The sequence below is a fragment of the Puma concolor genome, chromosome A2 (genome assembly GCF_028749965.1).
Source record: "Puma concolor isolate L17-30 chromosome A2, mPumCon1.1.hap2, whole genome shotgun sequence".
Taxonomy (NCBI): Eukaryota; Metazoa; Chordata; class Mammalia; order Carnivora; family Felidae; genus Puma; species Puma concolor.
The window spans coordinates 28035118-28107206 of NC_141668.1; the positions used below are offsets into that span (position 1 = coordinate 28035118).

Below are 72089 nucleotides of genomic sequence, written 5' to 3' on the forward strand. Positions count from 1 at the left end.
GCCCCGTCATCAACTTTTTTAAGGTGTTTACAAAATACTGTCTTCCAAGAGCAGGTTATGACACCTCCCATTTCTTCCTACCGTGTCAAACAGTTGGATACAGACATTCTCTATAATAGTCTAATAGAGGTAAAATGGCATCCCATTGTTATTATAATTTGCAGTTCTCTAATTATTAGATTGACCGTAGTTCCACATTGCTTTTAAAAAGTTTTTTGAGGGGCGCCTGTGTGGCGCAGTCGGTTAAGCGTCCGACTTCAGCCAGGTCACGATCTCGCGGTCCGTGAGTTCGAGCCCCGCGTCAGGCTCTGGGCTGATGGCTCGGAGCCTGGAGCCTGTTTCCGATTCTGTGTCTCCCTCTCTGCCCCTCCCCCGTTCATGCTCTGTCTCTCTCTGTCCCAAAAATAAATAAACGTTGAAAAAAAAAAAGTTTTTTGATGATTATTTATTATTATTGAGAGACAGAGCATAAGCAGGGGAGGGGCAGAGAGAGAGGGAGACACAGCATCTTAAGCAGGCTCCAGGCTGTCATCACAGAGCCTGACACAGGGCTCGAACTCACAAACCGCAGGACCATGACCTGAGCCGAAGTCCGACACTTAACTAACTAAGCCACCCAGGTACCCCCATAGTTCCACATTGTTAATGGTCATTTGAATTTCTAACTTTGTGAAATTCCTGATCTCATCCTTTGCCCATCTTTTTAAAATTAATCTTTTTTGCTTCTCTTTATAGGTGTTTTTGTAGATGTTGGAAGCCAGTCCGTTTGCCCTGTTGCAGGACAAAAAGTAAGTTCCGAAGATCTCTGTGGAACGTGGATTATTTGAGAGAAAATGATAAAATGGTAGTAAATAACCTCAAGACTACAGCATGCATGAGTGTTCCCATATTTGCTCCTCTTCATCCTAGAGCAAAATTTTAATAAGTTGTCCCCAACAGGGATACTGCTAGGGGGACCACCTTGGGAAGCCCTCTCAGTTTTACCAAAGTGCATGCAAATTAATAGAAATTGTGTCACTTTGTTATGATGATTTGTGTAATAATAATTCAGCTTTGAGTGAGTGTGCTGGGTGATTACTTTGTATTTCAGGTGGGCAGTTGTAAACCTGTACGGTAGCATGTTTTGTGTCTTTAAAAGACCCACTGGAGCTAGACTTTTCTCTCACTGATAGGCAGCACTAGATCTTACTATTCTTTTTGTACCACAGTTGGCTTCAAACCTGTAGCTTGATTTTAACTTTGCTGTTGGTTTCCTTGTTGGTTCAGAAATGTAAAACTTGAAGATAATCATATTTATTGTTATTATTTTTTACACTTTTCTTCTTCAATCATATGAAATCTTTCCTACTCTTACGTCATAATATTTTCCTATATTTTCTTCTCAAAGTTTTAAATACTTGGTTTTCATATTAAAATCTTTAATCTGAAAGATATTTTATATATAGCATTGAAAAAAGAAATATAACTCTATTTTTTCCCTCTATGGATTGTCAATTATTTTCAGTACCATTTATTGTCCAGTCCAACCATTCCAACTATTTGTTTTTTTTTTTTTTTAAGTTTATTTATTTTTGACAGAGAGAGAGAGAGAGAGACAGAGCATGAGTGGGGGAGGGTCAGAGAGAGGGAGACACAGAATCTGAAGCAGGCTCCAGGCTCTGAGCTGTCAGCACGGAGCTTGATGCGGGCAGGGCTCGAACTCATGAACCGTGAGATCATGATCTGAGCTGAAGTCAGACACTCAACTGACTGAGCCACCCAGGCCCCCGATTCCAACTATTTGTAACAGCAGTTCTCTTGCTATGTCAAATTCTAACATAAGTTTATGCATGCTTACCTCTTTTCTGTTCTGTTTCATTGATCTATTTGGCACACTCTGCACCAGTATCATGCTCTTTTTGTTACTGTAGCTATATAAGCCTTGATACCTTAATTCGCTTTAAATTTTGTATGTAGGCTTATCTAATCTACAAATAACACCAACTGTACTTCTTTACTACAACTATTTCTTTTTCTTGTCTTATTGCATTGATAAGTATTTTCAGTATAGTGCTGATTATAGAAGAGGTGGTCCTGTCTTGTTTCATTTTAAAGGGAATGTGTCTGTTATTTTGACATTAATGTTTGCTGTATTTTTAAATTAACATTTGTTATATTAAAGTGTTTTTTTTTCTAAAGGAGTTTGCTAACAGTTTTAATAATGAATGATGATGGCATTTAACCAAATGCTTCTTCTGCATCTGTTGACATAAATATATCTTTGTCCTTATTTTCATAAATTGCTTAATTTCATAAATTATAAAAAAATATTCTGTTAGGCTATCCTGATATTTCTGGGATAAACCCTATTATATGCCGTATTTAAAAATAAAACAGGTAGTGTTGAAGGTTCGTCAAGGTTTTATTTGGGATTATTGGATATATGTTAGTAAGTATTTACAAATTTATTTTTTTTTTCAACGTTTTTATTTATTTATGGGACAGACAGAGACAGAGCATGAACGGGGGAGGGGCAGAGAGAGAGGGAGACACAGAATCGGAAACAGGCTCCAGGCTCCGAGCCATCAGCCCAGAGCTTGACGTGGGGCTCGAACTCACGGACCGTGAGATCGTGACCTGGCTGAAGTCGGACGCTTAACCGACTGCGCCACCCAGGCGCCCCTGTTAGTAAGTATTCAAAAATCACCTTTTATATTAAAAAGGCTTTCCCTCGGGAACCCTCTTGCACTGTTGGTGGGAATGCAAATTGGTGCAGCCGCTCTGGAAAGCAGTGTGGAGGTTCCTCAGAAAATTAAAAATAGACCTACCCTATGACCCAGCAATAGCACTGCTAGGAATTTATCCAAGGGACACAGGAGTACTGATGCATAGGGGCACTTGTACCCCAATGTTCATAGCAGCACTCTCAACAATAGCCAAATTATGGAAAGAGCCTAAATGCCCATCAACTGATGAATGGATAAAGAAATTGTGGTTTATATACACAATGGAATACTACGTGGCAATGAGAAAAAATGAAATGTGGCCTTTTGTAGCAACGTGGATGGAACTGGAGAGTGTGATGCTAAGTGAAATAAGCCATAAGATACCATATGGTTTCACTCTTATGTGGATCCTGAGAAACTTAACAGGAACCCATGGGGGAGGGGAAGGAAAAAAAAAAAAAAAAGAGGTTAGAGTGGGAGAGAGCCAAAGCATAAGAGACTGTTGAGAACTGAGAGCAAACTGAGGGTTGATGGGGGGTGGGAGGGAGGAGAGGGTGGGTGATGGGTATTGAGGAGGGCACCTTTTGGGATGAGCACTGGGTGTTGTATAGAAACCAATTTGACAATAAATTTCATATATAAATTAAAAAAAATAATAAAAAAAAAATAAAAAAAATAAAAAGGCTTTCCCTGCCCATCCTTTTAACATATTTCCCTAATCCATTACTCTACTTCCTTACTCTCCATTCTTTTCTCTCTAGCACTTATCATCATCTGATGTATTGTATATTTATTTGTTTATTATCTGTCTCCCCCAAGAGAATGTAAATTCAGAGGGAGCAGACCTTTATTTTGTTCACTGCTCTTCCCTAAATAATGTGAGCAGAATATTTGTTTATTGGATTCATGCACTTGAGAGAATTATTATATGTAAATGAATTAATGTATAAATGAGTGCTATTAACCCTTTTTTTCCTTTTTCTGGCGTTTTCCAATTTGATATTAAGGTTATTCTGGCTTCACAAAATGAATTGGGTAGCTATCAGACATTTCATATAAAGCATAATTACTCCTTAGGATTCGATAATGTCTAGTGCTTTCTGATAAGTAGAACGTGATGAATGATTTCATTTCTTTAATGTTAAGGTTCTACTTAGGTTTCTAAAAAAATTCTTCTTGAGCTATTTTTGGTAGTTAATATTTTCCAATAAAATCGTTGTTGCTGTCTACATTTTTAGGTTAATTGGTATATTAGTTTATTATTGCTGCTGCAACAAATCACTACAAATTTAGTGGCCTAAAACAACACAAATTCATTATCTTACAGTTCTGGAAGTCAGAAGTGTAAAATGAGCAAGCGGGGACTTTTCCAGCTTCTAGAGATTGCTTGACTCATTGCACCACTCTGACCCTTCCAGTTCCCTCTTGTGAGGACCTTTGTGATTTCAGTGGACCCACCTGGATGATAATTCTTCCTATCTCAAGATCTTTAACTGTATCACATCTGCAAAGTCCCTTTTGCCAGATTTTCACAGGTATTGGGAATTAGGATGTGGACATCTTTTGGAGGGCCATTGTTCTATACCTGTCACAATTGGCATCATATTTTTCACTGTATTTTCTCTTCTTTCTAGATGTTGCCTTTTTTTTTTTTTTCATTTCAAAATGTGTTTTTTTTTTTTTCTTCGTCTGTCACTTTCTCTCTTAATCAGTTTGCCCATTTTATGTTACATGTGTCTGTCTTACCAACTATACCCTGAACAGCTTTAGCAGGCTTCCTGCTAAAGGTTGGAAAGGCATGGTCAGCCATGCCAAGTTAATTTTCGCCCACCTGTCATTTCCCACTAGTTCATCAAACGAAACTACTTTCTTTGTACTCTGGGCATTCTAAGTAACCCCTGTTAGCCTGCTTCCTAACTCGGTGTTAAAGGTAACGATGCATCCTGGACATTTTCACTGTGCGTCCCATTCCCGGAACTGCTCCTTCTCTGCGAAGGAAACCTCTGAGCTTCCTTTCTCTCGAGTCTCAGCCCCTGGGAATACCGAACGAGGTGAGCGGGCTGCTCACCTTACTACTCCTTCGGGGCCGAGGCCTGGGCATGCGCACGGCGGATGGGAAGAGAAAGCACGGGTCTCGCCCCTGCTCCTCCCCACCCGGCTCTGGGACCTGTCAAGCTGGTTCCGACATCTGGGGAATTAACGTGTCCCGCCCATCCCTAGCTCCGCGCCCCGCCCTTGTTCCCTCTCCGCTTCCAGCTCCTGCGAGTGAAAGCAGCTACAAAGGGCTTGAATGAAACGTGTGTGGGTTTAATGAGTCGTAAACCACCAGGGAATCCAGTCTCCCCACAAACCGGCATCTCTCCGAAGAGGCAGAGGAGGGGGAGGAGGCAAGGAGCGGAGCGCTGGGTGTCGCCCTCGCGCGCAGCGACTGGAGCCGCGGGGAGAGGCCGGGCCACCTCCCCCTTTCCGGCCATGCACCGCCTCGCCCGCGGCGGCTCCAGGCACCACACTCTCCGCCCGGGTAGCGCCCGCTGTCGCCGCCACCAGCTCTTTCGGCCGCCGGCACGGGCACCGTCCACCGAGGAGCGGCGCCCGCCCTCCTCACTCCCGCCATCGACTCCCTTCTCCGCCAGGACGCACCGCCCAGCAGCCGGCGCCGCCCCCTGGTCAACTTTGAGCTGGAGGAGAAGCAACTTTGACAGTGACCACGGGTGTCGCATCCCGCTTCTCCACGGCAGCAGCGGCCTGGCGAGTCGCTGGGGTTAGGTGGGGCAAGAGTTTCCCGGGCGCGTCTGCGCGGCGTCTGGCTGTTTGCAACCTGTTTCCAGCGAGCCGGGAGCGGGATTGTGGCTGCCAGTCATCTGAAGAAGGGGAGCTTGTTTTTCTCCCCCTGTAGCGACCTCGGCTTACAACTGGACAAAGCGGTTGAAAGGATGTAAAAAGGCAGCACAACGGTTACCAACTGGATAAAGCTGTATCGAAAGGATGTAAATAGGCAGAGCAACTGTTACCAAGAAGGCAACCACCCAAAGGCAGGGAGGAACGTGGGGCTTGGTCCGGGCTTCTCCCGGTAGCAACATTCATCAACAGTCAGGTGTTGGTTACAACTTTTCAAGGTCAGCCGTCGGGAGCAGTGACTCCCTCTCTGAACCTTGCGGGGGGGATACGCAGCGCTCGGGGTGGGTTCGGCCGAGAGATGCACGGGAAGCCAAAGGAGGAAGGATTGTAGAGGGGGAGGGTTTGTGACCCAAGACCCATCCCCCAACCTCCCCGTAATCTCCCGTCCCCCACTGCCGGGGCGGGGGTGAGTATGTGACATGTGTCTAACTCTCAGCAGCAACTTAGGCAGCAGGTGTCGGTCCTAACCGGGAGCCGCGGCCGCGGGGAGCGCCCTCACCGAGCCATGCGGGCCCCGGGCTCGCCTCTCGCCCGCACCTTGCGGCTGCTGCTTCTGCTACTGCTCAAGGTTTCTGCCTCTCCTGGCCTCGGGTCCGCTTCTTCGCCAAGAAACGAAACTTGCCTGGGGGAAAACTGTTCACCTGCACTGAGCCACCGTCGCAGCAGGGACTCTTGGGGACTGGGAAATTCTGCAGAAGACCTGCTAGCCCGTGCGCTCAGGGAGGAGGAGCAGGGGGCAGCGGTGCGCGCACCGCCCTTTAGGGACATAAGGGCAGCTCCGGGCGGTGACCCAGGTGCAGGCAGAGGGGCGGAGGCGTTGACCGCAGAACCCTCGGGACCTCCAGCCAGGCCGCCTGGAGCCTGGAGGTGGAAAGGTGTCCGAGGTCAGGAGCCCCCTGGAACTTTGGCGAGAGGGAACCCCCCGGCTCTCCAACTCCTCCTTCAGATCTCAGAGGAGGAAGAGAAGGGTCCTAGAGGCTCTGGCATTTCTGGGCACAGCCAGGAGCAGAGTGTGAGGACGGAGCCTGGCGCCAGCGACCTTTATTACTGGCCAAGGAGAGGCGGGAAACTCCAGGGCTCCCACCACGACACCCCACCCAAGACGGTCAATGGACTGTCTGGGCACGAAAGGAGGACAATTGCACCCCCTGGCAGGGCGCTGGCCCAGAATGGGTCCTCGGGCGAAGGGATCCACGAGCGCGGGGGTCCCCGCCGGGGAAACAGCACAAACCGACGCTTGAGAATAAAGAACCCCTTCTACCCACTGACCCAGGAGTCCTACGGCGCCTATGCGGTCATGTGTTTGTCTGTGGTGATCTTCGCGACTGGCATCATTGGCAACCTGGCGGTGATGTGCATCGTGTGTCACAACTACTACATGCGGAGCATCTCCAATTCCCTCTTGGCCAACCTGGCCTTCTGGGACTTTCTCATCATCTTCTTCTGCCTTCCGCTTGTCATCTTTCACGAGCTGACGAAAAAGTGGCTGCTGGAGGACTTCTCTTGTAAGATTGTGCCCTATATCGAGGTAATGCCTTCCAGGGGGTCTCAAGCTACTGGCTTTACCCATTTCTGGGATTTATAGCATCAGAACTGCTGTTCCACGCACCTACCTGGCTGCTGAACCCCTTCACTTTTTTTCTGGGTACCTTCCTCCATTTCTCTTGCCAATCATTGAGAGAGAAGGAGGGAGGAAGGAGGGAGGGGGGAGAGAGAGAGAGAGGCAGCTTTGTTCACCCACCTTCAAATTCATTTTCTCCTGGATTACATAATTAATTATGATCTCATAATGTATAGAATTGTTTAGATTTTAAATTTATCTCTCTGAATATGGCATTTATATATATATTTTTTTATTTGGCACCTATCAGAGATTCTAGGGTTAATAAGTGACCAGTCAAGGTTGTCTTACCAGAACTCAGCAACCACAAAAAAACCATGTTTTGTTTATCCAGTAGGGCTCCAATATGATTTCTCCCCAAGAAGATTATTGCATTTTTTCTTAAATATATAAGTTGGAATACTATTTTATTTAATAAAGGAAATCTGCTTTTGTCAGTTGGCTTCATGATATGTTAATAACCTTCCAAAATTAGTTTACGTGTCTTTGGCTCTCTGCCATGCTATCCCATCTAAATTCTTATGTCATTTTTGATTTCTTTCCTTTTCCTTCTCCATTTCTTAACAGTTTTATTTCTTTCGTGTGAATGCACTTAAGCAAGAATAACACGTTGGCCATCATGGCATAGAATTTATATATAGATATATAAATTCTCAGAAGTATACAACATATACTTGTCATTTGTTAGGGTATTGATTGGCTATTTTAAGGGATTGACTAACTCTAGAAAATTTCTTAAGAAGAAGAGGGAATATAACAGGTTCCAAACTTTGGAAACAAAAATATTTCTGAGGAAAATCTTAACTGTTTCTTCTTACAGCTAGTGTCCTGAACCATTATTATGGTGGTTGGAATTTGCTCTTTAAATGGCCTCTCTTTAAACACCAGCTCTTGGAAGGAGCCCAAGTGCTTTGTTGCCAGTTGTGTTTTTAGCCAGCTGGCCCTTGATTTCCTCCATTCAGACTGCCCATTTCATTTATGGAAGCAGAAGAAGGGAAACTGTAAATATTCCAGAGCCCCTGATCCTGTCTGGCACCAGGGCCAGTGACACTATGTTCAACATTGTTCCAGGGCCTAAAGCTAGGGGATAAGTAAACAGAAAACAGTACCTACTTAGAAGAAGTAAGGGAAGAGACAGTAAATGAGACCCTCTGTTATCCTGGCAGGGATCAGATGCAGAATCATTCCATGCTGGCTAAATCAGCTGTTGCTGCTTCACCAAGACCTAGGGTTTCTCTTGTTGCCAGGCTCCAAGTAGCTCTGAAATGTCTAATTTATTTGGTAGTTCATTTTTGAATTGCAGAGGAGGTAATTGAATTCATGTAAGAGAAATGTGCCTATCAATTGCAGCTTCAAGGTCAAGATTTAAGATTTCTCTGATTGTTTGCTTGAATAATGCAGAAGAAATTGACATACAAGAATGAGACAAAAGTAAACTATACAGTGACCAGGAGAGTTACCCGCTCCCCACCCCCCACTGCCGCCATACAAGAGAAGTGTATTGGCTTGTCTAAAATGTACTGGGCATGATAAAACCTTTATACATTAGAGGGAAAAACCATATAAAGAAGACAGAAAAAAAAATGGGGAAAGAAAAAACATATTACCCAAGTTCTTGAAAAAAAAAAAAACTTTAAAAGAAAGGAATCCCATCCAAATTCAGAAAAGAATATAAAAACTCAGGTTTAATGCAACCTATGAGTTTTGAGTGATGATGGTATTATGTATGTCTTTTAATTGTTTTTCTGACTCTGAGGATTCTTAAAAAATGTGTATTTTCATTTGTATTTCATTTTTTAATTCTCTGCTTAAGTTTATTTTTTACCTCTTTTATTATTAAAACAATTACTGCTTTTTTTGTTTTGTTTTGTTTTGTTTTGTTTGCTCTGTAGTTTTTCCTATTCTTTATAGCCCTATTTTTTTAGTTATTAGTACTAGGTTTTATTTTCCCTAGAGAAGCAAAGGTTGGAAAAAAATTTACTCATTTTTTTCTTTAAAAATTAGACTATAATATACATTTTTTATTGTTAAAGTAATGAATGACTATCTTCAGATGTAGTGTTTCTACATTCCTACCTAATCCTATTCTTCTGAAATAATTTTATAATGTGTTAGTATGTTTTGTGAAAATAATTATTGGATAGTAGTATCAGCCCCATAGTTCCTGATTTTGAGAACAAGAAATACAGTCCAAAACTCAAAAATAAAACAGTTCTGCCTCCAAGAAGTAAGAGATTTAGTGCCTGTTCCGTGTCACGTCCCTGAGAAATCCGACCCAAATGTGGATATTTGCTTCACAGGAAGTTTATTGGGGTGTGTGCTTAGGTTCAGTGCCTCGTAGGGAATGAAGGAAGCAGAATTGGGCAGGGGGGAAAGTTGAACCGTGATACAGATCCCACTGAGACCTCAGCTGATACCACAGGGAGTTGCAGGGCCCCGAGGGCCTTGTACAATATCCTGAATTGAGGCAAGATGGCCCAGACTTTATGTCCCCTAAAGGGACCAGTCACTGGATGCAAGTTGCTTCCAGGGAGGGGGCATAACCTTGAGCTGGGTGAATCTCTCTGAAGGGCAGTTCCTAGACAGGGATGCAGCTAAGAGCCGTCAATCACCACTAGTCCCAGAAGTTGGAATCAGCACTTTATACCTGAAGGAATTCTGTGGGGAGGCAGTCTGGAACCACAGCCCTCACTACAGTGGCTTTTGAATTATCATGTTAAATTAGAACCAGCGGGCAGTCTGATCCAACCCTCTGATTTTAAAGATGAAACATGAGACCCAGAGAGGAGAAATGATCATCTCAAACATATATACCTATTCCGTGGTAGCCAGACATTTTGTCTCAAGCTTGTTTATTAGACAAACATCTAGGAGGCAAGAATGTCCAGGGAGTGTTTCTTTCGATGTCTGCTCCTTGGTGTCTTTTAAAGAAGATTTTTATATCCAGTAGGTAGGGAAAAAATAAGCTCAGTTAACATCATTTGCTATATGCTGAAGTTTATGGCTTTTTATATTCTTAGGTTTCATCTTGTTTGTCTTACATTAACAGTAAGTTCCAGGGGTGCCTGGCTGGCTCATTTGGTAGAGCATGAAACTCTTGATCTTGGTGTTGTGAGTTCGAGCCCCACATTGTGTATAGGGATTACTTAAAATAAAACCTTTAAAAAAACCCAGAACTTTAAGTTCCAGAGTTGGTAGCTGTTTAAAAAAAAATTTTTTTTTTAATTTCAATAATCTGATACAATTGCAGTTTTTAATATGTCAAGCATGATTACTTTAGTTATCAAATCAAGTTGCATAGGTTACATTTCATGTTCTCAAAATCACAAAGTGTTTTAGATTGGTAAAAGACACTATAAATAATTACATTTCTTTAAACTTTCTCAAAAACCTTTCCCCCACCAAATTGTTTTCTTCTTGACCACAAGACTTCTAAAATTATTTGAATTTTATTTCCTTTTATTTAGATTTTGCCTTCTCTTCACTTTTTACTTTCTTATATTTATTTGTTGACATCCCCCCATGCACGTTATTATTGATTTATAGTGTATGATTTACCTTTTAGATAGTAATCTGTTTTGCCTTATCCAGTGTTTTTATTTTTAATATTTCTTAGTATAAAATTTTATCCACAATTAATTTTTATTTTTTATTGATGTATAATTGACATATGATATTAGTTTCAGGTGTACAACATAATGATTTAATAGCTGTGTAATCGTGAAATGATCACCACAATAACTCTAGTTAGTATCCATCACCTTACATAGTTATGACATTCTTTTATCTTATGAAAATCTTAAGATCTACTTTTTTACTTTCCTAGCAACTTTCAAGTATGTAATGCAATGTTATTACCTATAGTCACCATGTTGTACATTACATCCCCATGACTTATTTTATAACTGGAAGCTTGTATCTTTTGACACCCTTCAACCATCCCCAGAAATTCCAGCCTCTAGCAGACACCGGTCTCTTCTCTGTTTCTATGAGCTTGGTTTTTTGTGTTTTGAGATTTTTCATTCTTTAGATTCCATATATAGCTGAGATCATATGGTCTTTGTCTTTCCCGGTCTGGTTTATTTCATTTAGCATAATGCCCTTGAGGTCCTCCATGTTGTTGCAAATGGCAAGATTTCATGCTTTTTTGTGGCAGAATAATATTCCATTGTAAATATATACGCATACATACGCACACCACATTTTCTTTGCCATTCATTCATCAGTGGACACTTAGGTTGTTTCCATATCTTGGCTAATGTAAATCATGCTACAATGAACATAGGGGTGCGTATATCTTTTCAAGTTAGTGTTTTCACGTTCTTCAGATAAATACCCAAAAGTGGAATTGCTACATCATATGGTAATTCTATTTTCAAATTTTTGAGAAATCTCCATACTGTTTTCCATAGTAGCTAGACCACAGTTAATTTGTATTCACAAATTTTCTCTCCTCTCTTCTCTTTGCCTTCTTTTCCTCTTCTACCATAGTTCTTTCCCCACCCCCACCACCCCCCTACAACTTCATTATTAGCATAATCTTAAGGAGACAGTGGAATTTTGGGGAAAGTTGGGCTTGTGTAGAAAAATAGGAGTTGTTTCTTCAGCAGAAATTACACATCTTTGCAATTTACATTCAACTCTTGTTTTTATTTCACTTTGTTGGCATAAGGCTTGACGAGAGTAGCCAGCTTCCTGGGTCTGTTGCTAGAGAGTTGTTTTATCATATTTAATGTTGCTATGAGTGGGAATATAGTGGGAACTGTTGTACTTGATAACTTCTCTCTTTCTATTCCAGGATTCTGGTATCTTTGGGGCCTAGTGATAAATCCTGTAAGGACCAAGGGCAAATGGAATGATAGGAGAAGGGGATAGGAGAGAAGAGAATCTGAGTGGATGGTGGACATCCTAACAGACACATCATTTTAAACTCGTTTATCAGATAGTAGACAAAATAGACAAAATAAACAAAACTATGCTCAAAATGATAGTTGTATGTGGAAAGAGAGGGGCAAGGGAGAGGGAGGGAAAAAAGGAGGGAGAGACAGAAAGATGGAAATGAAGGTCTGGGTATGGACTGCAATAAGAGAATGGTATAGGAGTTTCCTACCATACTATTCCTTTAAGGATGTAAAAAATTATTAAAGCCAAATAATTCAGGCACTGAATATGGCAACTGGAACAGATCATTGCTCATTACTTGATGGAAGCCAACCGGTCAGTGTATCGTCTGATTCCAGTCCGCTGCCAAATATTTATTTCTGTTGGGACATTAATTGGAAGTGTTGAATGATACAGGCTCCCCCTTAAAGAACTCATACCTTCATGATGTGTGATAGGGAAGAAGGCTTCAAATAGTTGTAAGATAATCTCAGATCGAACTTTATTTTTATTTTACTGGGACACAGATTCCTACGTGAGGGTAGAGGATGGATAGAGGGAATGCATCTCCCCAGGACCCCTGGACCAGGGATGATTTGTGAAAGATCTACAATCTTTTGTGGTGAAAAGAGCCAAATTCTCCAATGGCTTTAAAAATACTGTTTTTAAACTGAGTGGACTAGATGGCTCCTTAATTGCCTGAGACTGTGGTTAGCACTGGCAGGTAAGAAAGGAAGGATCCTGGAAGCTGAAGATGACTTACCATACAGGTATGCGATTCCACACAGATTGCCCTAGAACCCCACATTCAAGTAACAGCGCACTTAACATGGCGGATGGCAAGTTTGCTTGAGTTGTGGATTAGCCATTAGGTATTCTGATGGACTTGTAAGTGGAAACAAACAGTTTTTTGAGCAATTTGAAAGTTACTAATAATATTCTCTGGAAAAATAAACTCACTGTGTGAGAATGGTGCTTAACAAATATTTTATGACTTCCCATTAATCCTTTTATAATCGTTTTCTACATTTCCACGGAATAAAAATAGTTGATGATTCTCACAGACAAGTTTTAAAAAGTTATAGAATGAGCTCTTATTTACAATGCCATTTATGAATAGTGTATGGCAAGGTTTACTGAGTTTAGATTCTACATAAATAAAAGTTTTATGATAATCAAATGTGAAATTCAAATAATTACCTTAACCATATTTTATACTGAGAAGCCATCCTTTTCTAAAGTTTGTCAGTGAAGACACACAGAAATATGGATTTTCTCTACTCCCCTTCTTGAGATATTCATTGGCATTCAGCTTGGAAGGATTATATATAAAACAGCAGCACCCAATAACTGATTAAAGAACAATTTGAGTAATTCATTATCTTCTATAATCCTTTTCCATGTATGTCATCATTCATTCATTTATTTACTATTCGTTTATTCATCAAAAATTTATCGGACTTTTCTACTATGTCAGGTACCATGTTAGGTGGGGATGGGAATAGAAAGCATGGGAGAAAAGGGGGGAGAGTTTCCAGACATGCATAACATAGATTCCTTACGCTTTTAAAGTTATAGAATAAGTGAGGCACCTGGGTGACTCAGTTGGTTAAGCATCCAGCTCTTCACCTCCCTTCAGGTCCTGATCTCATGGCTCTTAAGATCAAGCCCCAAGTCAGGCTCTGTGCTGACAGCCTGGAGCCTGCTTGGGATTCTCTCTCTCTCTCTCTCTCTCTCTCTCTCTCTCTCTCTCCCACTCACATGCGCCTGCATGCACGTGCACATACACACACTCTCTCTCAAAATAAATAAAAATAAACTTAAAAAAATTAAGTTATAGAGAAGTAACGTTCTGCAGTGTAATGAGTGCTATAACAGGTTTATTTAATTTTTTTCATGTTTATTTGCTTATTTTAGAGAGAGAGAGTGTGTGTGTGCACACACATGTACATTTGCACACAAGCAGAAAAAGGGCAGAGAGAGAGAGAAAGGGAGAGAGAGAGAGAGAGAGAGAGAGAGAGAAAGAGAATTCCAAGCAGGCTCTGCACTGTCAGTGCAGAGTCTGATATGGGGCTCTAACTCATGAACCTTGAGATCATAACCTGAGCAAAAATCAAGAGTCTGACGTTCAACTAAGTCACCCAGATGCCCTATAACAGAGGTTTAAACAGGGTATTATGGAAATCAGGAATGGGTCCTGGAATGAGTCCACTCACAGTTGTACTCAGAACCAAAAATGGAGAAATACAAGTGAAAACTGTGCTCTAATTATTTTTCAATCGTATTCTTATTAATCTGCATAAATCTATACAGCCTAGGTCCATGATGAAAAGATACAAATATGAAAGTCTCTTAATTCTTGCTTTCTTATTTTCTCAATATTTCATGGGATAGGAAGCCCATTAGAATGATTGGCAAGATAATTGGGCAGATAGGACAGCCCTAGAAATTTCACTTAGAACACAGAATTATTCTAAGAATTAAATTGTTATTTGGAATACATTGCCTGAGATAACCATCTCTGCCTTGGAATTATGAGTCTATTAGCCATAAGGAATTAAGCCGAATTTTAAAATTTTACTTAAATGAATGATTTATTTAACAGTGTAATAAACAGTACACTGATTTGAGTCCTTTTCTTCTGAAAAATCTCAAAAATGTACCTCTTATTTAATTTGACCTTAGAGAACCTAGGAAGAAGGGCTGACAATGGAGATACTTTAGACCCTATTATAGATACTTCAGACCCTATTATAGAAAGAGTATCAGAAAGAATGGACTTTCTCAAGAATTGGATTAATCTTTCAAGCAAGAAAGATTCTGAGTGAGGACTTATCCTGAGTTCCCATGGATTGCCAAGATACCTAGTTATACTAACAAAGCATCCTTCAACAGCAAAAAGGAAGCAAATATACCTGCAAAAGCAAAATAGGTCTGAGTTTATGGTTCCCAGGCTGAGTGGGTGAAGGCATATCTACCATGCTTTTCCCCTTCCACACCATGGACCTTGATAGAATGTTTCCACCTTTAAAAGCTCTTTCCATGTGCTGCAAGTAGATTTAACAGTGTCACATTGGAAGCACAGGGATCTGTGTCTGGGGTGTGGACTGTGTGGGGAGAGGGATGGGCAAGCTACTATGCAGTGAGATTTGTGTCTGGCATTGCACTTCTGATTTCATCCTCTTGGGATCCTCCTGTCCTTTAACTTCCCAAGAATTGACCTGCCAAAGTCTACTAATTAACCCAACCTTCTTGTCAAGACTAACTCTCAAGTATCCTAATCAGAATGGCATTCTTTTTGCCAGAGGAGCTGATCTCATCTAAACTTTCAAGGTAGAGTGGAAAATGGGGTTGCTGCAACTTCAGATATGGGGCCTCTCTATTTGAAAAGTAGGTATACATACTTTCCATAAAACTTCCATAAAACACAGGATGGAATCACAGTGCCAGGCTTATTCCCGAGATAGAATACTTTCAGTTTGTGAATTTATGATGGCTTTCACTGTTATTTGTCAGCACACTTGAATGGTTCATAGCATTAACAAGGCCAAGGTCACTGATTTGATCCAGGACTGGAATGAGTCATTTTCATTAGTCTATGACTGTGCTCAAGGCTGCCATTTTTTACTTCCTGCTCGTCACTCCTCACCCTAAGTGCCTTTTCTCCTACCTTCACTGTCTTCTCCTTGGTTCAACTTTCTCATGTATAGGAAAAGATCTGTTAACTCATTCACAGCAAGATGAAAGATTTAGAGGTACATACCTTTTATAGGAGGATTGAGTGAAGAAAGAGTATTTCCTTAACAGACTACCAAGAGTGGAGTTTTGGCTAAGAGAAGAGAAATTTTGTCTTCAAAATTTCGGGTTTCTTAGTGTCATTCAAATCATAATTACCCAGCTGCAAATGGATGAGGAATATGTTTTTAGTTTAGGTTTTCTGTCATGCAAACTAATATTATTAAGGACAAAGGAAAATTGGTGAAAACTGATTACTGTTCTTTGGAAACTCATCAGAGCTTGGGATGGCCAAGCTTGGGCTTGGGATAAATATTACATTTTTAAATGGATTTTAATTATTGAGAATCAACATTCAATATATAAATTATATATATTAACATCTGTTGATTTCAATAGATTGCTTCCCTCCTAGGACAAATGATGTTAATTTTGCTTCACTGTTATTTTTTATACTAATGAGCATTGACACATTTATAACCAAATTATAATATTTTACGCAAGTTGTAGTAAAATGTGTGTGTGTATATGTATGTGTGTGTGTGTGTGTGTGTGTGTGTGTATACATATATATATATGTACTGTTATACTGTGTATATATAGTTCACAGAAATGTACTGTGCTGCAGAAGCCAGAAGTCACAATTGGTAGGAAACCTTATGTCAAGGTGGGACAATAAGGTAAAGAAAGATTTATAACATCAGTACAAGTTTGGGGGTGATATGTTAGCTTTTAAATAGTCTCAATTGAAAAAAAAAAAAGAGAGAGAGAGGGAGGGAGCCAAACCATAAGAGACTCTTAAAAACTGAGAATAAACTGAGTGTTGATGGGGGGTGGGAGGGAGGGGAAAGTGGGTGATGAGCATTGAGGAGGGCACCTGTTGGGATGAGCACTGGGTGTTGCATGGAAACCAATTTGACAATAAATTTCATATTAAAAAAAATAGTCTCAATTGTTTTTAAAATAAGTAAGAGCGTGTTACTAAACTTAAGCAAAAAGGAGGGAGATAGAGAATGAGACAATAGTAATAGTCAATATCTTCAAAATATTTTGCTTTTCCATAACATTGGGAATCAAGTATAGATGAAATATATTGGGTATAATTGAAATAAATGGATATTTATAATATGTGGGTGTATCAGATTAAATTCTAGTGATTTTGATAAAGGTAAGAAGCCTTCTCTTTGACTGTGGAAGAGTGGCTGTAAATAGCTTTATTTTGTTTTAGAGATGCACGCATGCCTGGAAGGGGTGCGGCAAATCTCTCCTCCTTGCTCTATTTTGACTTGGAAACACTAATGGAAGTGTGTTACTACCACAGTGTCATGACTTGCATGCTTTCTGAAATGAAGACCTCTTGAAAAAGGCCATCTTAGTCACAGCAGAGTCTCTGATAACATGTTAGTCCCACTGGTGTTCAAAGAAGCGTCTCTTTCCTGGAAAAGTTGCCCTCAAGTGCTGTAAGCGTAAGGATTATGGAAAATGCAAGAGGACGCCAAAGACATACAAGCTGAAGACATTTAGAGTTTCAAAGGAAACTCTACCCTGTGCTCCTCCTGCTTTTTTCCTGACTGATTGTTAGGCCTGTAACCACAGACTTATAATAGATTATCATTCATGGTCCAAATGAATGGGTTTTCTTAACAGTAATGCCCTTGTTTTGTGAGTTACTTGTATACAAAGGAGTACACAGAAATAGATCTACTTAAACATCTTTTTGAGGTAAAATATAAGTTAGGATAGAGTACAGTTGTCATGACTTTAGTTAGAAATTTCCCTATTTTCTAAAAATCAGCCTATTCACTGTACTGAAGCATATAGACTTAATTTCATATGAAAGACATTTTGCTTTGGAAGTACATTGGTCTCCCCCCCCCCCCATTGTTATCACTGATTTATATCAGAAAGTTTAGCAAGAGATACTATTTATTTGGTAAGAGTTGTACCTTCATAGCTTACTCTCATTCAAAATGATTTCTTATTTGTCTGTCTGCAGTACGCTTCTGAGAAATGGAGCAACAGATAAGACAACAGCCAAGGATCTTCCTACAAAGATCCTTACCATTTTTCATAAAGCATCCGTGCATACTTTCTTCCTATCATTTTGAGGGAACGGGAAAAGTGACTATGATGGCCTAGGCTTTCTCATGGGCTGATATTTTTGTATTGAATTTGAACTTGAACAGTGGGAAGAACATTTTGACCCCAGAGCTGCTGCTTTCCCACGGTGAGTACTCATGTATCAACTTTGTGCCTGCCCAGTGCCTCGAAGCAATGCCGCAGGTGGCTGCAGCTTGGAGAAGCCTCACCACTCTGGATGTGGACTGAGCGGGCGCTGAAGGAGTTTTATGGTTGTTCCTCTGGGATATGGAGAAGGGCAGAGCATTGCTGTTTGGAAGAAAGATTTTGTTTGTGTATTTTGATGCCAACACCCTCAAATGCTTAATATCTTTTTCCCAAATAGTTAAAAATTTATGCTTCCAGCTTCCCTCTGATCTTCATTCTCAAAATTAATAGTCTTGTCTATTAGAAGTGTTTACAGTTCTGCTTTTGTTGATGTTAATTATTTCTCCCATTGCAGTTTAATTAATAGGAGATTGCATCTTACTCATTCCATCTCTCAGGATGTGGCTTCAAAAAACCACCCTTCCAGCTTTACTCCCAAGAGCATATTTCTTAGTGACATTGAATTTTAGCAATCTGATATGGTCATTAAATGCAGAAGATCCAGCATTTATGATACAGTTTTATAATTGCATAAAATTGCACTATTCATCTCGGTAGAATTTCTAATGAGCTGTAAGTAAACAAATATGTTTGAGAATTGTGATAGAGATCTTTTCATGTTACACCAACATTTTGCATTTTTAATTGCATGGATAGATTTTATATCTGAGATAGCAGAAATTAGCCCACCACCCATGATCCAGATGTTTTTTATCAATTAATTTCTGAAGTTGATTCTTTGCAGATGTTTAAAGCCTTCTATGAATAATTTGGGGATGTACTGAGCAGGGGCTTTGTACCTTTCTTGCTCTTTCGCTTCATAAAATCAAGTGCATAAGTAGATTTGCAGAAAAGTATCTGAAGTGATAGCACTGCAGGCAGTGGCAGTAAGAGGGAGGAGACATCTAGGACCGGCCTTGGGGCTGCGGTTGCTGTTGGCGACTACATGGTAAGTGCCATCTGCATTTGGGGCAGCATTTTACTCCAAGGCCCCAGCTCTTGTGACTTTCCTGCTTCAGCTGGATACTAACGGAGGAGAACACTATCAGAGCGAAGTGCGATTTGACAACAAGAAACTAGGTGCAGGAGCCTCCTGAAACTTGTGTATGAAACTTGGGAAGCTTCCCTCAAACCGCGATTTGGATTACAGATCAAATACGTTCTTTTAAACATATTTGGTGCTCAGTCCTAAAGCTTTTGAGAATATGGCTGAAGAACTAAGCATCTGCAAATAAAATACAATGTAGAAGGGTGCCTGTGTGGCTCGGTCGGTTAAGCACCAGACTCTTGGTTTCTGCTCAGGTCATGATCTCACGATCGGTGGGATCAAGTCCCGCGATGGGCTCAGGCTTATAGCATGGAGCCTGCTTGGGATTCTCTCTCTCCCTCGCTCTCTCTGCCCCTCCCCTGCTTTCACATGCAAATAAACTAAAAAAAAAAAAAAGCATAGAATTCCTGAGTGAAAGTAGGAGCACATGTAAATTTTGCTTAAGAGACTGTTGAGAACTGAGAGCAAACTGAGGGTTGATGGGGGGTGGGAGGGAGGAGAGGGTGGGTGATGGGTATTGAGGAGGGCACCTTTTGGGATGAGCACTGGGTGTTGTATGGAAACCAATTTGACAATAAATTTCATATATAAATAAAAAAAAAAAAAACTTGCTCTGGCTTTTGTTATCATGTGCAATGAAATATACAGAACCTAGAAAGCATTTTTTGGTTTTCTAGCAAGTGAACTTCTTCTAATTAAAAGTGGATATGTATCACAGTTCATAAATATCTAAGGAGAGGCAATCTAACACACCCTTCTTAGTACATGTCCACCTACGTTCATCGGTTATTACCTTTCATGAAATGCTTTGCAACAGACTGAGAGTTAGGTATGCAAATGCTAGCTCTTGTGATCATTGGTCCAGATCTTAAATCTCTGTGTTTAAAATTAAGGAGATTAATCAGGGGAGAAGATGCTATCTCTTGAGTGTTATGTGTTCTTTGTAAAGAATGATAGAAAACTACCAAGCAAAGAGATGTTCCAAGTCTCTGAGAGATTGCCTGTTGTCAGATTCCCTAGTGTTTTTGTCTTACCAAGCTTTCCTTTTAATAGAAATGCTATTCATAATTGTAAAAGAATGCACAGCATTAACCTTTGTAGCTTTCTTTATGGACTGACTCAGGATACATGGGTGACATGCACAAAGATTTGCATTAGTGAAGATGACACAGAAAGCCTTGCTGAAGATGTGTGTGCATTTGATAGTTGGAGAACCTTTTGTTGTTTTATGTTCTTCTAGAGAAATGAATCAAACTGCTTGAAAAACTAGTATGTAAATGTAATGTTTCAGAAATCCATGAAATAAAATACTGCAATTTCTAAGTAATACTGTTTGATACAGACCTTGAGAAGAGAGCAAGTCCTCGGGTTTCCATTCAAAGTGTGGCAGTTACTGACAGATCTGATCTTAAGACAGTTGCACAGCAGGGGCCTCAATTTTAGAATTATTTTGAATCTCTGGCAGAGATGCAAAATAAATTACCATCAAGATGAACAATTCATTAATTTGAAGGTTAATTTTAAAAACGTGTATGTAGAGATGACTTTTTACGGCAGTCATATCGGATTGATATTCCTTGTATTGGTATGTATGGAAAACTTTCTGAAGATTTTGTACAACAGGAATTGTGCTTATAAGCTCAGTCATGTAGTCTTGATCTGCCTTGATGTGGATTGTGAGTCATACTTTTTCTTCAGTTTTGCTTTTCATACACTTAAGCCCTCATTACATCTCGTTTTCAGACTGTCTCAACTAAGAGTTGTGAGAATAGTCAGGGCATGGATGCCACGTCCTTACTTTCTGTAGCGGGACTGGTAGACGTTGACTAATGTGTTGTGTGTAAAAAGGGGAGAACATTGGACATTGGAACTCTCGTAGAATCTGCAAGGCAAGTTGCCATCATTACTGGGGAGAGTGACAGCTTGAATGTGGCAGATAAACAACCAATGTGTTGAGTGTCCAAATTGTTATGACAAATGGTTTTCCTTTTTTCAACATGATCCCTTTGAGTTCCAAAAAATTAGACATTAACATTTACAAAATGTTAATGTCTAATTATATATATATAAAATGTTAATGTCTATTATATATATGTCCAGTATATATATGTGATATATATATGTCTAATATATATGTATATATGTATGTGTGTGTGTGTGTGTGTGTGTGTGTGTGTGTGTGTGTATTTCCCCCTTGCCCCTTTGCCAAGGCATGACCAATAGCTGCCAGAGGAGAGTGCATGCACATACCGAGTGTCCAAGGTACACCCCAAAACATCTTTCCCACCTAGGGAGTTTTTGTCTCCTGTTTCATCTTAAACCTCATGGACAGTTTACCATCTACCTTCATTGTCTTTACTTAAGTATATAAATAATGGCTACATGTATTAAACATTAAATTACTTCAATTTCCTCTGAATAGTTGAGTAAATCTGGTGCTCCCAGATGACGACCGTGTTTATCTTGTGACTGTGAGAACCACCTTCCCCCTCTTGGCTGACTATGACCTCTCTGAGGGAAAGAACGGTTTCTTGTTTCTTTCTATATCCCCAATATCTAGCAGAGTGTTTGCACATAATCGATATCAATAAATGTCTGCGTTGAGTACATGTCTGTGTACCCTATTAGAGTGTATGATGTTTGTAAATATTTTACAGACTACAGAATGATAGTATGTTTACATTAGGAACATGCATTTATATTCCTGGCAAAGTATCTGTGTGAAAAAAATATGTACATAGTTTTGGTTGTTAACCTTTAATTGTTGATTTAGTTAGATGCCTGGGCCGTGCGCATATATGAGTTTGGATACAGGGCTCTATGTGGGCAGTGTCAAAGGGTTCTTTGATCTGAAATTTTCCTATGACTGGTATATTTAGACATTATATCTGGCTCCTTTTTGCATATTTTCATGGTTACTTTTTATATCTCCTATTTCTTTGACATTCTTTTAGTATCATATAATTTTAAATTTGATAATGTACTTATTTCATGGTAAATGTATACGGCTGATATATGCCTGATTCTGTACCTTGCTTCTTTTGGCACATAAGTTCACAAGTGGTGGGTTGTCTCTTGCATATCGTGATTTTTAATTGTGAATTCATGTTCCCTTGAGTTTTATCTGTGGATTTCTCTGAGGCCCGCTTTTAAAGTGCGTTTTTCCAGAGAGGTTTGTGCTTTCTTCCACCAGGTGCCTGGGACAATTTAAAATTGTAATTTGGGTTTTTCTGAGCCACATAGATGGTGTTAATTCTGGCCTTAAGCCAGTGTAATTCGGGCTCCTGGTTAGAATTTGCCCTTTTTTAAATCTCCAGTTCACCTAGATCCAAATCATGTAATGCAGACAAGTTTCTCTACTATTTCCCTTTATGTTTTTTCTCTATATACCCATGAAGATGTCACTATTTGGGGAATTTGAAATTCATAAGGGGATCTTTGACCTAATCCCCACAAACACTGACTCTAGCCTTGTTTCTTACCTCTCTACCTGGGTACCTGGCCCCATCCCTCTGGCTAAAACCAACCTGAAACTCTCACTAGGAAATGCAGATATCCCTAGGGCAAGCATGCAATGTGCAGGGGGAGGAGTCACTGACCTGTTGGGCATTTGTTTTTTCATCGATTTCAAATTCTGGAGACTTTGCCTTTCTTGTTTTCCGGAAGTATATCATTTGAAAATAATATTAAAATACTTTATTTTACATTAGGAGAAATTGGAGATCTCTACTCATCTCATTTGTTGGAAATAAACTCTTGTATGTTTTAAGTTTATTTATTTGAGGGGGAGAGAGAGAGAGAGAGAGACAGAGAGACAATGGAGGAGGGGCAGAGAGAGAGAGAGAGAGAGAGAGGGAGACAGAATCCCAAGCAGGCTTTGTGCTGTCAGTGCAGAGCGAACTCACAAACTGTGAGATCATGACCTGAGCTGAAACAAGAGTCAGACATGTAACTGGCTGAGCCACCCAGGCGCCCCGATAAGCTCTTAAATGTTTGCTGTGTGTGAGGTGTGCTATCGGCCCCCACACTGGAAAACATGATTATCCTTTTAGTAATGAAAATGGGATACACTCAACTATCCTTCCTTATCTAGATCTTCTGGTGGCAGGCATTTTTGTGGTGACTGAAATTCTTGGGGTGTCTGTGTTCTTTTCAATAACAAAGTGGTATTGGACTAGTGGGTCCTTATGGATCCTTCCAGCTGTAAATTTTTCTGACTCCATGACCCTGAACCACTACATTTCTTTCCTTTTTTTTCCTGCCTATTTTCATCTTCACAATGATTTGGCAAATGTCACCAACCCAGTTAACGAGTTAACCGTGCCTCATTCCAGGAAATTGTTCTATTTGTGGTTTTTCGTTTGTTTTGTTTTTTCCCCGTTTTGCCAATCTGTATTTATTGCCCAGTATTCCCATCTTTCAGAGATCACCCGGAATAAACGCATTCTGTGCTCCTCCCGCAGGTGGCTTCCCTCGGAGTCACTACCTTCACCTTATGTGCTCTGTGTATAGACCGCTTCCGAGCAGCCACCAACGTGCAGATGTACTATGAAATGATCGAGAATTGTTCTTCCACAACTGCCAAGCTTGCTGTTATATGGGTGGGTGCCCTACTGTTAGCACTTCCAGAAGTCGTTCTCCGCCAGCTGAGCAAGGAGGATTTGGGGTTTAGTGGCCGAGCTCCCGCGGAACGCTGCGTCATCAAGGTCTCCCCTGACTTACCGGACACCATCTACGTTCTAGCCCTTACCTATGACAGCGCAAGACTCTGGTGGTACTTCGGCTGTTACTTTTGTTTGCCCACACTTTTCACCATCACCTGCTCTTTAGTGACTGCGAGGAAAATCCGCAAAGCGGAGAAAGCCTGTACCCGAGGGAATAAGCGACAGATTCAGCTGGAAAGCCAGATGAACTGTACAGTGGTGGCTCTGACCATTTTGTATGGGTTTTGCATCATTCCTGAAAATATCTGCAACATCGTTACTGCCTACATGGCTACGGGGGTTTCCCAGCAGACCATGGACCTGCTTTACATCATCAGCCAGTTCCTTTTGTTCTTTAAGTCCTGTGTCACCCCTGTCCTCCTTTTCTGTCTTTGCAAACCCTTCAGTCGGGCCTTCATGGAGTGTTGCTGCTGTTGCTGTGATGAGTGCATTCAGAAGTCTTCAACAGTGACCAGCGACGACAATGACAACGAATACACCACAGAACTCGAACTCTCGCCTTTCAGTACCATCCGCCGCGAAATGTCCACTTTCGCTTCTGTTGGAACGCATTGCTGAAGAACAGCCTTTTCTTTGGTTAGATCTATGTGTTTGATTTTCATATCCTGTCAACGTTTTTACTTCATATTTTTCCCTACCGGGGAAAAATGCAATGAAAGAGAGAAATATTAACGACTGTAGAACTGATTTTGCAAATTAATATTTGTGCTTTGAAAAAAAAATGTTTATATTTAGTTATTTAAGACGTATGAGAAGGCCAATAGTTTTAGATCATTATATCTGGTATGGTGCTAATATTTTATTTGAAAAAAGTTACTGCACCTTAATTAATTACTAACTTTCTTTTAAAAATATAATCAGTGTATATTGATGATAGCCATGCGATTTTGTAGGTTATTTTATGTTTGAGTTGTGATTGACAGTATATTGTATATGGTATCGTGAGATGATTTGTAGTTAAGGAGCATTCACAAAGTAGCACCAAATAAATTATACTTTATTGTTTAATGTCATTGTCAATCTACTTTTAACCGAGATTCAATAAATCTTTTAATTGCCTTAAATACACAATTACTGGTTCTACGCACAATTTAAAGTCAGCCTTATTGCTTTAAAGTTCTATTTTCCTTTAAGGCAGGTAATCACTATGTTCTAAAGCAGTTTTCCTAATAGTACTATTTTATATGCATGATTCATATACAACTATATTGTATGTTCAAACAAAATTGTATTTTTAATATTCAGATACAGATGTAAAATTACTTCCAAGTATTTATAAAATGTGAATAGACAGCAGAGCAGGAAGAAAGTATCTTTTTTATCATTATTATTCACCTCTGAATTAGCATATAGAGCTATAGATTTTCCCGTTATGAATTATGAGCAGAATCTAGGACTAAAACATGATGCACCTGTCATCTGATTTCCTCTGAACACTGACCTTTGAAGCACTCTGAATTCTAACTTTTCTCCACTTAAAAAATGAACTTGGTTACATCTGTGTGATTTAATTTCTCGAAGTAGAATGAAAGTACAGTAGTAGGATAATAAAATATTTATATATCTTGATTTGAACACTTGAATATTCAAATTTATTTTGAATTGATATTCCATAAGCTTCCAACAAAAAACTAATCCTCTCCATTTGAATATTAGATTCCCCTCAGGAGTTTAAGCTCCGGCAGTTGTGTAGGATGACTGCCTGCCATGCAGGACACGTGTCTAAATCAGGTGGCAGAGACAGCGGCCTAGCGATAGATGTAACGTCTCTGTCTTCAGACAAAGCATAGAAGGGAAACCAATTTGCTGGCCAGAAACCACCCTCTGTTTTCAGCTTGTCAATTTCTGTACATTGAGCATAACCGAGCGGTGACTTCTTTCTTCCAGATTACAGCATGATGTTATTTAAATTGTTAAGCTTTAGTGTTAGAAAAATTAAAGATACTTAATCTAGACTGTTCATCTTCCAGATGACACTCAGATTAACTAAATGACAATGTCCAGAATATCTCCCTTTCCCTAGTCCAGTACTCTGTGAAGGGATTTCCACCCACCCCACTGCCCCACTATCTGTATTGTATGGAATTTGAGGGATTTGAGAATGAGAGAAAAAAAAAAAAAAGATACCATTGTCTTCTTATAGATCCCTGTAATAAATCTTTGGAAAACTTCTTGAGGACACCTAAACTAGGTTTGGCTACTGAGATCAACAATTGTGATTTCACAGTGTCTCTCCTGAGACTTAGTCAACTTTATAAATCAAGAAATACTGACTAGGTGGCTCAGTCAGTCAAGCATCCGACTCTTGGTTTGAGCTCAGATCTGGCAGTTCGCGGGATTGAGCTGTGCGGTGGGCTCTGTGCTGACAGTAAGGATCCTGCTTGGGATTCTCTCTCTCTCCCTCTGCCCCTCCCCTGCTCATGTTCTCACTCTCTTTCTCACTCCCTCTTTCTCTCAAAATAAATACATTTTTAAAAAGAGAGAAAAACTGAGAACATGATGTAGAAAATGTTCTATGTTATCACCTATAGTAAATAAAAGTAACCAGAGCTTAGTGTCAGATTTTCAAAATCAGGCAGGGGTGGCATGAGAAAGCAGAAATAAGACAAATGCGTGTACAATTATGGTTAAAGCTGGGACCTGCTAGGGAGGTGTAAAGGTCCATGATGGATCAGAAAAGAGAGAGAGAGCCCACCAGACTGGGAGAGATCGTGAAAGGCTGTGTAAGATAACTGGATGGATAGTCAGAAGTTTGATAAAAGTACTATGAGGAGTGAACACTCCAGGAGGAGGGAGCTGGTTAAAGAAAGGAAGAGAGAGAAAACTCGTGGGGTACGACTGAAGAATAAATGTTTGGTTTGGTCCGGTCTGGTTCCCATGCTATGTGTGCATAGAAGCCTCATGGAATATGCTGATGAAAATATGCACTGAGATCATATTATAAAAGGGTCATGCTTTGAAAGATGTTCAGACGGAGTCCTTCAGGAAATGTGGCTTGTTTTTTGAGCATTGGAAAAACATTGTCACAACTCTGTGGTAGGAAGATCAATTTGAAGACAATTTAAATGGGCTATTGAGTCTGAAAGTGAAAAAACAATTAGGAAAATATTATACAGGTTGGACTCCAATGGAGGCAGTTGGGACTCAAATTTCTTTTTTCCTGGTATCCTTGACTTTCAGTTGAAACATATGCCTTCTTATTGAATGCTATCTCTGTCAAAGTAGAAACTTTGATAACCACAATGAAGTCATCCCAAGGATGAAGTAGCTTGGAAGTTTTCTCATGGCCTTGATCACAGCTTTCTCATAAGAATTCCTACAGCATGCTTTTAAAAAAAAAAAATAACCTTTTTTGCTCTACTTCTTTCTAATCCAGATCCCGTCCCGTGTCTTCCCCCTCCTCAAATTTTCCTTAAGAAGAGAAATTCATGCATAAGATTAAGTCTACTAAAATTTTGATTGATCAGAAAACTCTACAAATGGTGTCTGAGCTACTGAACCAAATCAACTCTGTGGTTTCGGGATAGTCAATGAAACTCTCTTCAAAATATCTATGTCTGTATCTATATATCTAGATGTATGTCTATATAGATATAGATTATTCATTATATCTATTATATATCTATAACTGGATAGAATAATCAACTCAGCATTTCCTTGATAATTCACAATTCTGAAGACTTCAAATCTATGACTTCAAAAATCAACTCATTTACATTCAACTCAATGATCCTTTATTAAACCTCTTTATGCCTGGTGCTAGGCTAGGCAGTTGGAACACATAATTTAACTTCTTTTTTTTTTTTTTTTCATTTATTTTGAGATAGAGAGCTAGAGAGCATGAGTACGCATGAGTGGGGCAGGGGCAGAGAGAGAGAGAGAGAGAGAGAGGGAATCCCAAGCAGGCTCTGCACTACCAGCGTGGAGCTTGATGTGGGGCTTGAATTCACGAACCATGAGATTATGACCTGAGCCAAAGTCAGATGCTTGACCAACTGAGCCACCCAGGTGCCCCTAACATTCTTAACCTTAAGATCCTTGCAAATAAAATTTCGTGTGACAAGTGCAGCATGCATGAAGCACAGAGTGGATGGTGGGAAGCTGAAAGTGAACCAACTCCCTTTGAGAGCTCAGTGGTTGGGAGGAAAGAGATAGGAATGAAGGCTTCACAGAGGAGGAAGAGCAAATGAGCACTTCGTTCCATATTTCAGATCTAAGTGATTTACATCTGAATCCAGATGAATTTGTGTTTATTCTATGGACATGTAGATACTGTTTTTACAAATATATGCTTAATAATTCTGTTTTTTCATCATTTACTTTTTTCTCATAAAAGTGGAATTAGAATAAAGGTCCACTTCCTTAATAATTATGATAAGATTGATTTTTAGTGTGTTATAAAAAGTATGCAAGTGAAATTGAGTGCAGAGCATGGATGGGTGAAATAATGACTCTTCCATTATATCTCAATTCATTTATTCAACCAATGAATACCATTTATTCAACTTACTACTATATGTTAAGCACTGTTGTGAGTGCATATGCCATAGCTGTTAAAAAATTCTGAAGAAGCCCTCCCCTCTCTTGTTGAGAGAGACAGAAATTATACTAAATAAATGTTAAAGTATTATATACACATGGTATGTTTGATAATGAAAAGTAACATGGACAAAAGGAGTACCAGTGTAAGGAGGGATTAGGAAGAAGATGTTAGTGTAAAGGTGATATTAGAGTAAACAAGTTATATAGCCATCTGGGGGAAGAGCAGAGGGAATAGGTGAGGTGCAAAGGCTCTGAGGTAGACACATGCTTGATAGGTTTCGGGAATAGAAAGTGGCCAATGTGGCTCGAACAGATTGAGGGAGGGGAAGAGAAGTACCATATGAGATCAGAGAGCTGAAAGGATGCCAGATGATAAGCTATTGCAATGATTTTGCTGTTTATTCTGGGTAAGACTCCATTGGATGGTTTAGAGAGAGGACTGACTTGACTTTTTAAATAACATTTAGTTATTTAGTTTTAAAATTAAGATACATTTTTTATTAAGATATAAAGTACATTCACCCCTTTTAGCATATAGTCCTGAGCACATATCATCATGTAACCACCACCAAAAAGTATAGAACAGTTCTATCATTCTAGAAAGTTCTATAGTTCTATAGAACAGTTCTATCTTTCTAGAAAGTCTCCAAAGACACATGGAGGCATGTGTCTTTGTAGCCAACTCCTTATTTCACCCTCAGCCCACCTACTGATCTGTTTTCTGTCCTTATAATTTACCTTTTTCAGACTGTCATATAAATGGATTATACAATATATAGCTTTTGAGTCTTTGCGTAATATATTGGATATTCATCCATGTTGCTGTATCAGTAGTTTCTTTCTTTTTATTGTGAAGTAATATTTTATTGTATGGATGTATCACAGTGTATGCCTTTCCCAGTTAAGGGACATTTGCACTGTCTCCAGTTTCCAGTTTGTTATGAATAAAGTCACTATAAACATTGATGTATAGTTTTATATGTGGACATAAGTTTTCATATCTCTAGTAAACAGCTAGGAGAGGAAATTTAGGTAAGTCTACTTTTTTTTTTTTTTTTAACGTTTTTTTTATTTTTGAGACAGAGAGAGACAGAGCATGATTGGGGGAGGGGCAGAGAGAGAGGGAGACACAGAATCGGAAGCAGGCTCCAGGCTCTGAGCCATCAGCCCAGAGCCTGATGTGGGGCTCGAACTCACGGACTGTGAGATCGTGACCTGAGCCGAAGTCGGCCGTCCAACCGACTGAGCCACCCAGGCGCCCCGGTAAGTCTACTTTTTAACTATGAGAAACGACCACCTGTTTGCCAAAGCTGCTGTACCATTTTGCCCTCTCACCAGCGGTGTATGAGAGCCCACATCACTTTCTCCATATTGCCAACAGTAATTGGTATTGCCGGTTTTTAATTTTTAAAAATTTTAGCCATTCTGATAGGTATGTAGTGGTAGCTGTGGTTTTTTCACTTCTCTAATCAATTTTATTTTTTAAAAAAAGATGAACAGAAAAATCAAAAGGATAATGAATATGTGTACATTATTCACTTGGAATCACAAATTATTAACAGTTTTCACACCTGCTCTCTTTTTTTTCTTACCGTTTGAAAATAAGTTACAGATATTAGTGATGCTTCACTTGTAAACACTTCATCACGTATCTCCTAAGAACAGGAACATTCTCCAGCTGAACTCAGCATCATTATCAGAGCCAAGAAATTAAGCATTGAAACAGCCATATTTCCTAATATCCAGTACATTTTCAAATTTCCCAAATTATGCCCAATAATGTCCTTTATAGGAATTTCCCTTCTAAAACGTCTTTCCCTATCCCTCCACTCTTCTTCTTGGTTCTTTTTAGATTTGGAACGTTACTATTATCTTAGGTGGGGTTCCTGAAAGCAAAACCAGAGAAGGATTTAAGTGCCAGTGACTTATTTGTTCCTTCTTTCCTATTTTTGAGGAATATTGGTCGATAGTTTGTATGTTTTTCCTTGTGATGTCCTTCTCTGGTTTTATTTTTTTTTTAATTAAAAATTTTTTTCATGTTTATTTTTGAGACAGAGCATGAGCAGGGGAGGGGAAGAGAGACAGGGAGACACAGAATCCGAAGCAAACTCCAGGCTCCAAGCTGTCAGCACAGAGCCTGATGTGGGGCTTGAAGCCACGAACGGTGAGATCATGACCTGAGCTGAAGTCGGACGTTTAACCAACTGAGCCACCCAGGCACCCCCCTTTTCTGGTTTTATTCTCTGAGTAATACTGGCTCCAGAGAATGAGGTGAGAAATGCTCCACTCTTAATTTTCTGAAAGAACTTCTGAGGAATTCCTATTATTTCTTCTTAAGTATTCAACAGAACTCCTGAGCAAACCATCTTGGATGGGACTTTTAATTGTGGAAAGATTTTAAATTACTACTTCATTTTCACGATGTGTATGGCAATGATTACATTTGAATTCTTCACCTCTCTGAGTCTTACAGAATTTTCATGCAGGAATTTCTGTTTCAGACTCTGAATATTTCACATTCAGAAAGTTCCCTGATTCTGTGAAAAGTCTTGGATCCATTATTTATCACATGAGACACTATCTCTTTTCCAAGCTAATTCTCAGCCACTGGATCTGAATCTAAGTCTATGGTGGGCTAAGCACCCAAGTGGTTCTGTTGGGGACCTCTCTTGGAGAAACATTGCCATAGATGTTGCAAATAACTGTGATGATTCTTCCTTTGTTCATTCTAGCCTTTTACGATTCCTCAGAATTTCCAAGAACATGTAACTAATTTATAATTATACGAATATTCTCTCATGGTTGATATTTTCAGGGACCTACAATATTGAGTAGATGAATTAACATATATAGAGAGAACAGTGTCTTTTGTAGAATAAACGCTCACTAAATATTAGCCACTATTATTATATCTTATTAATATTATTCTTATGTATTAGCAACTCAAAAAGGACACGCTTCAAATTTCCTCAACTTCATAGTTACTTAGCAATACTTACATTATTTGTGTCAACCAGAATGTTCCATTTTAGGACTACCTAGGTTAAGAACTGGTCTGATCCTACAGAAGATGACTTTACCATCAGATATTCAAAACACAAACTTATACTCCTGCAGACTGGTCCATATTCCTAAAGCTTGTATCAGTGAACAAGCAGTTATTTAAACTTATGTCTTTGGCATTCCAAATGTCCTGCCCTCCCTTTATCCTGTACTTGAATAGTATGTCTTAATTAGCAGCAGGTGTAGGAACTTTTCCCCTATAATCACTCCTGGTCCTGAGTTGGAAAATGTTTGCCAGGGAGCTCGGTTCCTCTGTGAAACATTTAAGATACTTCTATTCAAGACATGTTCTTCTCCAAACCTTGCCTCTCAGTTTAAAAACAGATGGCCTTGGGTGCCTGGGTGGCTCAGTGGGTTAAGCATCTGACTTCAGCTCAGGTCAAGCTCTCACGGTCCGTGAGTTTGAGTCCCACCTCAGGCTCTGTGCCCATAGCTCAGAGCCTGGAGCCTGCTGCAGATTCGGTGTCTCCCTCTCTCTCTGCCCCTCTCCCACTTGCACTCTGTCTCTCTCTCTCTCTCAAAAACAAAACAAAATAAAATAATAAAAAAATATATAAATAAAAACAGATGGCCTTTGGGAGTGCCTAGGTGGTTCAGTCGGTTATGCATCTGATTCTTAATTTCAGCTCCAGTCATGATCTCATGGTTTGTGAATTCAGAGCCCTGCACTGGGCTCTGTACTGACAGTGTGGAGCCTGCTTGGGATTCTCTCTCCCTTCTCTCTCTCTGCCCCTCCCCCTCTCACGTGCACACATGCACTCTCTCTCCCTCTCAAAATAAAAATAAATTAAAAAAAGAGATGAGCTTTTTCGAGTCTTCCAAGAATTCTTCGAAACAACAAGCTAAAGCCTCTTCCTGATGATTTGAATTCATCTTGTATTTTCAAGTACTCTTCAGTTACTTTCTGTTGGTTTGGGTTTCTATGTTCTCTTTCTAGAAAGCATGTTCCCAGCGTATCTACTTATGGCTAACCGTTTTCATAAAGAGGAAGAAAAAACATGTTGATGTTTCTGCAATGTCCCACTCATGTTTTATGAGTATTCCCTCTCTCCTTCTGAAAGGAGAAGAACGTTTGCTATATCTTCCTTGGCCTGGTCTTGTAGTAAATGCAATTGAAGAGTACGTACTGAACCCCAGTTTTGCTTTGCTACTTATACTGTCTATTTTTTCATTTGAAATCACCCAAAACAGGGCTTACGTAATAGACTGGAATTACATTACTGTAGAGCTCAAAATGATTTCAAACTCATCCAGTATTACCCAGCTCTTTCTTTATATATATAGAATGAATTCTCTGAGAAGTTAACTGACGTACACAAAGTCATGTAATTTGACCCTTATTAAATATAGATTTAGCATAGGAATTCTAAGAAGTAGGAGATCTTCCAGGAATTATAGATAATAATTCTTTCCTACTTAACTGATACACTTAACAACAATCTATGAAATACTATCTTAATTTGGATAACATAGTAGGTGTTCAATAAATATCGGATCAATGAAAGAATAAATAAATCTTTAAACTGAAATAACATGCAGAAAACAGGCAAAATCAGCTGGAAACCAGGGCTGTGAGATAAGCAGCAATAAAAGAAAAAGGAAGAAGGTACAGGTTTTTGCTTTTTTTTAAGAGTGCTCAAACTGTACAATTTGCAGTCCGGCATTAATCAAGTGATATCACGAACATAGTTATGGCCACATTCATGGTATGTATTTTAGGCAAATGGTAACATCTGAGTGCTACAACGAAATCTTCAAACTTCTTCATCCCAAAGTTACTGAGTCCAAGTATCTAAAAAGCCACTTAAATTTTGTTTTAACATTTATTCATTTTTGAGAGCCGGAGAGAGGCAGCGCATGAGTGGGGGAGGGGCAGAGAGCGAGGGAGACAAAGAACCAGGAGCAGGCTCCAGGGTCCGAGCTGTCAGCCCAGAGCCCGATGCGGGGTGTGAACTCACCAATGGGGAGATCATGACCTGAGCTGAAGTACAACGCTTAACCCACTGAGCCACCCAAGCGCCCCATAAAAAGCCCATATTAATATTTTGCCCACTTCGTGCCCTCTCTCATTCACTGCATTAAACACTTTGCTTCCAGACATTATGCTAAATCCTAGAGACCGAACAATATATGAATTAGATACAATTCGGACCCTTTTGGAGTTTACACCATGGCAGCACCTACAGGTTTTAAACATTATTTCCTCAATCAAGTATTTACTGAAAGTATGAGTAATGCCGAGACAGAAAGTTCAGAAAGAAAAGTGCTCCAAGAGTATTAATAGGGAAACAGACCCAGTGGTAGTGTCGGAGAACGGTTCCTTGAAGAAGCGCTAGGAAAGGAATGAAGAGGGATGGGCCAAGGTAGAGGGAGAACAGCAGTTTCGCTTTCTTTCCGAGTTTCGGTTCCTCCCCGCCAACTGCACTCCTGAAGCAGAGGATCCGCCTGACGAATCAGCAGAAGGTCAACAGTAGCCTGACGCTACGTCAGGCGTGCTCACGTCGTTCACCGCGCTTCTCATCACGTAGGCATTTTACCGTCTCATATTATCAGGGAGGGAGGGTGAGTACAGGACAATAAGGTATTTTGCAAGTATGCACTTGTGAGACCGCCTTCACGTAACTTTTATTACAATATATTGTTATATAACTCTTCTGTGTTATTATTGCTATTAATCTCTACGGTGCCTAATTTACAAATTAAACTTTATTATAGGTGTGTATATATATTCCAAGGTTCCCAGTGGATGCTTGAAATCACAGCATATATATATATATATATATATATGGATTTCACAGCAAATATATATATATATCACAGCATATATATATATCAAAGCATATATATACTATGAATATATATATGCTATGATATTGATATGTTTATAAAATATATAAAATGTGCATATATGCTGTGATAATATATACGAAATATCATATATATAAAATACATATAAATATATTTTATATAAAAAAAAATATATATATATATATGCTATGATTTCAAGCTTCTGCCGGGAGCCTTGGAACATATCTCCCATGGATAAGGGGGGACTGCTGTACAGTATTAAGATTCTTTGTGGAGACAGAACAGAGCAAGTTCAAGAACTGAGAAAGGCCAAAGAAGGCTGGCATGCAACAAGCCAAGGCAAGTGAGAGTACCATGAAACCAGGATTTGTATGAAGCAAATTGCTGTTCATCTACAGTGGGTTCCTGTTATATGTAGTTAGAATAATTTCACTTGATCAATGTTAGACTGCCCTTCTGTGGTTCATAGGAGACCACCTATCATTGTTATTAGAAAACTGACTTCCTACATATTTGAATGTAACAGCCTCACAATTCTCAGTCTTGATCTTTCATTACGTTTTGCTGAATTATGTTTCCCCACTTGCACCCCAAACATGGCAATCTCAAATAGGGTAATAATTCATTGATTGAAGAGATTGTATTGGTATAAGCAGAAGATAATTATTATTTACTATCATAGTTATGATATCTTTGATTCTTAGAACTTTGGTGCTAAATCACTTTTCCATTGCATCCCATAAATTTGTAGAGGATTAGAAGTCTTGGCTCAAGGGCTCAAAACTTGAAGACCAATTTAAAAAAAACAGTTTTCCTTAATCAGTCTCAAAGTGAGTGTTCTCTTGAACTAATAATACTTTATAATCAATCAGATAGCTATTAAATGACATTTTGACTTTCTACTAGTCCAATTATCAATTCTGGAAACTGAATTCAGTGTTTTTTCTTGAATGTTTAAGAGATATAAATAACTCATATTCAATACATTCTGTGAAATCCATAGAAACTTTTCACACTGAATGCCTTGCTATATGGACAGGGACGTGATTGGTTTGTTTCCTACTTTGTATATATATGCTGAATTTAAGTATAAACATACACATTTAAAATTTTTCTATTTAATCATCATTTATTTTCCTGAGTTTTAAGAAAAATGGTCTTTAGTAATTCTATTCTTACTTGAATTTGTGTTCATAATGTATTTAGAAATTTAAGTCCACTAAGGTTTCTTTTCCCTAATTAAAAAAAGTATTTTGAACTTGATACAGTTTGAAAGTTTACCTTGGACAGAATTTGGAAGTTTACAAGAACAGTGCCTCTGAGAGAGAGAACATTTGAAATATCTAGAAGAATGTGTGATTTCAAAGTTTATAAAAATGATATAATCATATTTTTCTTCTGTCTTCTTCCTCCACTAATGACTTTTGTTTCTGAATATCTTATTGTTCTAATTCTGTTTACCAATTAAGTGGCCTCTAATTACCAGTGCTTCCAAGATGACCTAAGTGCAGTGACCTAAGTCATGAAGCATTTTGGCAATGGGAAGTTATGTTGGGATGTGCTTTAGTCATTCTAAAAACACATCCATGTTTTTGTTTAAAAACAAGTTTTAAACATATAGACATATTTAAAGTCTCCCTACAGCTTGTTTCTATCACATTGACATTTCAAGTTTAAAGTCTAAACATTTTAAGAACAGTTTGTAAAGATGAATATGTTCTTTTGTGAATTAGTGTGAGGACAGGAGGGACAGACAGCATGAATCACATTTGAGTCCTGAAAGTCATGAGGGTCATGTTTTCTTTTATTTTGGAAATACGCTTTTGTACCATATAGTTAGGTTAATGTGGACAGAGTTTTTAGTTCTATTAAGTTTTAATCTTGCCTTCCCTGCTCCTGGAATGAAGACTTTGTTTTTTATTTGTTTATTTGTTTTTTGTATCTCTACATTTGATTAGCTTCAATGACTTGGTGTTAGGGCACCCTTCTATCCCGATTTACTCTGATTTGAATTCCAAATTGATTGAACAAACCCCACATTAATAGGTTGGCATTATTCTATGGACATAATACAGTGATTGTTGGAGAAGTGTGGCTTCAAAGTCCACCCAGGGTGTCAAATAGTAAATGGGCCTTTTGTTGGCTTTGGGGGTTGGATTATTTTTCTTTGTCTTGCTGATTTTGAGATTGTTGGACAGAAATGTAACTTTTTCTTTTCTTCATTTTGGCAAGAGATTAAAAAATCTCAATAATGTTGCTTTAAAAGGCTTCTCTGACTTCCGTACAACTTTGTCTCCGAATTAACTTTTATCTCCTGAAAATGTTGGGGCTGGGGATAAGCCAGGCATTTACATGACATTTACAACAATTAGAAAGTTCACTGGTTGGGGCTGATCTTTGGTCACTGAGTTTAAAAAGATTGGATGCTGTAATGCCAACTGATTGTATGATTGTTTAAGCCTCACTCATAAAGGATTGTAGCTGAAGAGTCTTTGTCTCGGGCAGCCCTGTGAGACCCAGCTGCATCTGTCTCTGGAATGAATGCCTTTGTGTAAATGGTCAGCCCTGCTCTGATATTTGATCAGCCCCTATTTGTATCTCAACCTATTTCTACATCAGCAAAGTGTGCATATAATGCTGGTCTTTGTAATCTGGTTGAGAATATGCTTGGGTGATCAGAGGTTCCCCCTATACTGTCACCTTTAGATGATTACGTCTAGTGGAAAGAAGTGTTATGTGAATAATTATAAGTGTTAAGTGAATGGCTGATCCATACCAAGTGAGTGAGGACTGGGACTTTGTTTCCAAGTCTGCAATTCCCTGTAACCAAGGTGAGGTATCTGACTTGGCTGTTTTGATTGATCAAATTAACTAGAAAGTTTAGAAGATTTTCATTTCCTACAGACCCAAGGACTATGTCATCAGGCTTCGGCCATTGAAAAAGGAGAAGAAATATTTTTTATTGTTAGAGCCTTTTGAAAACTAAAGAAATTCATAGAAAGCCAGCTATGCCTACACCCATCCACCTCCCCACCCCTACTGCTGCATACAGTAATATGGGAGTAAAAAGTCAAGCTGGTAATACTATTTCCTGATTTAGCATTGGGAAATTCACTCAGACCTCCAAAGTCTTTCTGTTTTAAATCATAACCTCATAAAGTCACAGTCAATCCTTACATCATAAAAAACTAGGAGAAATGTTTCCAATGGAAATACAATTGGCGTTTGGGGCAAAAGAGTTTTTGTCGTTCTTTCTTGTGTGTGATTCTCCCGATGTTGCAGTAAGTTGACTATATCTGACCCTTCAGGACCTAGATACCACCCTCTTCTAATAGACGTGACAAGAGAAAACTCCTTCCTTTGTATCACCACCTCCCACATTTACAAATGCCTCTGAGAAACTGTAGAGTGGTGCCCAACTGAGAACCATGGTAAGGTAGTATGTGTACTGAACTATTTTGAAAAATACAGAGGCATAGCCACATGCATAGTTTACCATGTTTTATAAAAATTAGAATATGAAAAGTAACATTCAGCCTTAAAACTATAGAGTACGTGTAGACAACTCCTACCTTTTAAAATATTCCAAAAGGATTTACATTTTTAAAAAGTAGTTATTTATAACTTTATACACGCTTTTCTATAGAAACAATTAGGCTGCATCACCAAGATTTATTCAAAAAGTTGTAGAGTTTTTTGACTAGAAAGGCCAGAGACTCATAGAGGTGTGGCATCAAGCAAGAGTTGAATTTGACAAAGTCCAGATTCTGGTTTTTAGCCTTGAACTTCTTCAGTATTACCCAGGACAATGTGACTGGGTTGAGAAGCTTGCTGGCTCAGATATGACAAGGATATCAACTAATTTGATTATTGGGGGCCATAGAAGCATATTCTCAAACCCTCTATGGTATTATGTCCTAAGATCAAAGATCCTGAGGATTTGCATTAGTAACCGTAGTGAAAGAAAATGACAGGTCCTAAAGCCCAGCTCTTCTAGTCCATGAAGATATCTGGGCAAATGTCCTTTCATAACTGAAATGCCCATGTCCCTCAGATTCTGATTCTCTATCCTTAGGACAGTGCTAGATAAGCTGCAAGAATTTACTTCTATATACCTCTGTGTTAACTTCACAGATTAAATTGAATGCTGTTTCTAGCCAAGTTCACTGTTCCCACATGTCTAGGAAATGATCTATTGCTTCCTATTTGGGGTTGACATTAATTTTACTTCAGAGGGAAATAGTCTTCCTCACATCTCAGAGTTCTTCCTGATGACTCAGGAAGAAATGAGTCATCTCATATACTGCAGATACTCATATAGATAAAATAGCATTAATGACAGCAGATATTTATAGAGCATTTACTATATGCCAGAAATGGAAATAAGCATGAAAAGTTAGAAAATAGGTCTTTGTTAATATACATTTAAAGAACTATTGAAATACCTCAGTGAACTAAGAATTATGTAATAAATTTAAATAGGTTGCTATAATATTTTTCATGAGTTTATGATCTTATATTGTTCTAAGTAGGAAAAACATTGTACTCCTGTAAACACTTAGTCATAGTTGTGTCTCACCCTTATTTTTCTTCCACTGAATCATTCTTTCCTCCATTAGGCATCAGGCAAGCAGTCTCCAAGCATGAAACATCATTCACCTCATTTCAGACAGACCCTGTGACAAATTACAGCCTCCTCAGACATTAAAAATACATTGATCAAGAGAAGTTGTAAGACATGGAAGAAAAATTAATCCATACCTCTCTTAGAAAGAAAAGAAGGAACCACTTTGCTGAATGACCTTTGAGCTGAACAGACCATCGAGTTTTAAAAGTACCTGCCAGTTTCACATCCCTTCTGAGGTAAGTGTACTAAAAAACATATTCTAGACTTCCCATCCACATTTATTCTTTATTGTGAAACAGCCGCGAATGGTGTGGATTGCTTCTGCCAGCTCCAAAGGGAGGCTCATTGATTCTTACCCCATCTTTCTCTCCAGAATAATTTGTTTGGTTACTTACTGCCTCAGCTGACCAGCTCATAGCAGTTCCCTTGCCACTCTGATATGTTCAGCAGTGGGTCTAAATTTGCCCAACTCATGTGTCCTTATTCAGTGTATTGGTATTTTGTGGCTGTTGTAGCAGATTACCATAAATTTAACGACTTCTACAATATGAATTTATTCTCTTACAGTTCTGTAGGCCTGAAATCTGATATGTGTCTCACTGGGTTCATATCAAGGTGGTGGATTTTTTTGTTGTTTTCACCTGAAGAATCCTAACATATACATACTCCAAATGGTTCTTTTTGGTATATTATATCATGATTTTTGAAACGTGTAGGGAATAAAACAGTTCAGCTATCTAGCAACAAACTCACAATTGTCACAAAGGCAAACCTAAACAGGAAGGTATATCACAACAGAAGTATATTGCCAATGAATTGACCTAGCAGAAACTTTTCCAGGAAGGACATCCCAGAATTGAGTAAGGCAACCTGGGCCAAATCAAATCTTCCCTTTGGGCTACAGACTTGCTGGGTAATCAAATAAAAGTTAGGTCACTTGAGCTTAGATTATTCCACAAGCTTGCTGTCCACTTACTCTTAAAAGTTTTGCTAACACCAGGACCAGAAAAATTCTAGACCAATTAGGCTATTCTGTCCTATTGCAGAACAGAACATGTTTGTCATGTTATACAACCTCAGAGGTTGAAGGAGATTTTTTTCACATATAGCATGAGGAAAACCTCATGCTCAGAAAACCTCAGAGAGGACACACCACTGAATTCAAAGGAGAAAGGAATAGACACCCAATAAAAGATACTTACTTAGATGTTTTCTAAGAATGGTAATTACATTTCTTTTCATGCTGCCATTTTTCATCAATCCAATTTAATTAAAGCAATCAAATAAGTTAAGTATGTAGATATATGAAGAACATAATGCCATAGACTGAGCCACATTAGTATACTTCCTTCTGATATTTCCAGTGACTAAAGAACTAGATTTTGTTATAATTTGCAAAGTGGGTGCCATAAAATAGGTCATCGTTGTTTGGAAAAAGAAAAATAAAGAATTACGCTTTCAAGCTAAGTTCTTTCTCCCTTTGTTTTATTTTCCCTAAGGAAAAACTTTTAAACTGTAAAAAGTGATAATTAACAAGGCAGTGTAAGGAAATAATGAGAGGAAAACATTACTTAGGAGTAAAAGGGATTATTATGAACATCAGAGATTACTGGCTTTCAACTGGTTTTAATCACACTTGAGAATAGAACTGTAATCATATATTGAAAAGAGCAGAAGTACAGGTATTTTTAAATCTTCAATAATAAAAGTATATAATTACCTCCAACATATTTCAGAAAACATATGTAAAATATTGCAAAACAAAACAAAACAACCCTCGTTAATTTCTGCAGTTTTTGTTTCCCCATAAAAATTGTTTCTTTATCTAATAAGATCCCTCCCAATGATTTTGTGTGGACCATGATTTTAAGCTTAATTTTAAACTATTTTTGCTACTTATAGTATAGTACAATATTGTTTTTTTCTCTCCAAACTAGCTGAGGAGGATTTAAAAACAGTTATCCACAATTCTACAGGCAGGATTCCCATCATATAATTCAAACAACATTTTCAAATATTCAGGTCACATAATGCATATACATGAAACTGGGTGTTAACACTTAGTATTTTAAAATTCATGTTTTTGAACATGGCAGAAAAGTAGGGGGACCCTTTGTTCCCTTGTCCCTCAAACACAGTAGTATTGAGGCCAGAAGACTTGGAATTCCAGGAATCTGGACGACAGAGTGACAGAAACATCTCCAGGGGCCCACGGGGACAACTTGGAGGCCCATAGGTATGTAATCGCAAACTGGGAGAGAGAAAACAGGCAGTGTAGGCACAGAGGGGAGGGATCCCCTTCTGTGGAGAGATAAAAGGAAGAGAAAGAGAGGCTGTGGAAGTGTAGGATTGTATGTGGACAAGAGAAAAACCATGAACTAGGGAATGGAAAAAGCAGAGAAAGAACCAGTTTCTAACTTGATCCAGAGTTGCAGGGCTTTCTCTGGACTAGGCCTGCCATCCTGTATGCCACCTGGGGAGGAGGGGGAGCCAGCCCCGGGGTCCTGAGCAAGCTCAGAGGCCCAGTTGGAGAGAGCAGTCTTCTCCCTTGAGTGCTGTGGGAAGAAGGCATATAGCTGCTCCAAGGACAAAAGACCCTACAGGTGCCCCCCCGCCAGAGGCCCTTTGTCAGTGGGCTGGGTGGAGTGGCACTACCCTGGAACTGGGGCACAGGGAGTGGGATCCTTTAAGACATCAGGGTTTGAATCACAGCTGAGTGCCTGGGAGGCATGGGAGACTGTGGAGTGAGACAAACCAGAGCGCTCATGCCCCTGAGGCACTGTGAGGACAGCCTGAACAGAGTGATTTGGGTCACCCAGTCCAGGGAGGAGAGACTGGGGTGTCGCCATTTTTCTCCCCATCACCAACAAGGTGGGGCTTCAGGGAACGGAAAAGGGGCCCACAGTGGAGGCAGGACCCACCCACACCAAACCATGCCCCTCTGTGCCTGGTAACTGTGTATCTACCAGAACAAGATTGACACTGACCAAACCAGATGGACCCTCCTCCAGACCAGCACAGCCACCAGTTCCAAGGCACCATCTGATATGAGTCCAATGGTTTTGCATTATCTGATTTGATTCTTGTTCAATTCTTATTTTATATATATATATATATATATATATATATATACACACACATATATATACATACATATATATATATACATATATATATATATTTTTTCTTCTTATTCTTTTTCCTTTTCTTCCTCCTATTTCTTACCTTCTCTAGCCTGGTTGTTGGTTTGTTTAAGCAGATGTTTTTAATCCCCTTCTGTATATCCTTTATTTTCCTCTCTCTCTCTCTGGATTAAACTGTATAGTTTCTCTGATTTTCTGCCTGGTAAAATTTTTTTTCTTCTTTTCTTTTTCCTTGCCCCTGTCATTTCTCTCTTTGTAGGAGATAAGGCTTCTTCCACCACCACCCCCTTTATTTAAAATTTTTTCTGGGGTTACTTCAACAAACAAATCAAAGCACACCTGGTAGAAGGTCCAAACCACCACTATGAGTAGGGCGATAAAGCAACCAGAGTCACAATGACAGGGAGCATGCAACACACTCCAAAAACATCTTCTGAAGGGCCAGGCCCTGGACAGTGTATGACCCCTTTTTAATATAGTAGGACTTGCAGGTGTGGGACATGTAACAAGCTATTAAAACACATAAAAGAAAACTAGACAAAATGATGAAATGGAAGAATTCTCCTCAAGAGAAATTCCAGAAAGAAATGACAGCTAGAGAATTGCTCAAAACAGATATAAACAATATATCTGATCAAGAATTTAGAGTAATAGTCATAAGATTAATAGCTGGGCTTGAAAAAAGCATAGAAGACAGCAGAGAATCTGTTGTTGCAGAGATCAAGGAACTAAGAAATAGTCATGACAAATTAAGAAATGCTGTGGGGTGTCTGGGTGGCTCAGTCAATTGTGTCTGACTTTGGCTCAGGTCATGATCTCGCAGTCTATAAGTTTGAACCCTGTGTCAGGCTCTGTGCTGATAGCTCAGAGCCTGAAGCTTGCTTCAGATTCTGTGTCTCCCTCTGTCTCTGCCCCTTCCTGCTCAGGCCTCTCTCTCTCTATCTCTCAAAAGTAAATAAACATTAAATTTTTTTCTTAAAAATTAAAAAAAAGAAATGCTGTAAATGAGGTGCAAAATAAATCAGATGCAGTGACAGCATAGACGGAGGAAGCAGAGGGGAGAATGAGTGAAATAGAAGATAAAATTATGGAGAATGATGAAGCTGAGAAAAAGATAAGAAAATATAGACCACGAGGGGAGAATTAGAGAACTAAGTGATTCAATGAAATGTAATAATATCCATATCATAGGAGTTCCAGAAGAAGAAGAGAGAGAGAGAAAGGGGCAGAAGGTTTACTTGAACAAATTAGAGCTGAGAATTTCCCTAATCTAGGGAGGGAAGCAGACATCCTAATCCAGAAGGCACAGACAACGCCCTTCAGTTTTAACAGGAATAGGACTTCTCCACAGCATATCATAGTAAAACTGGAAAAATACAAAGATAAAGAGAGATTTCTGGAAGCAGCCAGGGACAAATGGGCCTTAACTTACAAGGGTAGACACATAAGGGTAGTAGCAGATCTGTCCACTGAAAGTTGGCAGGCCAGAAGGGAGTGGCAGGAAATATTCAATGTGCTGAATAGGAAAAATATGCGTCCAAGAATCCTTTATCCAGCAAGGCTGTCATTCAGAATTAGAGGGAGAGATAAAGCTTTTCCCAGACAAACAAAAACTGAAGGAATTAATGACCACTAAACCAGCCCTGCAAGAGATCCTACGGGGGACTCTGTGAGTGGAATGCTACAAAGACTGCAAAGGACCAGAAACATCACCACAAGCATGAAACCTACAGATAACACAATGACACTAAATCCATCTTTCAATAATAACTCTGAATGTCAATAGACTAAATGCCCCAATCAAAAGACATAGGGTATCAGAATAGTTAAAAAAAACAAAAACAAACAAAACAAAACAAAACAAAAAACACACCAAGATCCATCTATATGCTGTCTTCAAGAGAACTGAGGACATCTTCAGATTGAAAATGAGGGATAGAGAACCATCTATCATGTTCCTAGAAGTCGAAAGAAAGCTGGAGTAGCCATACTTCTATCAGACAAACTAGATTCTAAACTAAAGGTTGTAACAAGAGATGAAGAAGGGCATTATATCATAATTATGGGCTCTAGCCATCAAGAAGAGCTAACAATTTTAAATATTTATGCCCTAACTTGATAACACCCAAATATATAAATCAATTAATCACAAACATAAGCAATCTTATTGATAAGAATATGGTAATTACAGGTGACTTGTTAATAATCCACTTACAACAATGGACAGATCATCTAGATAGAAAATCAATGAAGAAACAATGGCCTTGAATGTTACACTGGACCAGATGGACTTGACAGATATATTAAGAACTTTTCATCCAAAAGCAGCAGAATACACATTCTTCTTGAGTGCACATGGAACATTCTCCAAGATAGATCACATAGTGGATCACAAAACAGCCCTTAATAAATATAAAAGAATTGAGATCATACCATGTATGTTTTCTGATCACAATGCTATAAAATGTGAAATCAACCATAAGAAAAAATTTGGAAAGCCTCCAAATGCATGGAGGTTAAATAACATCTTACTAAAGAATGAATGGGTCAACCAGGCAATTAAAGAAGAAATTTAAAAAATATATGGAAGCAAATGAAAATTAACACAGCAGTCCAAACCCTTTGGGATGCAGCAAAGGCAGTCCTCAGAGGAAAATACATTGCAATCCAGGCCTATCTCAAAAAACAAGAAAAATCCCAAATACAAAGCCTAACCACACACTTAAAGGAACTAGAAGTAGAACAGCAAAGAAACCCCACAGTCATCAGAAGAAGATAAATGATAAAAATTAGAGCAGAAATAAACAATATAGAATTCAAAAAAGCCGTAGAACAGATCAGTGAATCTAAAAGCTGATTTTTTGAATGAGTAAACAAACTTGACAGACCCCTAGCTAGGCTTCTTAAAAAGAAAAGAGAGAGAACCCAAATAGATAAAATCATGAATGAAAGAGGAGAGATCACAACCAACACCACAGAAATACAAACAATTATTAGAGACTACTATGAAAAATTATATGCCAATAAACTGGACAACCTGGAAGAAATGGGCAAAATGTACCCCAATGTTTGTAGCAGCACTATCAACAATAGCCAAGTTATGGAAAAAGCCCAAATGCCCATCAAATGATGACTGGGTAAGGAAGATGTGACTTATATATACAATGGAATACTGCTTGACAATGAGAAAGAATGAAATATTGCCACTTGCAACACTGTGGATGGGATTGGAATGTATTATGCTAAGTGAAAAGTCAGTCAGAGAAAGACAGAAATCATGTTTTCACTCATATGTGGAATTTGAGAAACTTAACAGAAGAGCATGGGGAATGGAAGGGGAAAAATAGTTTCAAACAGAGAGGGAGGCCAACCATAAGAGACTCTTAAATACAGAGAACAAACTAAGGGTTGGGGGGGGTGTGAGGGAGAGGGGGAAATGGGCATTGAGGAGGGCATTTGTTGGGATGAACACTGGGTGTTGTATATAAGCGATGGATTGTGGGAATCTACTCCCTAACCCAAGAGTACATTGTATACACTGTGTGTTAGCTAACTTGACAATAAATTATATTTAAATAAAATAAAATAAAATAAAATAAAATAAAATTCATGTTTTTCCCTCTTAGAAATAAGTTAAAGATATGATGGCTTAAAAATGAATATTATGAAAATAATTATTGCAAAGGTAAACATTTAAGCCTTAAATCTGCTGTCTGGAAAGGTACAATTTTTATATTCTCTTAGAAGAATATGTGTGCTTTTAATTACATGTTTGAGAAAATAAACCCATTTAAATCCCATTTGTCAGTTAAATTTGTCCCATGGGTGGTCTGTTTGTCATCCCTGTTCCAAAGGTCATCAGCCCATAACCTCACTGACAGTAAATAAGTTCACTTTAATCACAGTTGTACATTCCACGGGTTGCAGCAATTTCTACATTATTTTCCCACTCATGCTGCCATTCATTGCTGTCCATTTTGGCATGAATTTAGTTATAGAGGGAGGTGTGAGGGAGAAGGTGGAATTGGGAGGGTTTTTCTCAGGGAATGACTCACTGCCATATTGATTCCTTAGACTTTAGACTATCTATCAAGGTAAACTATCTTCAGAAATGCAGGCTGAACAGGGTTCTTAGAAGGAGGAGGAAAACGGAATTGTCTCCCCACCCCCCACGTCTCCTCAAATGCTTATTCTACAAAATATTCGGCAAGAGACACATTGTAAAATCCAGGGTTTTCTTTTGTGACACTTGCTTCCTTCCTTTTTTGTTGTGCTTCTCAAGGTAAAGCTGTTCACGGGGAACTTCTGCTTTCTGAGTAAGATCTCTGCTGGGTTCTTATTCAGTGGTTAACACCAAAGGCTCCCTTTGTACTTTGGTTAGATTTTTGCAAGCTGCAGTTTCTGGCCTCTGGGCAATTTTCCTCCAGCAGCTGGGCATTCTCACATGACACCGTGATGCCTAGAAGGCTCAAAAAAAAAAAAAAAAAAAAAAAAAATCCGGTGTTTTTCAGAAGAACTTTATCTTATGTTGTAATGCTCCACAACATCTACATTAGTACTAGGCACAGAATAAATGCTTCTTGATTGATTAGTAACAGGAGTGATGTTATGTAGGTCAGAAATATAGGACCATGTCACTAAGATGCTTCAAACATTTCTCAAAATATCTACCAGTAAATATCCAACATCAGTATCAGAACACTTCAAACTTACATCATTAGTGACTGTTTTCGACTTTCTCTTAAAAATAAAATGTGATTATTACCAAAAGTGAGTGTTATTCTATTAACTACCATTATTACAAACTATAAAATCATTGTAAAATAATCTGTAAAACTAGGGTTGCCTGGGTGACTCAGTTGGGCGTCCGGCTCTTGATTTGAGCTCAGGTTATGATCTCACAGTTCTTGAGTTTGAGCTGCGTGTCAGGCTCTGCACAGACAGCACGGAGCCTGCTTGTGATTCTCTCCTTCTCTCTCTGCCCTTCGTGTGCACGTGCTCTCCCTCTCAAAATAAAGAAACGTTTAAAAAATAATCCGTAAAATTAAAAATGGGTACTAAAGTAACCTATTCTGGACAATGGCTGCTTAAGGTGTGAGAAGGACCTTGGGACTGTAGGATGTGGGCTAAGTTCACAAGGACACAAGAAGAGGCTCATTGATGGGAAATTAAGCCAATGGACATATGTTTTAAAATTCGGCCAAGAGTTTTGGTCTCAGCCTAGTTTCCGATGGATCTTGAAGATTCAGAAAATTCATTAGTGTTCAGGCTACGACTCCAGTTATTTCCAGGACAGTCTGAGACCTGTGAAATAGGTGAGGATGAAAGAGTAATAAAATATTCAACATCCTCTAGTTTGTAGAGTATGATTGAAACTTGGAGGTGCATAACCTCTCTCACTGAAGCCACCTTCCATAAACTCCAGATATAAAGGAGAAGGGTGATGTGTCTTTCTGACTGTAAATGTTTTTCTTGAGTGTTTTTAACCTAATAGAGTATCTGTCTAAAAAGCATTTTGAGAAATTTGAGTAGGAGATGCATTGCAACCACAAGGCACTTGCCACATTCCAATGGGAGTCAGGTGCCTTTCATGGTTTAATTGTAATTATAAACATTACCAGCAAATCTGTCACATCTCATTATTAATTATGGATTATTCTTTGTTTCTTCAGTTCTAAAACTACTCATTAGGGATTCCTTAATTACCCTAGAGACTCAGTGACCATTTTCTGCTGTCCTGCTTCAATCTTCTCCCTATATGAGCGCCCAACCCTTCACCTTGGATTTATTCAATCTTAAGATCTATCAAACAGATATTTGATCCAAATTCCCAGGTTTTATAATACTGTGCAAACATACCCTTGGCTAAAAAGTTAAATAACTTTATGAACGTGTACTTTTTGAAAACCAAACATCTTCTGAGCATTTCAGTGTTCAGTGTTGTATAACTGGGCTTTACCGGAGCTGAATGTATGTGTAAGGTACAGATCCAATTTCAATTAATAATGGAGCTCTGCTATATATCTGGAGGCTTGTTCATGTAGATGGAGGTCACAAGTGAAGTCACTGTTGCAACATCTTGACAGAGCTTGCCAGTATCATTAAATTAACTACAAATGTATGCCAACCTGAAATAAGACAGGTATCAAACAGGTGTATCAAAACTATACCAGAGGAGCATGTTTTGCATAAAACATGTCTAGCCTGATGACATGACTATTGGCAAAGGCTCTACCAATGAGGAAGTAAACTTTAGGGTCCCAGGACCACGAGTATACACACCATTAAATTAATTGTTCTACAATACAGTTGATATTTCTTTGATGACAAATATGTACTTATCAATTATTAGTTTGTATGTATAAATCAATTAAGTAAAATGCGTTGCAACTATTATTAAATAATACCTCCTAATTAATTTTTTAGAGGAAGTAGAAAAATTACAAATGCATTTATACTGTACCTGTACATTTATAGAAACGTGTTACTTAATCACAACCATAGGATGATGTAGACGCAGATGATGAATCATGAAATTGCAGATTTTGTAGATGAAAAGTAGTCAAATATTGGCAGTTTCATATAGCTCAATGTAATAGTTGAAAAGCCAAAACTTAATGATTAATTTGCACAAGTTCATATAGTTTGTGGTAGATGAGCTAGCTTTGATCCAAAGTCTATGTACACATCTCTTGGCCAGTCTGCTTTCAGTGTTCAGTCCTGTTCAGGCTCAGTGACATCTCCAGCCATGTGGCACTTACACTGCAGTCAAAGTAACCTGAACATAGAAGCACTTCTACTTTTTGTTGGGACACAGGGGCACATTACAATCTATTTCATGCTTGAACCATTCCAGTCTGCATCAATCTATTTTCCTCCCTTTGAAGGTCTTGTCCTTGGTTATATCCTGAGTGAGCAATGAAGCGGTCAGGTGGAGAACTTATCCCAGTTTCTTTAGAAACCAACTGATGAGTATATTCAGGGGTTTATACAGGAACAAATGAACCAAGTACATTAAAAGACAAAGTTCATTCATGTGTCTTTTACAAGCCAATAAAATTGATTTTAATTAGTGTTCTAGATGTGCTCATTGAGACACTGCACTATTGTGTGATACATATATATCTCCCCCCTCTCCCCCCCCACCCATACGCATGCTGTTTGAGGCAGAAAACAAAAATCGCCTTGGGTCTTATCATAATTCATCTATTTTCATAACTTTGTGTTTGAATTCACTTGCCATAGCTGGCTTCCTGTTTGCCCAGTAATTCAAAATATGTCGCATTAAAAGGGAAAAAAAAGAGAAATGAGGCAAACCAAGAAACAGACTCTTAACTCTAGAGGACAAACTGATGGTTACCAGAGGGAAAGTGGGTAGGGGGAAGGGTGAAATTGTGATGGGGCTTAAGCAGTGCACTTGCTGTGATGAGCATCAGGTGATGTATGGAAGTGTTGAATCACGATATTCTACACCTGAAACTAATATTACACTGTATGTTAACTAACTGGAATTCAAATAGAAACCTAAAAAACATGTATTGCGTTAAAATAAATTAATTTGAGATTGAAATTAAAAAGAGTAAAACTGTTTTGTTTTCCTTCAAGGAGATTCAGGTATATACGCATTTCTTTTTTCTTTCTCTTTCTTTCCTCTTCTTTCCAACAGTCTCCTGTATATGTGGCTATTTTAGAGATGTTTTATTTTGAACTAATAAACACAGACGTAATTTGATATGGGCTAGTATTTTCCTGAGGGAGAGATGTTAGATCATGTCAGTCATGATTTCATTTTCCGAAAACAGTTTTACAGATCCATTCTGTTCTGTGCTGGCTACTATCATCTCTTTCTCTCCTTTATCTTACTAAGATTTTTATCTCTTGGTATTTGTGTGAGGCAAAAAATAAATGTTTCCATAAAAGACGTCCATTTAAAATATAATATTGGGCAAAAATGGGTTTATGAATATCCTACAAAGATACAATATTTATTTTCTTTTTTTACATCTATCCCTGCAGAACTAGTATTGTATGAAATTATTTTTCAAAAAAAGATATTAAGCCCAAAGCATAAATAGAGTGTGTATTTTGTTTCATGATTGTGAAGAGTATCAGATAAGTTGTCAGAGGGCATGGCGATTTAATTAATGTAGTCCCCAAATAAGCTATAATGATAGCTGATAATATGGAATTATATGGATGTGACTTATACCAGAAGTAACATCTAAAGCAAGATATGGCAAACTATTATCCGTGGGTCAAATGCAGCCTGTTGTTAATTTTTGTGAATAGGCACACCCATTTGGTGTCGGTGGAAGCTTTCCTGCCACAGTGACAGAATTGAGAAGTTTCAATAGAGACCATATAGTCCACAAAACTGAAAACATTTACTACCTTGCTCATCTGTCTTTCTGATAGATTAGAAAGAAGTCCTATGAAATGAATAAAAGGCGGAAAATAAAATAAAGTCCTATTTTACATCTAAATTAAAGGACATTGAAGAAATCCTAGGGTCTTAGGCTAAGTTGGCATTCCTTTAGAGGACTTGCAATTCAAAGAAAGCCTAGTAAGTAGAGGTGAGTGGGTATATGGAATACATTCAATAGGGCAGTTGTTTTGTAACTAACTTTATTGGGCACCCGATTTTCAGTATATAGTTGCACTGAGGGCTGTGTTTTAATAAATATGTACTACTAAAAGGCGCAGTCTTGTAAACTTCAGTGATAAAGTTGCAAATGAGTCTTCTAACATAAAGTTATATGCCAACATAATTGTATGCCAGCTTTGATACCAAAGAACTAAGGTGTTTCTTTTGTTTATTCTGAGTCTTTGGGGAAGCTGGAGCTTGTATTAGTCTGGATAGGCTAGGTTATTGTGCAGTGATAGACGACCCCCAAATGTCAGTGGCCTAAAAACAAAGGTTTAAATCTTGTTCAGAGTTCACTGTACCTCAGTAACCTTCCAGGCACCTGTCCTCCACATGATAGCTCAGCTTTGCATCTCAATATTGATATATGCTCCCATGATTGTAGTAGCCAAGGAAGAGAGTCCTGAAAAGTCTCCAATGGCAATTAAATACTTCTGCCCAGAGGTGACACGTACCACCTCCGCCTGCATTCTATTTTTTTTTTTTTTTTGAGTCATATGGCCATTCCTAACCTCAGGGAGGTAAGGAAATATAATTACCCCATGTATCCAGAATGATACTAGAAAATTTTGAGAGGTAGTTCCAGACAGTTGGACAATAGGCTGGCTCAGTAGTAGTTTTGCATACCCCCCTCAACATCCTCTTACTGATCACCCAGGAGTGTCTTCATAAGATCATAAATTCAGCCTTTCATGAATTGGAGAATCAGTAGGAAAAATGTTAGTATTCAAAGTGCATACAGGTAGGCAAGCGTATAGACTGATAGTAGTATTGCAAAGATCAACTAGATTTCTGAATTAATGGTTATTATATGTTTCTTTCTCTGTTACACTTGTCTCCTCTTAACTGCAAGTGTTTGGTGGAAAAGTAAGGCCCTTTTCTGACTGAGTTCTCAGTATAACAACTAATTGAAAATAATACTATTATCTCTATACCTGTAAGCTCAACTTCAGTAAAAAGCAAAGCAAAATAAAACTGAACTATTTACTCCTCACTGAATTCAAGAGCAATATAATCAGTTCTCTCCTTATCCTTCAACCCAAGGTCAAATTCCAAAAGCCATTCTTCTAGTGGTTCTTTCTTGGTTCACTCAGTTCCTCTTCATTCGCTATATGGAAGATAAACATCAACATTCTTGCGCCAGTGGCTTTGTTCTAGTTGACATTTTTACTCTGGTTTCTCCTTGGTTCTAATATATCTTTGTCCCTATTTTTCTCATGAGTCAACAGCTGTGTTATGGACTGAATGTTTGAGTCCATATGTTGAAATCTAATCCCCACTGCTGCAGTGGTATTTGGAGGTGGGGCCTTTGAGCAATAATTAAGTGATAAAGGTGGAGACCTCACAAATGGAATTATGCACTGATAAGTTGAAGACAGAAAGCTTGCTCACCCCTCTGTCCACCATGTTAGGATGCAATGAGAAGTCAGCCATCTGCAACCCAGATGAGAGCCCTCACCAGAACCTGACTGTACTGGCACCATGATCTCAGACTTGTATCCTCCCAAACTGTGAGAAATGAATGTGGTTTAAGCACCCCAGTCTATGGTAAACTGTTATAGCCACCCAAACTGACTAAGGTGGGTTGCTTTACCACAAATGTGTAACATCACATAGCACTCATGACATAACTTCAGCCTCCTCACACACAGCTGGGGAAATGTGTTACTCATGGTTTTTTTTATTAACTGCATCAGTTTTATTGAGATTTTGTTAGAACATCAGGTGATTTTCTCTTTTTTCTGTAGTGCAGATGGAAATGATTGGTGGTGGGTCATGCTATTTCAAACTTTGTAAAACACTTTACGCTTGTCCTCACCTAATTCACACTTTACTTATTTTGTTCACCAAACTTCCTTTTTCTCAAATCTCTTATTTTTCCTTAAGTTGATGAATTTCTATTTGGTTCTTTAAACATTCACATCTTAAAATGGTCTCAAGTTCTTTCACATTAAATTTCTTTTTCTAAAAATAGCAAGTGAAAATGAAAACACTTACTTTAAACAGATTTAGAGTGATTTCTATGTATGAACTAAAAATTAGTGCTGCAGGGGCGCCTGGGTGGCTCAGTCGGTTAAGTGTCTGACTTTGGCTCAGGTCATGATCTCGAGGTTTATAAGTTCAAGCCCTGAGTCATGCTCTGTGCTGACAGCTTGGAGCCTGGAGCCTGCTTTGGATTCTGTGTCTCCCTCTCTGTCTGCCCCTCCCTGCTGTGTCTCTCTCTCAAAAATAAATGTGAAAAAAAAATTAGTGCTGGAAATTTCACAGTATGTACAATTGTCCATGCTTTGAGATCACTTACAAAGATATTTAAATTCTATTGGTCACTGGTGTCTTCAAATGTTAATAAATATTACTGTATTTTCTTCTTATTTCTCATGTGAGGTAATAGGCTTACAACTTGAGATTTAGCCCAAACTAATTGGATCTCTGTTCTGCTGTTTAGCTTTCAGCACTTTTATATCAACTTAGATCCCTCATTAATCTTATATATCCCTTTCCCAGTAACCAATCTGGAAAGGACTGAGCCATCTGAAACTAAAAAAAGCTAGAGTTTGATTAATATTCTGCAGGTGACTGATGGGGCAGCATGTGAAAGCCTGCTTCAAAATGGTGTCCAAAATTCATAAGTCTCTGTCTTTCCATAAGAGCAGATCAATGATCATCACCAGTAGGCAACCGAGCTTGGGTCTGACAGTTTTCTATTAACACTGGGTATTATAGATGATGCCCTCTCACATCCAGATATTCATGTGATTCACAGTTGGCATCTTGTTGAAGATTAATGGCCCAATGTGAAATGATGGGTCTGTGATGGATTTCACTTATGATTGTTTTTGGACTATTTCACTTAATATTCTTTTCTGGCTATAGTCATTCACCAGTTAGAGTCATTGAACTCGATCATTGCAACATTTAAAATTTGCACACATTTACTAGCCACATCTTTTTAAAACTTTCTTTTCTCTAAAATTGCATATCAAAGAAAGAAAAATGGTGTTTTTCTTTTCTCTTCTACCCAATGGAAAAATTTCTTTTCTAGGTATAAATCTTTGAGTGACTGTTTCAAATTTGGATTCGTTGTAGGTATATGCTTATATTCATTATGTGCTTTGTAATTTTAAAAATTCACATACATACTAGTCACAGGCTAGCTATAAATTCCCATTCTTTTTATTTTTTATTTTATTTTATTTCATTTATTTTTTGTATTTGAATTCAAGTTAACATATAGTGTAGTACTGGTTTCAAGAGTAGAATTTAGTGAGTTATCACTTACATATAACAGCCAGTGCTCATCCCAACAAATGCCCTCCTTAATGCCCATCACCCATTTAGGCCATCCCCCTACTCACCTCCCCTCCAGCAATTCTCAGTTTGCTCTCTATATTTAAGAGTCTCTTATGGTTTGCCTCCCTCTCTGTTCTTGTCTTATTTTTCTTTCCCTTCCCCTATGTTCATCTGTTTCATTTCTTAAATTCCACACATGAGTGAAATCATATATTTGTCTTTGACTGACTTATTTTGCTTAGCATAAGCAAAAGTTCTATCCACATTGCTGCAAATGGCAAGATTTCATTCTTTTTGATTGATAAGTAATATTCCAGTTTGTGTGTGTGTGTGTGTGTGTGTGTGTGTGTGTGTGTGTATACCTCGTCTTCTTTATCATTTTGTCAGTTGAAGGACAACTGGGCTCTTTTCATAATTTGTCTATTGTTGATAGTGTTGCTATAAACATGGGTACATGTGCCCCTTCAAATCAACATTTTTGAATCCTTTGGATACATGCCTAATAGTGCAATTGCTGGATCATAGGGTAATTCTATTTTCAATTCTTTGAGGAACCTCCATACTGTTTTCCAGAGTGGCTGCACCAGTTTACATTCCCACCAGGAGTGCAAAAGGATTCCCTTTCCTCCGCATACTCTCCAAAATCTGTTGTTTCCTGAACATTCATTTTAGCCATTCTGACAGGTGTGAGGTGGTATCTCATTGTGGTTTTGATTTGTATTTCCCTGATGATGAGTGATGTTGAGCATCTTTTCATGTGTCTGTTAGCCATCTGGACGTCTTCTTTGGAAAAGTGTCTATTCATGTCTTCTGCCTATTTCTTCATTGGATTATTTGTTTTTTTGGGTGTGGAGTTTGATAAGTTCTTTATAGATTTTGGATACTAACCTTCTTAATCTGAAATGTCATTTGCAAATATCTTTTCCCATTCCGTCGGTTGCCTTTTAGTTTTGTTGATTCATTTTATGTGCAGAATCTTTTTATCTTGATGAGGTCCCAATAGTTCATTTTTGCTTTTGTTTCCCTTGCCTCTGAAAACATGTCTAGTAAGAAATTTCTACATCTGAGGTCAAAGAGGTTGCTGCCTGTTTTCTCCTCTAGGATTTTTGATAGTTTCCCATTTCATATTTAGGTCTTTCATCCATTTTGAATTCATTTTTGTGCATGGTGTAGGAAAATGGTCCAGTTTCATTCTTCTGCATGTAGCCATCCAGTTTTCCCAACATCATTTGCTGAAGAGACTGTCTTTCTTTCATTTGATATTCTTTCCTGCTTTGTTGAAGATTAGCCAAACATACATTTGTGAGTCCATTTCTGGGTTCTCTGTTCTGTTCCATGATCTATGTGTCTGTTCTTGTGCCAGTACCATACTGTCTTGATGATTAAAACTTTGTAATACAACTTGAAATCTGGAATTGTGATGCTTCTAGCTTTGCTTTTCTTTTTCTTTTTTTTTATTTTTTTATTTAAATTTTTTTTCAACGTTTATTTATTTTTGGGACAGAGAGAGACAGAGCGGGGGAGGGGCAGAGAGAGAGGGAGACACAGAATCGGAAACAGGCTCCAGGCTCTGAGCCATCAGCCCAGAGCCCGACGCGGGGCTCGAACTCACGGACCGCAAGATCGTGACCTGGCTGAAGTCGGACGCTTAACCGACTGCGCCACCCAGGCGCCCCGCTTTTATTTTTCAACATTACTGTGGCAGTTGGGGTCTTTTCTGGTTCCATGCAAATTTTAGAATTATTTGTTCTAGCTCTGTGAAGAATGCTGGTGTTATTTTGATAGGGATTGCATTGAATGTGTAGAATTCTTTGAATAGTACAGACATCTTGACAATATTTGTTCTTCCAACCCATATGCCTGGAGTATTTTTCCATTTATTTGTGTCTTTCAATTTCTGTCATAAGCTCTCTATAGTTTTCAACATACAGATCTTTTATCTCTTTGGTTAGGTTTATTTCTAGCTATCTTATCGTTTTTGGTGCAATTGTAAATTGGGATAGATTCCTTGATTTCTCTTTATGCTGCTTCATTATTGGTGTATAGAAATGCAACTGATTTCTGTATGTTGATTTTATATTCTGCAACTTTGCTGAATTCATGTATTAGTTCTAGTAGTTTTTTGGTGGAGTCTTATGAGTTTTCCACATCGAGTACCATGTCATCTGTGAAGAATGAAAGTTTGACTTATTCCTTGTCAATTTGTATGCCTTGTATTTCTTTGTGTTGTCTGATTGCTGAGGCTAAGACTTCTAGTACTGTGTTGAACAACTGTTGTGAGAGTGGACATTCCTGTCATGTTTCTGACTGTAGGGGGAAAGCTCTCTCAGTTTTTCCCCTTTGAGGATGATATTAGCTGTGGGTCTTTCAGATATGGCCTTTAGGATGTTGAGATATGTTCCTTCTATCCCTACTTTCTTAAGGGTTTTTTTTAATCAAGAAAGGATGCTGTATTTTTTCAAATGCTTTTTCTGTATCTATTGGAAGGATCATGTGGTTCTTATCCTTTCTTTTATTGATGTGGTGTATCATGTTTACTTGCTCATAAGAGATATAAACAATATATCTGAACAAGAATTTAGAACAACAATCATAAGACTACTAGCTGAGCTTGAAGAAAACCATAGAAGACACCAGGGAAACCCCTGCTGCAGTGATCAAAGATCTAAAAACTAACAGGCTGAAATTTTTAAAAACTGCCATAACTGAGATGCAAAAATGACTGGATACAGTCACAATGAAGATTAAAGAAACAGAAGAGAAAATAGGTGATATAGAAGTAAAACTATGGAAAATAATGAAGCTAAAAAGAGGGACAGAAAACAATTAGGTGATGGGAGACTTAGAGAACTTAGTGATTCCATAAAGCAATATCTGTATCATAGGAGCCCTAGAAGAAGAGAGGGAAAAAGGGGCAGAACATTTAATTGAACAAATTATAGCTGAGAACTTTGCTAATCTTGGGAAGGAAACAGGCATTCAAGTCCAAGAGGCACTGAGAACTCCCCTATAAATTCACATTCTTTTTTTTTTTTTAGGCATATTTATTTTTGAGAGAGACAGAGACAGAGTGTGAGTGGGGGAAGGTCGGAGAGAGAGAAAAGGAGACACAGAATCCAAAACAGGCTCCAGGCTCTGAGCTGTCAGCACAGAGCCCTATGTGGGGCTCAAACTCAAGAATGGCAAGATCATGACCTAGGCTGAAGACAGATGCCTAACTGACTGAGTCACCCAGCCACCCCTATAAATTCCCATTCTTAATTGTTTAATTGCATTAAAAAAAGCAAAGAAATAATTTATAAAAGATGAACATTTTAAAAACTGTCTGAGTGTTCAATATAAATGAAAACAGAGGCTTAAACCTAAGTCAGTTTAGTAAAACTTGAAGATTTCAGCTTTAGCTTATTGTCTTTTGCAATACTTTTCTTATTATGTTTTTTGTTGACTGATTTCAATATATCCATACATGATATTTTGACCTCTCATTTCCTTGACTTCCTGTCCACCACTAACGTCCTTCACACAGTCTTAGTCACTTACTCCCACACTTACACCTGGATATTTGAGTTCTCTCTCTCTCTTTCTCTTTCTTTCCTAGATGACTACTATTTTTTAAGTTTATTTATTTATTTTGGGTGAAGTAGAGACAGCATGAGCAGGGAAAAGGTAGAGACAGATGGAGAGAGAGAGAGAGAGAGAGAGAGAGAGAGAGAGAGAATGAATCCCAAGCATGCTCTGCACTGTCAGAGCAGAGCCCACTGCTGGGCTTGATCCCACCAATAGTGAGATAATGGCCTGAGCCGATACCAAGAGTCAGATGCTTAACCAACTGAGCCACCCAGGCACCCCTAGATGATTACTTTTTACCATCACCTCTTTCTTCACATGGCCAACTCTGCTTCCACCACCCTCACTCTCTACTGAAAACCTCGCTTCCCATTTCATGAGTTAACAGGAACAAAAACACTACACTACATGGCCCTTTCTATCAACTACATTATCACAGCCTATACCCTCTGTCTTCATCACTATGGATCCACTGTCCACACTCCTAATTGAACAACTGTTTGTGTTGTGTACTAGCTCTCATCCTCTCTCACCTACTCGGTTACTTTGGCCATTTATGACCTCTCTCTCATATCATTTTTTCCTCTCTGCTATATCACTCCCATCAATATTAAAAAATGCTATGATTTCTCCTTGTTAAAAAACAAACAAAAAATAAATAACCTTCTCTTGACCCTACTTCCTCTCCATCTACTGTCACTTTAAAGCAAAACTGTTCAGAAGTGTTTTCTATAATCTGTGTCCAACTCCTTTCCTCCCCATGACTTTTAAACCTGCTGTAAACAGGCATTTGTTCCTCCCATTCCCCCAAAACTTGTCTTGTTAAGATGACCAATAACCTCCCATCCACTCAATCAGCACATCCCCTTGAATCTAGCTTCACATTATATCCCAAATCTCATCACTTTATATCATTTCTATTGCTATCACCCTGGTCCAAGTCACCTGGATCATAACCCACCTGGATCATTGCAATAGCTTCCCAACATTGTCTCCCCGTTTCAACCCTCATAACGTTCCCTCCCCCATCCACCTATTTTCAGCACAACAATATGATCTGTGACAAGGTAACAGACAAGTAACAGATCTACTCACTCTTTGAAATGTTCCAATGTTTCCTATCTTCTTCAAAGTAAAAGTGAGTGTCCTTGGGATTGAATCCCCTCCTTAACTTTTGCACCCTATTATCCTACTTAGCTCCTTCTCACTCACTTCACACCAGTCATTTGGGCCTCCTTGTTTCTTTAACACAAGAGAACACTTCTGCCTCAGGACTTTGCCCTCATTGTTTTTTTTTTTTTTTTTTTTTTTTTCCTTTGCCTGGAGTGCTCCCCCATCTAGTTCACCAGCCCACCAGCTCACTTTCTTCAGGTCTTTGATCATTGAATATCTCCTTCTCATGGAAGTCTTTCCTGATCATCCATTTAGTTTGTGTGCCCATTCTCCCTACCTTCCACTCCTGCTGCATTCATGATCTGGAATACATATATTTTACTTAACTTTTTTGACTCTCTTTCCACCACTGCAGTGTAAACTCAATCGGGGGATTTTTGTTATTTTTGTTTGTATATCCAGCAGAACACTGCCTGGCAAATAGTAGAACTTTAATAAAATATCTTCAATCATAAACAAATGGTATTGTATATTGTGCTTAGTTGGAATTACGTGGTAGATGTGGCAAAACTACCGAGGCATTTCTCCCTTGTAGTGTTTCCCTCCACATTCCAATAGGACACTCTGTTACAAAACTGATCTCTGTCCTCTCTCTCCCTATGACATTTTTTTGTTTCTTGAGGGCGTATCTGATGGTTTTAATTTTTATATTTTTATCACCTAGAAAAAGAGCAATGAAACAAATGCTGAGTGGGTAAATATGAGAAAGAACAGAGTATACCTTGATGAACAGCAAAGACCCAGGCATGTCTGTGTTCTGCAACAAGCAAGGAACTGTGCCAGAAGATTGAGGCTCTAATGTACTCATCAATGATGTTATGAAAGTAATAATGCCCCAAATTATTCTCTGACCATAAAAGACATTCTTTGCTTCTCTGAAGCTAGTTCAGAAATGAACATTGTGGATAAACTTGGTTGCTATAGAAGTCAGGAAACAGCAAATGAACTTGATTTTAAAAGAGGTAGAAACAGAGCTGGTTTTCAAGGTTACCTTTAGTTTCCTCATTTAGGCACAAACTGATGGCTGCTCTCCATATGTCATCATCATTGCCATTGTCATTTACACATGCCAGTCAGAATCCAGTATTTGCTAGTTCAGCAAATATTGAACATTTACCATATACTTGGCATGATAAGAGGCAGAGGCAGTACAACAAGCAAAGAAGAAAACCCAGATATGGTTTTGGCTTTTTAGAACTTACATTGATCTCAAATATGATAATTGCTGCCATGATACAGAAGGCAGTATTTTTTAAATATAAAAAAAATAACTTTATGGAGATATAATTCCCATACTATGAATTTTACCCTTTTAAAATATACAATTCAATACTTTTAGTATAGTATGGTATGGTATGGTATGGTATAGTATAGTATAGTATAGTATAGTATAGAGTTTTGCAACCATCACCGGAATTTGAGGACATTTTTGTCATCCGCCAAAGAAACTCCAGTATCTGTTATCGGTCACTCCCCAGTCCCTACTCCCTCCATGCCCTGGCAACTACGAATCAAGTTTGTGCCACTCTGGATATGTCTGTTGTCTATTCTGGATATCTAATGTAAATGAAATTATACTATATGTTGCCTCTGTCACTGGCTTTTCTCACTTGGTATAATGTTTTCAGGTTCATTTATGTTGTAGTATGTATCAGTGCTTTGTTCATTTTTATTGCTGAATATTCTGTTGTATGAGTAGACCATATTTTGTTTATTTATCAGTTGATGGACATTGGATTGTTAACACTTTTTGGCTGTTACAAATAATGCTGCTGTGAACATACATGTACAGGTTTTTGAGTGTCCATATGTCTTTATTTCTCTTGTGTACACACCTAGGAGTAGAACTGCTGGATCATTGTTCACACTATTTTTTTTTTTTATTGAAGGAGAGTTGACATACAATAGTATATTATTTTCAGGTGTACAACATAGTAACTCAACAATTATATACATTATGGAAGGTAACTCTGTGGTTAACACTTTGAAAGACTGCCAAACTGTTTGCCAAAGTGGCTGTGCCACTTTACCATCCCACAGACAATATATGAAGGTTCCAATTCTTCTCAGTCCTAGCTTGACACTTGTTATTGTCTGTCTTTTCTATTTTAACCCTCCCTGTTTTTATTTGTATATCCAGCAAAACAGTGCCTGGCAAATAGTAGAACTTTAATAAAATATCTGTTGTTACCTGGTGGTGTTTCATTGTGGTTTTGGTTTGCGTTTCCCTGATCACTAATAATATTGAGCATCTTTTATGTGATTATTGGCCATTAAGAAGAAGCTATTCTGAAAGAGTTTCTGCTTTCAGGGAAGGCCTTTTTAAGAACAAGGTATTTTAATAAATTTGAAATGTAGGTAGGATTTAGCTGGGATAAACATGACAGGAAAAATCCCCATGTGGAAAGAACAGCTGTTACAAAGACCCTGAGGTTCAAAGGCATTTGACTTTTAGAGGGACTGAAAGGTTCTGTGTGGCTGGGCAGGGTTGAGTGAGGTGGAAGGTGGCAGGAAAGGTTTCGAGAAGTCAGCAGGAACTAAAGCACACAGAAACTTTAGAGGATATAATTCAGCAAATTAATTTCATTCACAGCATTTAGGGAAAGAGGGCAGGTGTTTAAGCAGAAATGTGAAATAATCCGATTTATGTTACTAATAGCTGATGCTGCATAGCACTTATCATGTTCTGGGCACCATTCTAAGTGCTTTACATGTATTTACTACATCTATTACCCTACAAGGTAGTGTATTATTTTCCAATTACTGTTGCAACAAATTACCATTAACTTAGTGTCTTAAAACAACACAATTTATTGTCTTACTGTTCTGGAGGTCAGAAGTCCTCAGTTCCTCTGAGCTAAATTCAAGGTGTTACCAGAGCTGGGTTCCTTCAAGTGGATCTAGGGGAGAATCCATTTCCTTGTCTATTCTGTTTCTAGAGGTTGCCACATTCCTTGGCTTATGAACCTGCATCACTCTGACTGCTGCTTTAGCCTTTCCATCTCCTTCTCTGACCATCTCGCCTCCCTTTCATAAGGGTTCTTGTGATTACATAACCCAGGATAATCTTCTCATCTCAATATCATTGATTTAATCACACCTGTAAAGTCCTCTTGCCAAGGTAACATGGTCACAGGTATCAGTGTTTAGGATGGGGCATCTTCTGGGGGAACATTATTCTGGTGGTTAATAGTATAAAGTATGTACTATGATTTTCTGCATAGTAATTTGTTCATTGTCACATGGATGGTGACAGCACTGGGATTTAATACAGAGATCTGATTCTGAGGAGCACATCTTTAACCTCTAGACTATCCTGCATCTCACAGCCACTGGATTTTTACAAATGTATAATTTCTTTTTCAATGGCACCGGCCTATTGAACTTTGCATCAGAATTTGGTTAATGTAATTGACCTGTGAACCTCCTGTGTGCTTGTAGGTAAAGCTCTATATGCCTGGTTTCTTTTAAACTTGTGGTTTATTCTTTCTTAGTTTGTATAAATTCTCTTCTAGCTGTTAACATTAGTGTCTTTCTTTTACCTTTCCCCAAGGCTAGCTATTTCATGGAAAAATCCAAATGGTCAATTTCTGCCTGTTAGTACAGGAAAGAAAATTTGACATTTGCAAGGGTTGGTTGTTCTTGGTATATAAACTGAATGTCCCAATGTATGTATCAGTATTCATGAATGAGTATAGTGAGGAAATGTCCAGGATACTTCTGTCACCTAAGGCCACTTGAACTCTCTGAGGCTAAATTTTGATGAAAAATTTTTGCTTCAGAGGGTTTGGTTTTTCAGAGGATTTAAGAGAGGAAACTACAGGAAATCATTACATAAAAGTAGGAGGTACTCATACTTAATTTCCTATATGGGGAGATATTCTAACTACAACTTGACTGTTAAACCCTGAATAGGTTGAACAACGGTTCTAGACTTTGCAGTTTCCTTAAGCTTAGTCAGTAAACTCATAAACTGAATAAAACAATGCAGCCTACAATGTATTTTAAAGTTTAATATCCGAATTTATATGCCTTTAATAAATTGCGGTAGAATAATTACTTCTGTCTTTTGGATAAAAATTGTGCCTCAAATTTCCCTCATCAGTAATTTAGCCTTTCTATTGCAATTGTGTTAAAAATAAATACAGCTTTTTATTGTTTTGAGGAAGCAAATATGCTCCTTACTAATGCACAGTGTCTTATAGCATATTGAAACAAGCCTTTGCTTTTTGAATTGATTAAAACTCTCATAAGTTGTATATATATTATGTTGCACTTATAACATTTTGAATTTTTTTAAATATTTATTTATTTTGGGGAGACAGAGAGATGTAGTGCAAGCAGGGGAGGGGCAGAGAGAGAGAGAAAGAGATACAGAATTTAAAGCAGGCTCCAGGCTTCGAGCTGTCAGCACAGAGCCCGACACGGGGCTCGAACCCATGAAGTGCGGGATCATGACCTGTGCTGAAGTCGGATGCTTAACTGACTGAGCCACCCAGGCGCCCTGCACTTACAACATTTTGAAAGTAAGAATGTTTGGTGAAATGAAATACATACCTTTATTGTCAAAAATGTTGATCATACTGTCAAAGATGTCTTTGTCTATAAAGGAATATATTACAAAATAATAGCAAAGCTGATATACGTACATAAATTCACATCTAACTCTTGCAAGTATGTAAAATGGCTTAAAATATGACTGGAATCTGGAAGAAAAAGAGGATGGCAGAAGATGATGGAAGCTCATCTTAATTTTTGTATTTCCATTTCTTTACAGTTTCTTTTTAGGCACTGAAGGCCACATCTAGATGACCTGCCATGTCAGGCCGTCCTGTCTGGTCCCTTTCTAAGACAGCGTGTGGGCGGGGAGCAGTTTGAGGGGTTTCCTGCAAATGTGTTTCTCTCCTCTTAATCCTTCCTCTGCCTTCATCTTATGCCCAAGTAGAGTCTGGAGAACCAGGTTTCAGAATCAGCTCTGCCTAAAATCTGACCTTGGACCAGTCACCTAGCTTTTGGGAGGGGAACTAGTCCCACTACATTACAAACTGGAAGAACTGGATTGGGCCATATTGAATGTATTTTCCTGGACCAAGCATCTACACCTTCTCCGTGGTGTGATTTTCCAGGAATTAGTTAAGTGATGACACACTGATACAGAGTGGATGTGGCCCAGGGAAGACCAGCACAAGGTCTTTCCTACTTAATTCATATCTCTAGTGGGGAGCCCTTTGTCATTCACTGAAGTCCTGCCTCTCCCCAACTGAAGCCCGTGTTTTCTTGGTTTCCTTTGAACTGACTTCCTAGATGCTGTCTGTTTCACTTCTGAACCAAATTTAAGTTCTCCTCCTAAACTCTCTTGGTCACTGAAGAAAAGAGTTTTTTCCCCTTTGTTTTTTTTATTTCTTCAGGATGGAGAAAGTAGAGTAAGTGTTTTCATTCCTGTGCCTCCTACGTGTGCATCTATGTGTGCCCATGGGGTCAGAAACCCTTGTGTTTCACTGGCTTTTACTTTGGCTCCTCTTGTTTACTCTTCCTCTTTTTTCCCTCCCTGCTTTATTCTGACCATATGTGGGTTATTTTTCTCTTCTTTCTCTCTTGCTATTTATTTTCTACGTCAACCAGTTAACAAAGCCAAGTGTCTTACCCTTTACAAATTCGCTCATTTGAGGTGCTTCTTGTCTGGAAATGACATACTGTGTCCTGACTACTAGCAAATTTAAGGGCATAAAAAGGGCCTATACTCACTCATTTCTACATCTCAATGATCAAATAAATACTTTACGGGTTTTTCCTGTTGAGATGATTCCAGATTGGGAGTGAGGGGATGAGTGGTCAAGTTATTTGTATTTCCTTAGTGAATACAAATTAAACATCTCATCTAAAATAGCAAGAGTAATAAGACTTTTCATATAGAATACCAGAAAAAATTGAAGTCAGTTGAAGATACCATACGTCATAAAGTTTAGGAACTTACAAAGGACTAGAATGTATTTGTTTCTGCTATGAAAACTTAGTCTCAATTCCGTTCCAGTGATAATTCATAATTCATAAACATAAAATTTGAAATAGAAAAGAATTTTTCTCTTCAATGAACACCTATTGTGGCTACTTAGGAGATATATTCCAGAGTGAGACCTTGAACCAGCAACATGAGCATCGCTCAGAAGCTTGCTAGAATTCAAAATTAAAGTCTTCATTCCAGGGCTAGTAAATCAGATTCTGCTTTTTATACACATGCCCCAGGCAATTTTCATGCACATTAAAGTTTGAGAAACACTGCTCTAGAAAGGCTTAATACGATAAAAATCTAGAATAAAAAAAATCCATGTAGGAGTGAAAATGCAAATATGTGGGGTTTTTACTTAGTAGATTTTACAAATTTACAGGGAAAATTAAATTCATATTTATATGTAAAAAATCACTGATTTATAAAAAACAGTATTTTATTTTATTTTTTAAAATGTTTATTTTTGACGAGACAGAGTGCAAGTGGGGGAGGGGCAGAGAGAGAGGGAGACAGAATCTGAAGCAGGGTCCAGGCTCTGAGCTGTCAGCACAGAGCCCGATGCAGGGCTTGAACTCACGAACCATGAGATCACCACCTGAGTCGAAGTCCTACGCTTAATGGGCTGAGCCACCCAGGCGCCCTGAAACCACAGTGTTTTAATTATAAATAATCCTAGTCGTCTCCAGGTAAAATTGAAATTCAGAGGTATAGCTATTTACAGGTTTTTATTAGACCAAAATATATGATAATAGTTCCAAGGAACATATTACAGGTCCTCATTCTTGGGAGAATGTAATATATAAGTAATTCACTGCTATGAGTTGATAAAAGTAAGATAAGTAATGTAAGAATACTGTGTGCCAAAACATGTTACAATTTAAAAGAAAGTTGCCTTTATCCTAACTTCATTATTTTCTCTTTATTGTGTCCCCCACTTCTGTTAAGGGTTTTCACAAAGGCTTAATCACACTGTTCTTTGTCTCCCACCTAATTATAATCACACTATAGCATTCAGTAGAAGGCTAATTGTTTCAAAATAGAGTTCTGAAGCAAAGACCTCAGGTGTATAGTTAAATGAAGTGTTAATTGGATGGCAGGTGTGTTAACTTGGAAGTAAGAAAACCAAGGGGATGATGGTGACAGACTCAGCCAGGAGACCTAAGGTCATTTTAAGGATTGACCACTCTATTTTTAAAGGTATTACATTTATATAGTTTTGCAGTCATGGGGTCTGAAAATCAAATGAGGTCTGGGAGAAATCAAATTATGGTCAAATGCTAGCTGTGATAATAAGTAGATATATAGCTTACTCCTTTTGTATGCTATTTTTTTGTTTACTTGTGCAATATAGCAACCCAGTTGAGGGGTCCCAGCTACTAGACTCCCCTTGGCCATACCCCCTGCCTATTCTGTCTGACCAGTCCAGGTGGGGGTGTTTGCATCTTCATTCCCTGTCCCCCAACCTACTGTATATCTGTGTATCCGCCAATTGTCATAACCACTCCTTTATCACAAAGTGGGTGCTTTTTGTCTGCTTCCTAAACTCACCACTTAGCACACATCCTGAGATATTTACCATTTAACCTCCCCTACGTAAGATACAAGGGAGGGTAAGTTTCGGGCATGGCAAAAGGAAAGTGAATCAGAAGTAGAGGATTGGAAGAATCCAGAATGATGTCCTTGGCATCACAGTAACTTCTCAAAGCCAACCCTTTATATCTATCTATATCCAGTTAGTTCATGTAGATTTTCTGTCTCGTTAAAGAAGATAATACCACAGATAAAAACAGTGTTTTCAAATATGGTTGTAAACCAAATGTACATATATGGTTGTGAACCACCCTGGTGAAAATCACATGGGGGACTATTAAAGATGCAGATTTTTGGCTCTCACTTCAGTTATTCATAATCAGAATCATTAAGGATGACCTTTATAAACATATTTTTACAGAAGACCCTCAGGCAGTTAATATGAACAGTGAACCACTAGTTACATCCTGGTATAAGCAGGACACTAGGCTCATTCAGTCTGTTGTCAAAGATGTCTAAAGCAATTCCCTGCAAGTCCTATTTCCCTGTCTCTAGGAAAACAAGCAAGCAAATAATAAAATTCCCACCTATTTCAGTGTATTTAAAAAAAATAGAATTTTTAGTATGGGAAAGATGGATGAAAATAGTGTGGGCCTTGTATTTTTTTACACTCTCCATTATTGCTCAACATGGGATATCCTGAAGGAACCATCATCAATTAAACAAAAATATGATACAACCACTTAACAGCTACATTCTATAAGGATGGCTGACCTAACTGAAAGGTAATACAAAGGTAGGTTAATGTTTGTGCCATCATCTTTTCATAGAGTTTCATTCACACAGACATATAAGGGATAGAGATGGTGATTCTTTATTCATATGCCATGATACATACTAAATACGGGCTGCATAGAAACCATAAATGTCAATGAGGCCACGGAGAACATAAGCAGTTGAAAGAATGAGAAAGATGATGAATGAGAGTTCCATCTGAGTAAGCAGTTGTAGATTCAATCGTTGTAACCTTTGGGGGCTAATTAGCAAGGTCCATAGGGTGAGGCGGGTTCAGGGAATGCCCCAGGATACTGAAAATATAGTAAGGTTTTCTAATTTAAAAGGCAAGTCAGGTATTTAAAATAGGCTTACTTCTTTGGTTGGTCAGAAACACCATTTTGCTAATTACACTGTTGATTGTTAAAACACCACTAGTAAATACTGAAAGTCATTTGCATAACCCATGTGAATTGCATATGCTAGAAAATCAGAAGTTATAGGAAACTATTATTTTTATTTCCTTGGTATTGTTGAGAATTTGCAGCAAATGACAAGAAGAGTACATATAATACATTCAAACTTATTAATCTCTTAGGAAGTTTTGGTGTGTGTAACATAAAAACATTTTTAACAAGATCACTAAAATGTTACTATTTTCTATAAAAAGGAAGAGTGCTATGATATGGTCAATTAAGAGAAAAAAATCCTTTTATTACTGATATTAGGAAGATTCAAAGAGCCTGCCACTGATTATTAACTGCTAGTTAAATGCCTTTTGCAAATTGATTTCAAAATTTTAGCTGCCAGGTTGAATTATGTTCTTTTGAGCCTTGGAAAGAAAAATCATAGTGGTTTTCTGAAGGTTTTTTGACATAATTAGAAAACCATTTCTATCAATCCATGTATCATTCTTACAAGGTAGCATTGGTTGACTTTAGGAAAAAATTTCACTTATTAGTCATTTCCTTTGTGAAATAATTACCAAAGTATATGTTTTAGCCAAATTTATTTAGATGTATTCAAAGCAAACACTTGTTTGAGACAGTTGTATTTCTTACCTATGACCAAAAGTCTTATAGGAATCTGAACATGCAGGTTTGTCTTATGTCAAATGTATTAGCCAAACTGCTTGTATAATCAGTATTCATACTGTGTCTCCCTCTGAGGCAAAAGTTTTCAAATGTGTGTTTTACCCCCCCATATCTTTATGCTGCATTGGTTGATTATCTATGCTGGTACTTAATAGAATGAGTTTTCCAATCCTCAGTTGATTTGAGCTTTATTTTATCTTTATGCAAAAAGTGTTGAGGTAGCAATGCTGCCTTTGAAATGCTGCTTCAAGTCAGTAGCTTTGAAATAACTCCAAAGTTGTGCTCCATAACTGGTTCATAAATTTTCATCTTTTTCTATTCTTTGTCTAGAAATTTTTAAGATAGGTGGAAATTAGAAATTAATTTGTGGATGACTAAGCAATAGATGTCAAACCAAGATTTGGAATGAGGCTATTTAGTAAGGCTTAGATGGCCACAGCTCTTTTTTGCCATCTATTTATTCCTCGACTTAATTTTTTATGTTCATGTATAATCTCACCCCATGCTTTCAGCAGAATCATTTCGCAAGAGTGCAGTGTCTGCTGGATCAAATGTTATTGACGATATGAAGGAACTGGAACTCATATATGCTGCTGCAGGGAGTGTAAAATGATACTGCCACTTTGGACAACAGCTTGATAGTTTTTTATAAAGGTAAACATATACTATCTCACAATTCGACTCCACATGCAAGAATTTACTCAACATACAAGAAAATAGGTCCAAAAAAAGAAGAGTGGAAGAATGTTAATAGTGTCTTTATTTATAACAATAAAAACCTGTAAACAACTCAAACGTCCACCAACAAGCAAACTGAAGCATACAATCGACTGCTCCTTAACAATAAAAAGAAACAAGCAAGTGGATAAATGAATTGAGGTATAATCATATGATGGAATACTTCTCAGCAATGCAAAGAAAAAAGAACTGTTACAATGATGGTGGATCTGACAGACATATTGTGACAGAAGCCAGACACAAATAGTACATGCTATCACATTCCATTATAGGAAGACTACAAACTTGCAAGACTAAACGATGGTATTAGAAATTAGTAATTGCCTTTGGTGGTGAGGTTGTGGTATGGAAATGATTAAAAATGGATACGAAGCAACTTTCTGGGGTGATGGAAATATTCCTTATCTTGATTAAGGAGGTGGTTTGCCCAGGTGTACACATTTTTAAATACTCAACTGCATACTTAATGTCTGTGTGTTTCACTGTATATAATTTAATAATGCAATATAAAGACCTATATACATGCATAAGTATATAAATGGGTGTATGGATGAATGAATGAATGAATGAATGCATCAATGAATCAATGAATCAATTAAAATTATAGTCTCTGGATTCAAAAATTTTAGACTTAAATCATTGCTTTACAACTTCCTGGCTGTGTGACCTTGAACAAGATACTTTATTTCTCTGTGACTTTTTTCCTTAAACTGAGTTGATAATAATAGAGTGCTGCGAGGATAAATCAAGTTATTCTAAAGAGCATAGAAGAGTTCTAGGAACGTAGTAATGCTTCAGTAATTCTTAGATATGACATTATTCTCCCTGTGACATGAAGACATCAAGTTGACTGTAAGTCAACATCCATGTTCTGTTTCATATATACTGTTTCTCTTGGGTAGCAAGATAATCTATGGGCCAACTACCATGGTGTACCTTCTTGTTACACAAGCAGTTTTTTTTTTTATTATACAAATAAAGGTGTTAAATGATCACTTATCATTTTACTGTGTTGCTTAGTTAGCTAGATCTGCCCACAATTAACTGTTGTAATTTCAGCTGTCAGTGTACAAAACCAATTTATAAAGTTTAATTGAGACCATTGAAAACTTTGGCCTCACAAAGTTTTTTACACTGACTTCCAAAATTCTTAGTTTAAATAGAGTGCAGTGACACTTAGACCCTTTCAACAGTACAGAGAAAGCCACTAGTTTTCATAATTGAAATAATAGAATTACTAGGGTAACAATAACTCCCAGTTCATGTAATTCACTGAATAAAGCTTCCTTAAAAAACACCAGGAGAAAAAAAATTCAATAATTTAAATAATCCTTCCCTAGGATTTATCTCTTAGCTGAAAAGATCTTGAGTTTCCTATTAGGAGATAAAGTACCTAAGGCATTATGGATACTTGAGCCTGTCTGACCTTAATATCTTCTATTTAGTACTGCATATGTGAGCAATAACGAAGGCATCCTGTCATCTCCCAGGACAGCTGTAGTCACAATGAATGACGGGGGGAAAAATTGGTTTCTCCCACTGAGGTCATTCATTACTTCCCATGATTTCTTGCTTCTAAGGCCACTAGAAAGTCATTCCTCACATTGTCAACCCCTTAGGAGATGAGTTAGAAAAGCGATAGACTTATGTGGTAAAAAATTATATTCACCGAGGCATAAGAAAGTGTTCTTTTATTAAGTGTAATTTCATCAGACTCCTTGTTTAAGGCCTTGTTTATTTATATAAGCATATCTAGTTTTCTCTTATTCTGCTCAAAGGGATAGGTTTCCATCTTTACTTTAAGAAAAGGTTTAGTGGGGCGCCTGGGTGGCGCAGTCGGTTAAGCATCCGACTTCAGCTCAGGTCACGATCTCGCGGTCCGCGGGTTCGAGCCCCGCGTCGGGCTCTGGGCTGATGGCTCAGAGCCTGGAGCCTGCTTCCGATTCTGTGTCTCCCTCTCTTTCTGCCCCTTCCCCGTTCATGCTCTGTCTCTCTCTCTCTCAAAAATAAATAAATGTTAAAAAAAAAAAAAAAAAACTTAAAAAAAAAGGTTTAGATTCTTTGATGTCTGGAATTCTTTCTCTTTTTTTCTTGCCCTGAAACCTGGACAGTCATTGGATTTATTTATTTATTTACCTACCTATGTACTTATGTATTTATTAATTTTTATTCCAATATTGTTAACATACAGGGTTATATTAGTATCAGGTATACAGAGTAATGATGAACCAATTCTATACATTCCCAGTGCTAATTACAATAAGTGTACTCTTAACCCCATCACCTATTTCACCCATCCCCCGACCGACCTCTTCTTTGGCAACGACCAGTTTATTCTCTGTATTGAAGAGTCTCTTTTTTTGTTTGTGTCTTTTTTTCTTTGTTCATTTGTTTTGTATTTCTGGAATTCTTGAGTCCATTTGTATGAAATCTGTTAATGAAGGTCTGATTTTAATACCATTCTCTTAGCTGATCATAGATTGGAGTCCATAAAAGGGAAACAGTAGAGACTGATTCTCCATTACTTAAAATGGCATTGGTTGAGGGAAGATAATTAGCACCTTGAAGCATCCATTTATATTAGATACTTTACTAAACACCAAGTATACTTTATTTAATTAATTTCATTTTCTACTCACTTATTACTTTAAAGAATACCAGTAATGCCATTTTTCTTAATTATAAAAACTAGTTGGACTTTCATAGCTCCTATCCTATAAAACCTTTTCCTGGTCTCAGGAAGGAGGTCAGACCTATAGACTCATAAACTTTTAACATGTCTACTAACTTGATCCTGCAGGCTATGATTTAACTATTAATTTTAACTGTGATTTAACAAATTAAATGGCAGTTCCTAAAGTCTTGATATTTGTCCACTAAGTCTGGAACTGGAGTGAATAACTTATTTTGCACAGATGGAAAAAGTTTTCTACAAAAAGTCTGGCTGTGGGAACACAACTTCTGCTCTCACAACCCTTCATTAAATTAATGTATCCAAACCATACTAGACTCCAATACGATTATATTAGTCCAGATTATCTTCCTTCACCAACTGTCAGAAATGTCAGGATTTTCCTGTAAATATTTTTGACATCCCATTGGCAGATTCCTTCTTGGATACAAACTGAAAAGTTGGAGTGGATAATTAATCCTTCTTGCCTTTGAGTGTAGGGAAGTTGTTCAAAAGGCTTTTGCTAGGACAAAGTTCATAAAATGGCATCGAGGAGGAGATCACTATGCACTGGGAAAA

General features: G+C 38.3%; 2 protein-coding genes across 2 annotated transcripts; one reads left to right on the forward strand and one right to left on the reverse strand.

The window, feature by feature from the left end:
* Positions 1 to 4731: 4731 nt before the first annotated feature.
* LOC147583081 (uncharacterized) lies at positions 4732 to 5521 on the reverse strand. The gene is given in 4 exon segments (XM_086681819.1): positions 4732 to 4927; positions 4929 to 5175; positions 5178 to 5314; positions 5316 to 5521. Coding segments are annotated over 4 exon segments (690 nt in total). The 5' UTR covers positions 5426 to 5521.
* GPR37 (G protein-coupled receptor 37) lies at positions 4978 to 29344 on the forward strand. The gene is made up of 2 exons (XM_025929955.2): positions 4978 to 7131; positions 23578 to 29344. Exons 1-2 carry the CDS (start codon positions 6109 to 6111, stop codon positions 24394 to 24396), a joined length of 1842 nt encoding a protein of 613 aa, XP_025785740.2. The 5' UTR covers positions 4978 to 6108; the 3' UTR covers positions 24397 to 29344.
* The last annotated feature ends 42745 nt before the right edge of the window (positions 29345 to 72089 follow it).

Excerpts from the sequence above, each read along its gene's own strand:
- GPR37 (XM_025929955.2), top strand. The coding sequence starts at position 6,109 with ATGCGGGCCCCGGGCTCGCCTCTCGCCCGCACCTTGCGGCTGCTGCTT. Across the intron at positions 7,132-23,577 it reads AGATTGTGCCCTATATCGAG|GTGGCTTCCCTCGGAGTCAC; the intron begins GTAATGCCTTCC and ends CTCCTCCCGCAG.